Source organism: Alligator mississippiensis, chromosome 1, assembly GCF_030867095.1.
Source record: "Alligator mississippiensis isolate rAllMis1 chromosome 1, rAllMis1, whole genome shotgun sequence".
In the NCBI taxonomy this organism is placed as follows: Eukaryota; Metazoa; Chordata; order Crocodylia; family Alligatoridae; genus Alligator; species Alligator mississippiensis.
The window spans coordinates 481,781,055-481,852,359 of record NC_081824.1 but is presented as its reverse complement, the minus strand read 5'-3'; the positions used below and the strand labels follow the sequence as shown (position 1 = coordinate 481,852,359).

The 71,305-nt window shown below is 47.3% G+C and overlaps 6 protein-coding genes across 6 annotated transcripts; all 6 read left to right on the top strand.

Moving 5' to 3' along the window:
- Positions 1-3,300: 3,300 nt before the first annotated feature.
- Positions 3,301-4,269, top strand: LOC102566507 (olfactory receptor 52N4-like). The gene has a single exon (XM_014608124.2). The coding sequence runs from the start codon at positions 3,301-3,303 to the stop codon at positions 4,267-4,269; it is 969 nt and encodes a 322-aa protein (XP_014463610.2).
- A 13,349-nt stretch (positions 4,270-17,618) lies between these two features.
- On the top strand, positions 17,619-18,611 carry LOC102566271 (olfactory receptor 52N1). Its single transcript, XM_006258029.2, has one exon. It carries the CDS (start codon positions 17,619-17,621, stop codon positions 18,609-18,611), a length of 993 nt encoding a protein of 330 aa, XP_006258091.2.
- Positions 18,612-28,101: 9,490 nt separating this feature from the next.
- Positions 28,102-29,067, top strand: LOC132249585 (olfactory receptor 52N4-like). The gene has a single exon (XM_059725013.1). It carries the CDS (start codon positions 28,102-28,104, stop codon positions 29,065-29,067), a length of 966 nt encoding a protein of 321 aa, XP_059580996.1.
- A 9,349-nt stretch (positions 29,068-38,416) lies between these two features.
- Positions 38,417-39,382, top strand: LOC132249584 (olfactory receptor 52N4-like). The gene has a single exon (XM_059725007.1). The coding sequence runs from the start codon at positions 38,417-38,419 to the stop codon at positions 39,380-39,382; it is 966 nt and encodes a 321-aa protein (XP_059580990.1).
- Positions 39,383-48,749: 9,367 nt separating this feature from the next.
- On the top strand, positions 48,750-49,715 carry LOC132249583 (olfactory receptor 52N4-like). The gene has a single exon (XM_059725000.1). It carries the CDS (start codon positions 48,750-48,752, stop codon positions 49,713-49,715), a length of 966 nt encoding a protein of 321 aa, XP_059580983.1.
- Positions 49,716-59,068: 9,353 nt separating this feature from the next.
- On the top strand, positions 59,069-60,034 carry LOC132249582 (olfactory receptor 52N2-like). The gene has a single exon (XM_059724995.1). It carries the CDS (start codon positions 59,069-59,071, stop codon positions 60,032-60,034), a length of 966 nt encoding a protein of 321 aa, XP_059580978.1.
- Positions 60,035-71,305: the final 11,271 nt, after the last annotated feature.

The window sequence follows — 71,305 nt, the reverse complement described above, 5'->3', positions numbered from 1 at the left end:
GGGTCTTAATGTGGCATTGGTAGATGGTTCAGGTTTCACTGCAGTAGAGGAGGGTGGTCAGCATGACAGCCTTGTAAACCTTCTTCGACTTCTGAAGTTCTCTATTTTTGAAGACAGGTTGTTGCAGCTTGAAGAAGGTGACACTGGTGCAGCTGACCCAATGCCGGATTTCTTCATCGGTGATAGCCAGTTTAAAGAGGTGGCTGCTGAGATATGGAAAGTGCTCCACATACTCCAGAGCCTCCCAGCCTACATAGATAGTGTGAGGGACATTCAGCTGGCCTGGGGAAGGTTGGTGGAGAATCTTCATCTTGGCAACGTTCAAGGACAGGCCAAGTCTCTTATATGAAGCATTGAAGAGATCTAAGGTCACTTGCACATCCTGTGTGGAGTGAGCTATCATGCAGCAAATGTCTGCAAACTGAAGGTCATGGATTTCCTTGGTGGTGAGTTTCATTTTTTGCCCAGAAGCACCCAGGATTAAAAAGCTTTCCATCTAGTCGATACTGGATACTGACGCTGGATGGTAGATCATCTTGGATGAGGTGGATGATGATGGTCAGGTAGATGGTGAACAGGGTGGGAGTGATCACGAAACAGACACGGATATATCAAGTGCTGGCAGGCAGTTGGACTGAGAATTTGGCCAGGGCCAGGTTGCAGGCTGTTCCCAGGGCAATAACCGCTGTAGATTTGGGGCTCAGAAGACCTGGGAGCTGTAAGAAAACATGTGTGAAAGGGAGAGAACAACCTCTAATGGCAGCAAGCAAGGAAGGATCCCAGATTTCCAAGAGGGGATGTGAAGGAGCAGCAGCCCATACTGCAGGGGTGGCTGCACCTCGAGACCCCAGTCTCCTCCTCTCCACCAATGTGAGAAGGCCAGCCGCAGGAGCCTGAAGGGATATTTTTAACTCCCTAAAGCAAATGAAAATCCTCCCTCTCTTTTCCTTCCACTCCCCATTCCCCTGCCTGCCTCTGTTGCTTTCCTTGCTGTTCTTGGGGCAGGGGAAACACCAAAGCTCTTCCTGCCTGCCCTATCTGGGTGCATGGGGTCTGAGCTAATCTGGGGATGGGGACAGGGATAGTAGCAAAGGAAGGGTGGGAGAGGAGATCTCTCCTCCATGCCCCAAACCCTGGAAAGGGATTCCCTACTGTGTAGATGCAGGGAAGGGGATCCCCACTGCCCATCCCCACTGCTGCTTTCCCATCTCCATCTGAGCCCAGACCCCATGCATTCACAGTGGGGCAGATAGAAACAGCTCTGGCGCTTCCCACACCCCCAGGACAGCAGGGAAAGCAACAGTGGCAGGTGGAGGAGGCAGAGGGGAAGAGGAGAGAAGGATGATTTTTCACTTTTGGGGGCTCAAAAAAGTCCCTGGAAATCCCTGTGGTGCATTCCAATCCAAAAGGATGTGCAGCCATCCCAATGTACTCCCTCTGGATCCACCCCTTGGAGCAAGTAATCCATACTTTAGAGGAAGACTAGAAAGAGGGCATCTATAGGGTGAACTCTTGCATTTACGAGACATCATGAGCCTCCGGATATTCTGAGCCAGAATCGACATCCTTGATTCCTATACTTAACAGTCCCTGATGGACCTGTCCATGGGCAGATCTAGAATTTTGAAAATGGGGGTCCAGATGGCGAGGTGCATCATCACATATAACACAACATTTTTTTCTCCAGTGAAAAAGAAACTAGAAGCTTTACTAACATGCTTGGGGCCTTGGACTGGATTGTTCAGTTTAAACTGAGCAAAAACATAGAACTTCATTGGCACGCTTTAAAAACAATCAGCAGGGCTGTGAAATAGGAGCTCCATGACCAGGAGCAGCAAAAAGACAGCAGCATTTCAGAGCAAAGGAAGTCTTGCTTGGTGGAAGATCAAGACCATTAAAAAGAAGAGAGAGTTGTTATCACCCGTGCAATGAATACTTGAGAAGGGATCATGTAGATAATAAGGAGCCATGAAGTCAGTTGATGCCCTCAACACAGAATGGAAATGCTGCTGCCACTGCCAGGCAGTTGGTTTTAAATTTTGAGTGGAGTAGGAATCAGAGTTGGGGGGGAGGTGCAAATGCACCAATGCATCCCTGTCCAACACGCATGGCCTTCCCAACACACTGCAGTAATTGATTTCTCAAGCTAATTACTTAATACATAAAAGGGAACTTTCTTTTGCTTCCTTAAAACTTGGTGCCTGATCATTTAATTGGGTGTCCCAAATCCTAGGATTAAGAGACAAATGGAACACTTCTCCTGGCTATTGGGCTGAAAGGTGAGAAAGCCACCCCCTCACACCCCGCTCCCTTCCACCGACCACCTCCCCCAGGCTTATCTCCACCTACAGTTTTGGGGACTTCCACGGCATTAAGTGATGACAGGGCTGAGACGTGGGGATAGAGCAGCATTCTGAGCATGCCCGGAAGAGAAGCAAAAGGTGCACACAGCTGAGCAAGTGCAAATTGTATTTATACTCTGCAGAAGTGCCAAACATGGTGCTTAGAAGATATATACACATCTCTGAGGCTCTTATATGATGCAGAACTTACCTCTTAATATTCAGAAAAATCTACAACCAATAAGCCTGCTGTTGGCTACTGAACAGCAAGGTTGCAAATGTTTTTTTCTGGCATCTCTAGTCTAATGGATGGAGGATGACAGGGAAGGTAATGAATAGGGGATTGATCACTCTAGAGATATCCAGTTCAATGCTCTCCCTCTATAGCATCCACTCCCATTACTGTGGGAGACTGGGCTTCATGCACCGTTAGTTTGACTCAGTGTGGCATTTCTTATGTTCTTAAATCTGTTCCTTTCTCCCACAGAATATGTCTGTTTCTTTCAGAAAATTAATCAAATTCATCACAAAAAAGAGGGAAGGGAGAAAGAAAAGGAATCGCTCTGCACTTGCTTCTGTGCCTGTCTCCATCATCCAAGCCCCAGCACAAATTTTACATTAACTTCTTCAAAAAAATCTCCTCAAGAGAAATTTACCCCAACTAGGAAAGCTTGAAACAGTGGTGGAAGACTAAAACCCTGCATTTATACTGGGAATCATCTTCTCATCACCCTTTAGCTGTATCAAGCAGTCTTGGTAGGACTACAGTTACCCCACACATCCCCTCCAGTGCATGCAATGTGCAATGTCCCTCAGTTTGGGGCTGTCTGGTTGGAGGGTGCTAAGGACATTTTCACCATTTATTACTGTCCCTCTCAGTGCTTAATGTCCCATGTTCTCCTCCTTCCTAGGGAGCAAAACCTGCTGTGAGGGGAACCACAACCCTCAGGCAACTGTCATGGCAAAGATCAACGTGACTGACATGACCCCCTCCGTATTCATCCTGAATGGCATCCCAGGTTTGGAAGAAGCTCACCTCTGGATCTCCATCCCATTCTGCTCCATGTACATCATTGCCATGGTGGGGAATTGCAGTCTTCTCTACCTCATCCGGATTGAGGACGCTCTCCACAAGCCCATGTACTACTTCCTCTCCATGCTCTCCCTCACTGATATTGGGCTGGTCACATCCATGGTGCCCAAGGCAATGTGCATCTTCTGGTTCAAAATGAAAAAGATCAGCTTCAATGCCTGCCTAACCCAGATGTTCTTCGTCCACACCTTCACAGGGATGGAGTCTGGTGTGCTCATGCTCATGTCCTTGGACCGCTATCTGGCCATATGTTACCCCCTGAGGTATGCCTCCATCCTGACCAACCCTGTCATCACCACAGCAGGGGTGGTCACCTTCCTCAGGGGAGTGATGGTGATCATACCTGTTGTTGTCTTTACCAAGCGACTGCCGTACTGCCATCACACCAACATCATCCCTCACACCTATTGCGACCACATGTCTGTGGTGAAGCTGGCCTGTGCCAGTATCAGGGTTGATGCCATCTATGGCTTGGTAGCTGCCCTGGTGATTGGGGGCTTTGACATATTATGCATCTTTGTCACGTATGCAATGATCCTCAGGGCTGTGGTGAGCCGCTCTTCCAAGGAAGCATGCAGCAAGGCCTTCAGCACCTGCACGGCCCACATCTGTGCCATTATCACCAGCTACACACCAGCATTATTCAGCATCCTTGCACATCGCTTTGGAAGCCATCACATCACAGCACACACTCATATCCTTATAGCCAACCTCTATCTGCTCCTGCCTCCCATGCTCAACACCATCGTTTATGGGGTGAAAACCAAGCAGATTCGGGAAAGAGTCCTGAAGCTGTTTAGGGGGGGAAAGGCTGGTTCATCTCCTGGTGCCTGAGCACAGATTCACAAGGGAATTACATTATACAGAGAGAGACAAACTAATGCAGAGACTGAAAGGTCAGTCCCACATGCTCCATGTCAACTCCAGGAAGGCCTAATGAATGCCCATTTCCTTTAGATCCTCCACATGCTTTAGCATATCCCCAACTCTGCCCTCTGAATACATCCCAGGTCTTTGTGGACTTCCTTCTCTATAGTGGTTACCATAAAGCATAATTCCCCATCCTTGCATCCCAGCTTTGGGGGTTCAGAGCTCTTTGGCAATATTAATGCACAGGTAGTAGTGTTTACTCTATTACTTGCTGGCTATCATCTCCTCTTTCAGATTCAGGGCTCACCTAGAAATTAAAACCAACACCATTCACATAAACAGAATTTGTCATCTGACTGCTAAGCTGCCTGCCTGCCTCCATTCCAGAACCCAGCCCATTAATGGTTATGAGGACAATCTCCTTCCCGTTAAACTCACTTGCCCTTCTCTCATCATGTCCCAAATCTCCAGGGAACAATGTGAGTTCTGAAGGAATCTAGGAGGGTGGGAAATCCAGAATCTGAAATAAAAGTGATTCATAACCAGATGCTAGGCCAGATTCACAGATTAAAAGCAATTCCTCAACCTGCACTGGAGTGATGAGTTCTCTGCAGGATGTTCAACATAAAAGTTAGACCCATATTACAGGTTCTGTACATGTCCCAGAACAGAATAATAGAGAATGCACATACAGTGCCAAAGAGGCTTCCCAGGCGAAACAACTGAGATGAGGAAAGTCAAAGATAATTAAGTTCCCCGACCTAGGGTCAGGACACCGAGAAAGAGTTGTGTTGCTCTCCTTCAAAATCCAGACATCCTAAGTCAGGCCCAACTGAAGATTGCAAGAGTTTTAATAAATTATAATAAATAGCTTTTCCTGTCTCATCTGGGGTTATCAGTGTCTTCATTACTGTTGTCCTTATCAAGTGTCACTTATCAACGTGCTTTCAGTGTTGAAGTCTCAGAAACTGTGGTGCTAGCAAAGTTACATCCCGGACTTCCCAACACCAGTCTTGTCTTAAAGAATGATCCCAGGATCTGATCAGTGGTAAAGGTTCGGCCATGTATATTGTCTAGAAGCACAGCCCTAGCACGTTTTGGCCTAACAAGTATATCAGGACATTAGGCATTTGTACATGTGACAAGGTAGTTGTGGCAACACCACACAGGCTCCCCTAGGCCACCACAAAGTTCCCCTAATTTCCAATTCTCCTTTTATACAATGATCAAAACAAATTACCTCTTGCCTTCCATCTGTATCCTGAACATCTTAAACCATCCTGTACCATAAGCTTGTTTCACATCCTGACCTGGGTGTTCCCATTCCAGCCTTATCATCCTGGTACTGGAATATCCTACCCTGTACCATCATCTCCCCTACTCATCTCTTGGCAGGAACACCCATCTGTCCCACATGCCACATTTTATGTGAGGAGTTCACATCCATCAGTCTGGTTTGTTGGTGAGGCCCACTCTGGCCAGTGCTTTAGCCAGGTCTTTGTGTGAGCAGCATATATTGATCAAGGCCCAAGTGAGGCCTACAATGAGGGAAATTGCCTACTGGAGAGATAGAAGATGGAATTGGGAAGAAGAATGTCCCATCTTTCCTTGCAGACCTGTTGTTCCTAATCTGGAGCATATAAGAAACATAGTGTCTAAGAGTATAAAGACATTTGTACACACCACGTTTTTTGCCCTTTCCTGCACTCCAACAGTGCAACTGTTTGAACAAGTGGGTTTAATAACTCCCAGGACCTTCTGGAAAAACTCCTCCTGGTTCTGGTCAAGTTCTCTGTCTACCAGACCTGGAAGGCGGCCCTGGCAGGGAGAACCCAGGCAACAATGGGACTGATTTCCCTTCACTAGGTCATGTACATCTCTAGGCAGAGTTTCACTGAGAGGTAAACAGAGGCTTTTTGAGTATGTTCAAGAAGCAGGGGTTGCTAGGTGGCATTTTCTGCTTAGTATTCCCCCTTGGAACCTAGTTATGAACCTGTGACCTACACTCCCATTCCTGTTTTTTAATCCATTGTCCAAGAAATCACTTTTTACACAGTTAGTGGCCTCCCTCGAGAAACTGAGGTGAGGCCTAGGCCCTCTGTGCCTGTATAACAAATAGGCCCATGTCCAAGAGTAGCAATAGTACATGGGAGAGCATATGAAAAGGATATATCTGGAATGATCTATCTCTTCTCATATCATTCTCTTCTCATTGGTCACAAACTAACAGAGATCAGGTTTAGGCTAGATATCAGGAAAAACTTCTTCACAGTAAGGGAGGCCAAAATCTGGAATGGGCTTCCAAGGGAGGTGGTGCTCTCCCCTACCTAGGGGGTCTTTAAGAGAAGGCTGGATAGGCACCTTGCTGGGATCATCTACCCCAGCACTCTTTCCTGCCTAGGCAGGGGGTCGGACTTGATGATCTGTTGAGGTCCCTTCCAACCCTAGCATCTATGAATCTATGAATCTCTATCCTCTCTGGCACCCCCCATCATTGGTTGAGGGATGCCAAACAAAGCACCTCTGACTGTTCTGTTTGATAGCTATTAATAGATCTATCACACCTGGATTTATCTAGCCCCTTTGTGAACCTGGCTCTGCTCTCTGCCTCAACAGCCTCCTGTAGCAATGAGTTCCACAAGTTAATGATGTGCTGTGGAAAAAAGACCATGTCTTTTTTTTTTAAACCTGTCCCCTGCTCATTTCAGAGGATGCCCCCTGGATCTATGTTCTGTGAAAGAAAGGGAGTGGGCAGCCAAAAGAATGAGAGAGAAATGGGAAAAAATGAAGCAGCAGCAGAAAGACAGAACAACTCCACAATACTGAAGACAGCAGACAGGCTACATTGCTCCCAGCTGGCACTGGTTACCTGGGGAGACCTGACTCCACCTCCAGATCCCTTCAGGCATTCTTCCAGGGCCTAGAAGGCTACTTAGCAGTACAGAAGCCTTTCTGCCGGGCCTCTGGGCTCTGGTTTCTGGTTGCCTACATCCTGGTTCCATACAGTTACAGCTGCCCACCCCAGATCCCCTGGCTACTCAACATGGTCTGGATATCTGATTCCTATTCCTGACTCCCCTGGCTTTTGCATCTACCCAGAGTGCCTGCACTTGTCCCTGTCCCTGACAGACCTTGGTTTCCAGACCCACCTGCTCCTCACCCCTGGACTCGAGCTGGGACACTGGCTTCTCTGCCCTTCTATGTTCCTGATCCTTTGGTTCATGACCCGATAGCATCAAGCTGTGACCATCTTTATCTGAGTCATACCCTTGCCATTAAAGTAGCCTGTGGTAGTAGGGACACGAAGTGCTACTTCTTCTGTTCTCCATACTGTGGAATCAGAAGGGTACAGGACAGCATGACATGCTCCCAAAAGGGTGTGTGACAGATACAGGCCCTGGTCCATGACTGGGCTCCTTCTCCCATGATCCCTGGTGCTCTTCCCTCTGTCTGACTAACAGGGGAACCAGGAGAATCAGGGAGTTGCTTCATCTTCTGACTTTCGCCCAGTACCAGCACATACTTAAAGATTTCTTGATTCCACACAAAGTGCCCCATGGTGCAAAGCCGCCTTCCAAGTAGCTCTACATCTGAGATCCTATATTCTCCTTCAGCCTTGGAAAATCCCATAATCAGGAGGCACCAGTATCTCCTCAGTCCCCTAAGCCTTTCTCTCCTCTTGCCCTGCTGCCACCCAGACAGGGGAAAGGAGAGAAGCACAGGCCCAGTTTCAGGGATATTGCAATCCCCTAAGGCTGCACATCATAGATTTCATAGAATTCTAGAGTCAGAAGGGACCTGGTAGATCATCGTGTCTAAACCCTGCTCCAGGCAGGAAAGAGCACTGGGGTTAGGTAACCCCAGCCAGATGCCTGTCCAATCTCCTTTTGAACATCTCCAGGGTAGGGGAACATCTCCATTGGGGAGGAGGCTCCTCTCAGCCACACTGGCTGACCTGCTCCACCGGGCTTTAAACTAAGCCTGCCAGGGGATGGGGGGACTACTGCCACTGCTGGCCCACTAAGCGGCCCTTGCAAAGCCAGCAGGCCAAGGCACATAAGGGATCCCACCCCAGCCCCAGCCCTGGAACAAAATATAGGTAGGGCAAGGACCCCCAAGGGGACACTTGCATGTCTATACACAAATGCCAGGAGCCTGGGGAATAAACAGGAGGAACTTGCTCTCCTGCTAAATGCAAATAACTATGATGTCATTGGAATACTGGAGACCTGGTGGGACTCCACCCATGACTGGACCACGGGTATAGATGGCTATACCCTGTACAGGAGGGATCAAGTGGACAAAAGGGGCGGGGGCGTAGGTCTCTATGTCAAGGAAAGCTACACATCCCTGCGAGCTGACATTGGCACCCAGCGTGGATGACTTGAGACCCTCTGGGTTAAAATTCATAGGGAACACAGCATAGGGGATACTATGGTGGGGGTCTACTATGACCCCCTACCCAGAGTCAAGACCTTGACCAGGAGTTCACCAGGGAATTGGCTGAGGCCACACGCTCCCAGTGTATGGTTGCCATAGGAGACTTTAACTACCCAGACATCTCGTGGGAGGAGTGCTCGGCCAAATCCAAATGGTTGCAAAGCTTTCTGTCATGTGTGGATGACCTCTATCTGATGCAGGAAGTCTATGGGCCAACAAGAGGTGAAGCACTGCTTGACCTGGTACTGGCAACTGGGGATGACCAAATCAGGGACCTAACGATCAAAGGGAAGCTCGGTGACAGTGACCATGTGCTGATCACTTTCACCATCTGCCATAAAGCTGGCAAGTCAGTCAGTAATACAGAAGTCCTCGACTTCAGGAAAGCAAACTTTGACAAGCTAAGGAGGCTTGTCAGAGAGGCCCTAAAAGGCCACAACCCAATGGAGAGGGGAGTTCAGGATGAGTGTTGCTCCTCAAAGGAGCAATCCTGGATGCGCAAGCAAAGTCCATCCCATCTCGGAGGAAAGGCAGCAAAAGGGCACAGCAGCCCCCTTGGCTCTCCAGGGAACTGGTGGACCTCCTGCATCTTAAAAAGAAGACCTACAAAGGATGGAGGCCTGGAACCACCACCAAGAAGAAATACTCTTCTCTGGTCTGGACCTGCAGGGAGCAAACCAGAAAAGCCAAGGCTGCAACTGAACTCCAACTAGCTACAAATATCAAGGACAATAAAAGTCCTTATTTAGATATGTGGGGAGCCAGAGGAAAAGCAAAGGCAACATTGAACCCCTGCTGAACCAGATGGGACAACTGACAACTGATGCCCGGGAAAAAGTGAACTTGCTAAATGAGTGCTTTTCGTCAGTTTTTCACCAGTCCCCTGGGATGGCCCTGCCCACTATGGGTCAGAGAGGCCCAGGTAAGGGAGATTCCTTGCCCTCCATCGAAGCTGACCTCATGAAGGAGCACCTTGACAAGCTGGATACCTTCAAGTCAGCCGGCCCTGATGGGTTACACCCAAGGGTACTCAGGGAGCTGGCAAGCGTCAGAGCTCAGCCCCTGGCACAGATCTTTGAGAACTCCTGGTGCTCTGGTGAAGTGCCTGATGATTGGAAGAGGGCCAATGTCATGCTTATCTTCAGGAAAGGGAGGAAAGTGGATCCAGCAAACTACAAGCCCATCAGCCTGACCTCTATCCTGGGGAAGGTCTTGGAAAAGATTATCAAAGAGGCCATCCTTATCAGACTAGCTGAAGGCAATATCCTGAGGGATACCCTGCATGGGTTTGTTGTGGGTAGGTCTTGCTTGACCAATCTCATTTCCTTTTATGACCAGGTGACCTACCACCTGGACAAGGGGGAAGAGATCAACATTGTATATCTTGACTTTAAAAAAGCCTTTGATCTGGTATCCCATGATCACCTCTTGGCTAAACGGGCTAACTGAGGCCTCAACCTCACCACAATCTGCTGGTTGGGAAATTGGCTCTGCGGTAGGACCCAGAGGGTGGTGGTCGATGGGAGCCAATCATTTGGTGTGCTGTGACCAGTGGGGTCCCTCAAGGCTCTGTCTTAGGGCCTATACTATTTAACATCTTCATCAATAATGTGGACATTAGTGTTAGAAGCGGACTGGCCAAGTTTGCCAATGACACCAAACTCTGGGGTAAAGCATCCACACCTGAGGACAGGAGGGTGACCCAGACAGATCTTGACAGGCTCATGAAATGGGCAGATGAGAACCTGATGGTGTTCAACACCAAAAAATGCAAGGTTCTCCACCTTGGGAGGAAAAACCAGCAGCATGCTTATAGGCTCGGCAGTGCTATGCTGGTTAGCACTACAGATGAAAGGGACTTGGGGGTCATGGTTGACCACAAGATGAACATTGAGCCGTCAGTGTGGTGCTGCAGCTAGTAAAGTGAGCAAAATGCTGGCTTGCATACATAGATGCTTCTCAAGTAAATCCTGGGATGTCATTCTCCCCCTGTACTCGGGCTTGGTGAGGCCACAGCTGGAGTACTGTGTCCAGTTTTGGGCTCTGCAATTCAAAAAGGATGTGGAGAAGCTTGAGAGGGTGCAGAGGAGAGCCACGTGCATGATCAGAGGTCACGAAAACAGATCTTATGATGAGAGGCTGAGAGCCATGGGGCTCTTCAGCCTGGAAAAGCGTAGGCTCAGGGGTGATCTGATGACCACTTATAAGTTTATCAGGGGTGCTCACCAAGATCTGGGGGAGTGTCTGTTCACCAGAGCACCTCAAGGGATGACAAGATCAAACGGTCATGAACTTCACTGCGACCGATTCAAACTGGGTGTAAGAAAGAACTTCGCTGTCTGAGCCCCCAAGGTTTGGAATAGACTGCCGCCAGAGGGGGTTCAAGCACCCACTTTGAATGCCTTCAAGACACATTTGGATGCTTATCTTGCTGGGATCCTATGATCCCTGCTGACTTCCTGGCCCTGGGGCAGGGGGCTGCACTCGATGATCCTCCAGGGTCCCTTCAAGCCCAAATGTCTATGAAATCTATGAAATGAAATCTATGAAAGCACCACCTCCTTTGGAAGCCCATTCCATATTTTGGCAGCCCTTACCATAAACAATTTCTTCTTTATGTCCATTCTAAATCTGTTCTGTCAGTTTGTGGCCATCATTTCTGGTAACCCTGAGGGGCGCCCTGGTAAACAGAGTGTCCCCTATTCCCTGCTGGCCCCCCCCGATGAGTTTGTAGGCAGCCATAAGATCACCCTTTAGCCTTCTCTTGCGGAGGCTGAAGAGATTCAGGTCCCTCAGTCTGTCTTCATAGGGTCTTACCTGCAGGCCCTCAGCCATACAAGTAGCCCTTCTCTGAACCCTCTCAAGGTTATCCACATCCCTTTTGAAGTGTGGCACCCAAAACTGGATGCAGTACTCCAACTGCAGCCTCACCATTGTCGCATAGAGGGGAATTATCACTTCCCTAGACCTGCTCGTGATGCTCCTGCTGATGCAAAAAAGAGTGCGGTTAGCCTTGCTTATTACCTCATCACACTGGCAATTCATGTTCATTTTTGCATCAACATCATTGGACATCTGGGGAAAGGCTTTTTTAAAGTCCAGTTATATGATATCAACCTCTTCCCTTTTGCCCAGGTGATACATCACCTGGTCCTAGAAGGAAATGAGATTGATCAGGCAAGACCTACCTGCAAGAAACCCGTGCTGGTTATCCCTCAGAATGTTGCCTTGTGTTAGCCTGTCAAGAATGGTCTCTTTGCTGATTTTTCCAAAATCTTCCCAGGGATTGAGGTCAAACTGACTGGCTGGTAGTTTCCTGGGTCTTCTTTCCACCATTTCTTGAAGATAGACACCACATTGGCTCTCTTCCATTCTTCAGGTACTTCACCCAAGCACCACAGGTTCTCAGTTATCCTTGCCATTGGCTGTGCAATGATGTCAGCCAGTTCCTTTAGCACTCTTGGGTGCAATCTGTCTGGAGCAGCTGATTTGTGGGGGTCCAGCCTCTCAAGATGCCCCCTCACAAGGTCCATACCAATGGTAGACATATATTTATCTTTACTCTGGTCATACCACTTCATGTATGGCAGGGTGGTCCCTTTGGCCTGGTGGAAAACCTACACAAAGTAATTATTAAGCAGATTGGCTTTCTCCTGGGTGTCGGTAGTCAGTGGTCCCAGCTGGTTTAGCAGGGGTCCAATGTTACCCTTGTTTTTCTTTTGACTGTCCATATAGCTGAAGAAGGACTTATTGTCCTTGATTTGTGTAGCCAACTGAAGTTCAATTGCAGCCTTGTCTTTCCTAGTTCACTCCCTGCAGGTGTGCACCAGTGCAGAATATTCCTCCTTAGTGGTATTTCCTGTCTTCCATCCTTTATAAGCCTCTCTTTTTAGATGTATCAGGTCCATGAGCCTGTTAATCCAAGGGGTTGTTGAGCCCTTTTACAGCCATTCCTATGGTTTGGGACGCACTCCCCTTGTGCTCTAGGATCACTTCCTTAAGGAGCAACCACTCATCATGAATTCTCTTCCCTGTCAAATCATGGTCTTTCAGGGACTCAAGAACAAGCCTCCTGAGCTTATGATATTCAGCTTTCCTAAAGTCAAGGACTTCTGAATTCCTGGCTAACTTGCCACCTTTGCAATGGATAGTGAAAGTAATCAACTCGTAGTCACTGTCATCCAGCTTCCCTTCAATTCGTAAGTCATTGATAAGATCAACCCCTTTGACAAGTACCAGGTCCAGTAGCGCCTTACTTCTAGCCAGCCCATAAACTTCTTGAGACTGGTAGAGCTCATCCATGCATGTAAGGAAGCTTTGAGACCAATTGGATTTGGCCAAGTGCTCTTCCCATGTGATGTCCGAGTAGTTGAAGTCTCCCATGAAAACCATGCATCAAGAGTATGCAGCCTTGGCCATTTCCCCGGCAAATTCTTGGTCAAGCACTTGTTCCTGATTTGGAGGTCTGTAGTAGACTCCTACCATTGTGTCCCCTTCACCACGTTCCCCTCATATTCTAACCCAAAGGATCTCCAGTTATCCTCCTTGGGTTCCAATCTCAGCTTGTACGTATGTGTAGCTCTCCTTCACATAGAGAGCTACACCCCCACCCCTTTTTTCAGCATTATCCCTCCTGTACAAGCTATAGCCATTTATACCCATAATCCAGTCATAGAAGGATTCCCACCAGGTCTCCATTATCCCTATGAGATTGTAGTTGTTTATGTTTAGCAGAAGGACCAGATCCTCCTGCTATTGGTCAGCCATGATCTACCTACTATTTTCCCTGCTGCATTATGTTTCCCTCTGGACTCCGACAAATATGATCCTTCCTAATCTTTTCAAAGACCTTTCCAAGGATGGAGGTGAGACTGACTGGCCTATAATTACTAGGATCCTCCTTCTTTCCTCCCCTTCTTGAAAATAGGGACCATATTGGCCCTTTTCCAGTCCTCTGGGACCTGACCCGACTGCCACATGCCATGCAGTGGTGCCAGTGGTTCTTCTATGACACTAGCCAATTCCTTCAGTACTCTTGGATGCAGCTCATCCAGGCCTGCTGACTTGAACACATCCAGTCCATCCAAGTGAATCTGCAATAAGTCAGGGTCAACAGTTGACAGGCTGGTGTCCCTCTGATGCCTATCTAGGAACCCATTAGGAGACTTATCTCAAGTCCTGTTCAGAAACACAGAGGCAAAAAACTCCTTGACTATCTCAGCCTTGCCCCCCCCCCCCCCCCCCCGTCTGTCACTAATTGCTCCTTCTTGTTCTGTAGGGGTCCTGTGCTGCCCTGTGCCTTCCTTTTACTCCCTACATACCTAAAAAAAGACTTTTTGTTGTCTTTAATTTGTGTTGCCAGCCTCAGCTCTGTAGTTGCTTTGGCCTTTCTGACTGCCTCCCTGCAGGTGTAGGCCAAGTAGGTATACTCCTCCTTGGTAGCTTCCCCCTGCTTCCACTGCCTATATGCCTTCTTTTTTGCCCCTAGGCTCCCCTGTATTTCCCTGTTTAGCCAAGGAAGTTTTTTGGCTCCTTTCCCCCTTTTCCCTCCTACCAGGATCGTCTCCCTCTGAGCCCGAAGGATCACTTCCTTTAGGAATGACCACCCTTCCTGGACTCCCATCTCACCAATACTCCTATCCTGCAGTGCCTCATTGACTAGACTCCTGAGCACACTGAAGTTAGCTTTCCTAAAGTCAAGCATTTCCCCCCTACTAGTTATCTTACCCACCCTACACCATGTGGTGAATTTGATTGATTGGTGGTCACTGTCCCCAAGGTGACCATGAATCTGTACCTCCCCTACCAGGTCATCCCTCAGGTCTACCAAGTCCAGTAAGACATTCCCCCTAGAGGGACTGTATACCTCCTGCATTAGGTGAAGGTCCTGCACACAGGTTAGGAACCTACATGAACGGTTGGATTTGGCTGACTGCTCCTCCCTTGCATAAGAATTTGGATAAGATCACCTCAGGTGTGCAAATTCAGCTTGAAATATGTGGCTTCCCTGTTCCCAGACTGAAGGGGACTCTCCTCTTATCTTCTCAGGAGGGGGAACTGCTATTATATCCTTTCTTGTCTATAAGACCACAAAGGCACCACTCTGCTTTTCTCTACAGGCTCCCTTTGTCACCTCTCCCATACATACATGACTCCCCACCCCCTACTGCTTTCCATTTCTTCTTGCAACCCCTTGCATTCAGGGCCAGCCTAGGGTCATCCCTTCACTTAGGCCTGATGGGCTAGATTGACCAGCTCATTCCCAACACCTCCAGCACTGAAGTGTAACTGGAATTGAAGAACTGATTTGCTGTAAGATTCCAGGAGCTTCCAGGGTCTGGTCAGCTTGAAGACCCTAAGAGAAAAACTTTTTTCAATGCCTCTGTATTTCACTTGCTGATCCCCAGATTGCAGATCTCACACACAGATGATGCAATGATGACAGCTCCATGTCTTCATTGTCTAACACAGCTCTGTCAGACCTTAATGAATTAGTCTCTTTCCTCACTGTGAAGGAGGGGTGTGTTCTTCATCCCCATTTTAAGGAAGCTACAGGATGCCAGTAGAGAAGTTCAGTGACTTAAGGACAGATCAGCAGATGAGATGGGAAAAGGTGTTCAGATAGGGGGTCAGAGAGGTTGGAGAAATACTGCATTTAACATTCCTACCTTTTAATTACCTTTCCCTTTCCCAGCCCCTGTCCTATAAGCCTGAGATGCTTGTGTCAATAGCCATTCTACAGAGACAAGGATTATCTCATGGCTAGTGGGGGAATTCAGTGGCACATGTTATTAGGTGTCCACAGAAGTGAGGAAAACTTCCATGCACCCACCCAGGAGTTAAACACTTCTTTGTTTTCCTTATTCACAAATTTCTCTCCTCACCAGTTCCTTTACACTCAAGAACCAAGTCTCACCGGGGACAAAGATGAGCACAAACACTTGTAACTATGCAAATGGGAAGAACCCCACAGGGAACTTACACAGAGACCTTATAAATGCTCCCCACATTTTAGAGTAGTGGGAGCTCTACACCAATTGCATGACCAACTATGAACAAGCAACGCAGGTCAGCTTCAGCTTCGGTGAGTGGATTTCTCATGGGAGGATGTCTTCTTTTTCTATTCTCTACAACTCAGTGTTGCAATCAGTGCTTATCTGTATTTTATGCAGTTGGTAGTGTTATGTTTCATTATATTTGTACTCTTATAGATAAGCAGGGACCAGGCTTCCAGAAACCCATGAATTAAAAAAAAGGAAAGGAAGGAAGGAAGGAAGGAATAGAAAAAGAGAGAGAAAGGAAAACAAGAAGAAAAAAAAAAAAGAAGAAGCAGGCAAATGAGGAAGGAAGGAAGATGTAGTTAGTTAGGAAGGAATATGTGGAGAATTAGGCAAAAGGGGGAACCTGACATTGTAAATGGAGAAGGCTGATAAATAATCCCAGGAATCCTGATGTGCCACCCTTGGGCTTCACTGAGGCAGGGGCAGCCTCTCCAAAAATAGCCCAGGGATAGGGAAGGAAGGTGGAGGAAGGTATTGTTTTGGGAAAAACAAGGTGGTGTGCAGTTCAGTTTCCAGATTGCACATGCCTCTGAAAAAGATCATAGCATATAAAGCTTGGTCCCTTAAAACTAAAATCTTCAATGCCCCTATTTTTAATTACCACAGGGAGAGCAGAGGGATGTCATGATGTAATGAGAAACTGAGGGGAGAAAAAGAGGGCCAGAGAAAGGGGTTCTTGGCTAGTGTCAGCAAAACCTGCTGAAGCCAGCCAACATGGGTCGGACAGAATTTCAGCCTCAAGAATAGTAGATAGTACCAAAATGGCATTAGTAGGTACATGTCAGGCCTCTAACAGGCTGCCCGGCCTGGGTAACTACCTAGCTGGCCACACCTGCCTGGGAGCTCTGAGTGGCAGCCCTATCCCACCTAATGAACCCACTGGCCAGTATCTGGGCCTCCTAAGTGACAGCCTCCCCACTTAGTCTCACCCATGGCAGAAGGCCACAGGACAGCCAACAGGTCTTCTGCATGTCTGTTGGGATAAGCCTTTCTGATCCTCAGCTCTCTGGTTGGAACAGATGTGGTCCACCCTTACCTGACTCTGTTCCTGGATGCCGGTATTTTGGGGAATTTCCCTGGGGTCTGGCAACTTGGTCACTGATTTCTGCCCCTTGCCCAGCCTATGATTTGGACTCTGCCTCTGGGTATGGGAATATCATCCCTGACTCCTGAAACCTGAAGCAGCCTGTGGTTTGATTCCTGCCATTCCCCAGTGACCTAAGCACTATGCCAGACCCCTGCGCCCTGCTCCTTACAGTACATGAGTGCCACTTAGGTGCATAGGGGGACACAGAGTTCGGTCAAAATTTTGTAACGCATTCCAGCAGTCTCTCAGTTGCGTTTTTGCACTAGAATTGCCAGGTTTTTAAGGGAAAATAGCCATAAATGATTAAAGAACTAGCTTGTTTGTGAGTGCAATCTTTGTGACACGTGCCCTCAAACACAAATTTTGGACAAAGTTTTCCAAACAAAAACTCTTGTGGACAAAGGTACATGAGGGAAATCCTGCCCAAAAGGGGAAAGTTTTGGAAAGAACCAAGTGACTGAAACCCTGGAGTTATAATGGAAAGTATCTCCCTGCACCCCCTTTGCTAGAGCTGCCTTCCTGATGAGATAATAGTTACTCGCACAAATGTACTTCTATGCATTTAAAGTGCATTGCCTCCAAGATGTTGGGGTGTCTGCTTTGATGGTGCTAAGAATATTTTCATCATTTTTTATTGCTTCTGTCAGTGCTTGATGTCTCATATTCTCTTCCTCTCCAGCAAGAAAAACCTGCTCTCAGGAGGACCATGATTTTCAGCTGCCATCATGGCAGGTTCCAACCTCACTGACATGACACCCTCCATATTCATCCTAAATGGCATCCCAGGCCTGGAGGAAGCTCACCTCTGGATCTCCATCCCATTCTGCTCTGTGTACCTCATTGCCATGGTGGGGAACTGCGGCCTCCTCTACCTCATCTGGATTGAAGAGGCTCTGCACAGGCCCATGTACTACTTCCTCTGCATGCTCACCCTCACTGACATTGCACTCAGCACCTCTATGATGCCCAAGGCGATGTGCATCTTCTGGTTCAAGCTCAAAGAGGTTGCTTTCAATACCTGCCTGACCCAGATGTTCTTCATCTACACGTTTTCAGCAATGGAGTCTGGCGTGGTCACACTCATGGCCTTGGACAGATATGTGGCCATCTGTTACCCACTGAGGTATGCCACTATTCTGACCAATACTGTTATTATCACAGCAGGGGCAGTCACCTTCCTTATGTCAGCAACAGTGATCATGCCTCTTGTCTTGTTGGCCAGGCGGCTGCCATTCTGCCACACTAATGTTGTCCCTCACACCTACTGTAACCACATGTCTGTGCTGAAGCTGGCCTGTGCCAGTATCAAAACAGACACTGTCTATGGCCTGGTTCTCACCCTGGTGATTGGGGGCTTAGACATCCTCTGCATCTTCATCTCCTACATCATGATCCTCAGGGCTGTGGTGAGCCTATCCTCCAAGGAAGCACGCAGCAAGGCCTTCAGCACCTGCACGGCCCACATCTGTACTATCATCACCACTTACACACCAGCATTAATTGTCATCCTTACACCCCGTATTGGGGGTCACAGCATTGCACCACACATTCAGGTCCTTATGGCCAATGTCTACCTACTCCTGCCTGCCATTCTCAACCCCATAATTTATGGGCTGAAGACCAAACAGATCCGGGAAAGTTTCCTCAAGATATTTATCCGGGGAAAGGCTAGTTCAGATTTTGGCACCAGATTCACGGGGACAGGGAAAAAATGTTAATGCTAGCAGAGAAGGATAAAGACCAATTAAGGCAGGGACTGTAGGGACAGCCCCCCAAACTTGATGGGAAGGCCCAAATCACCCCTAATATGATCTGTCAATCCTCCACTTGTTTACCATGTCCCCAACCATGGGCAACTGGTGCTGCCTTAGTCTGGTTCCCCCACATCCAATCTCGCTGACTGGGGCCTTCCAACTAATTGCCTAAGTGGAGAGCATGGCTACTCAGGGGGTGCACTGGTGCCCTCAGGGGGGGCGCATGCACCCCCATGCACCTGCTATGCATAGTCACTGTCCTCAAATCTGCCTTCTAAATACACCCCGGGTCTTTATGGACTTCCTTTCCTGTACTGGATATCATGTAATACAGTTCCCAGCTTTGGGGGTTCAGAACTTTTTGGCAATATAAACCTACAGGTAGTAGTGTTTACACTATTAATTTCTGGTTATCATCTCCTGTTTTGGATTCAGGGCTCACGTGGGAATTAAAACCAACACCATTGACATAAACAGGTTTAATCTTCCCATTCTTAAATTGTCTGCCTGCTCCATTCCAGAACTCAGCCCATTAATGGGGATGACAACAATGGCCCTCTGATTAAACTCACTACCGCTATTGTCATCCTGTCCCAAATCTCCAAGTTAAAATGTGCATCTGTAGCAATCTGGGAGGATGCAAAGTCCAGAATCTGAAATAAGGAGATTCTATTTCAAGTGCTTACAGTGATCTCATCTTTCTGTCTTCTAAATTAAGGCATTGTGGCCAGCCCTGTTGCAGCTCTGTGATGGAACTAGACTGGTACTCCACTGGGAATGCAGCTACATGTCACATAACCAAATGCTACACCAGATTTACAGATTAAAAGTTCCTCAATCTGCACTGGAGAGATGTGTTCTCTTCAGGATGCTCAACCTTACAGTTAGACCCATATCTTAGCTTTTGCATATGTCCCAGAACAGTCTGAAAGGACAGGGCTGTGCTATGTGAATTTCAAACCCACAAGCAAGGCCCAGATTTCAAAAGAAAGGAAACATGCTCCTTTTCCACAGACAAGGGCATGAGCAACCTTGGGCACTGCTACTTCCTGAGTGTTCATAGGAAAGTGGCCAGGGAGGGGGCCCCAAGTATCGAGTCTCCTCCAACACTGCTGCACCAAGAAGAATAACCCAAGTTCCAAGAACACTGCAATGTCCAAAGGAACTAAGCCTCTGGGCTTGTGTTGCAAGGGTTGGTTGCTGGCATTCAGTTTTTGTGTGTCAGAAAGCAGCTTTTCCCATCCTTCCATGTCTTTACCTCAAGTTATCATCTTTCTCTCCCCCTGTCTGAAATGGATCTCCAACCAACACCCAATGCCCCTTAGAAACAAAGGTTCCCCTCCTACTATACTTGCTGGGTTGGGTCTTTGCCCTGATTACAGGAAATGTGAAGTCTCGAAAAACTGCAAGACATGCTTTCCCAGTACCAGTGACCTTTCCCAATATGGGAGCAGAGTTGCAAATTCTCCTGTTTGTTGAAATAATGTAGCTTTCTGCCCTCTAATCTAATGGGAAGCAGAGTGTCTAACTCTAGCACCCTCATTTCTGGGAGTTCCTCTGACTCACCATCTCCCAATCCCAACCAGTCACCACCAGGACAATTTAGTTGAGTGCGCTTCCTACCCAAGCACAGGGGGTTATATATGAATGGGGAGATGCCTGTGGATTCTGACATTCATGATTGCATGAAACAAAACTAAGAAATGCTGGGGAAATAAATCAGAATTAAAAGGATTCATTGAAATGTGTACATGCAGGTTTTGTTGTAAAAACCACCCTTACCACTGCAGGGGAGTGAAGTGTCCCTGCCAGATCCTCGAAGTCAGTAGGGCAATGTGCGTTTGCTTCATCTGAGGACCTGGTTCTTTTGGGTTTCAGAGAGATTCTATTTCAATACCTCATCTATGGAGTTGTTTGACATAAGCACCAAAACCCAGCTTGATTATTGAGGAACATATGGATTCCCTTTACACTGGGAAAAAAGAAAACAGAGCTATAGTTTCCACCAAACTTTGAGCATTGCCCAGGTTGAAGCCCTTGCTTCAAACTTTGGAGTGGCAGAGTTTCAGAAAGCCAGGCTTGAGAGATTGTTGTTTCAGGAGCACGGCTGTTTTCTGTCACTAATCTCCATCTGGGAAATGGATGAACCTTCTCATTTTGCATGTGTACTGTCATTTCCCTCATAGGATGCAATCCTAAAACATGCCCTTGGGAAGTTTTTCAAAGGAAGAACTTAGCAAAAAAGATTTCAGAGTTTTGACTGAGTGCATGCAGCAGCTCACTCCCCCTCAGACAGCTCCATTGCCATTTCATGCATAAACTCCAGTATTAACACTTTTGTAGCCAAATCCTTATTGGCCATGAGAGAAATAGCACAATACTTCAACCCCACTGCTTACTGACAATGAGAGTAGCCATTTTGGTAGCTGTTCAAGCACAGTGCCTCCATGCTTCTATTCCAGCAAAGAAAAATCATTTAAAAAATACAACCGAATTGTGGGGGCTGATTTTGGAGGAAAAGTGCATGTGGTATTCTAGTACATACAGTAGCATCCAGAGCAACTCCTTGACAGGAAAAGAAAATGTCAGAAAAGGAATTAAGCAGTTGGAGAAGTAGCTGTAATGTCTGTGAATGTAGTTAAGCAACTGTAAACCAAGGGAATGAGGAATCCTATGACCAGCCCCATCTGAGAAAAAACATGTCACCTGCAGACAATCCCTTTAAGGAGGTGAAAACTAGTTAAAAATGAGATGTTATTTTTAAAAATTATCCACAGAGTTGAAAATGTCTTTGCAAATGTCTTTGCAATGTCTGCAGAGCAGGATTTAGGGCCTCGAGTAGCCATGGGTCATGAACCTGTTCAGAGTCAGCACATAGCCTACCTCCGGTCCCAGGGCAGCCCCAGCTGTTTGCTTTAGGGGAGAAGTACCCTCTCCAACGTACATCTCTGAGTAGAAATAGGAGGACTAAGTTTTAGGGACTAATGGGTCAGGCATGTAGCTGCACACCTCTCATGCAGCGGAGATGTACAAGTCTTGAGGTGCCTTCCATCATGTGCCTCACAGGTACGGAGGATGTGAGACAAGGCACTGATCCCCTGGATGATATTTAAAATGGCATTCACTCCACCTTTAAGTGGTCCATCTCAAAGGAGACACCACTGGTGACAGAATTCTGGTTGGAGAATGTACAGTTTAAGCCAGACACCCACTCTACTAAGCCTCATGGGTGTGGGGACTTCCCAGAGGGAAAGAGTAGGGATGAGGAGGGCTGTCAGAGAAAGAGTGCAAGGTCAGAGATTATCAGTTTAGGCCAGGACACAGCTCACTCCATCAAAAATGCTATCTTGCTCTCCCCTTCACTGTCCAGATATCCCAAGTTAGGCTTAACCAAATGTTGCAAGAGTTTTACACTTTATTTTAAAATAATAAGAAGTTGCTTTTCTGGCAGCCATTGAAAAGGTTTCCCTCTTTGAATGACATACCTATCTATAACTTTCATGAGATCACCCTGCAGAGCACAGTGGAGCAGGGACTATGGGGAGGCTGCAGCCACCCTAAAATTCCTCATAGATCTTGACACTGGCCCCGCTCCAATCTGGGTGCACACACCCCCACCCCCATGCCTTGCCACTGCTCGCCCAGCTGGGGCAAGGTGCGGCTTGTCCAGGAGCTACAGGGAGGCTGGGAGAGTGGGAGGAGGGCATAGCCCCCACTCCCAGTGTCTTCCACTGCCCGTCCTGTGTGCAGCGCAGCCCAGCCCACCCTGCACAGGTCCAGGGTCACATGCACGCTCCCATGCCCTCCTGGCCCAATGGTGCATTGCAGTGCACAGTGGTGGCAGCCCCAAGTCCCTGTGTCCCATGGCAAACCCCCCCACCCCAGCTGGGCAGCTTGTCCCAGCCCCAATCCCTCCCTCACTGTGGCGGCATTGATCTACCAGCACCCCATGACCCACCCCTCCCCTCCGCCCATCACAACAGACTTACGAGCTGGAGGCACTTGTGTCCAGCATTAACTCCCACTAGGATTAAGGACAATAAAAAGTCCTTTTTCAGATATGTGGGGAGCCGGAGGAAAAGCAAGGGCAACATTGGACTCCTACTGAACCAGATGGGGCAACTGATAACTGACGCCCAGGAAAAAGCCAACCTATTAAATGGGTAATTTGCAATAGTCTTTCATCAGCCCCTTGGGATGCCCATGCCCACTACAGAACAGAGAGGTCCAGGGGAGGGAGATCCCCTGCCCTCCATCAATACTGACCTCATGAAGGAACACATTGAGAGGCTGGATACCTTTAAGTCAGCTGACCCTGACAATCTACACCCCAAGGTACTCAAGGAGCTGGTCAGCATCATAGCCCAGCTCCTGACATGGATCTTTTAAAACTCCTGGTGCTCTGGTGTAGTGCCCAAAGACTGGAAGAAAGCCAATGTGGTACCTATCTTCAAGAAAGAGAGAAAAGTAGATCCAGCAAACTATAGGCCCATCAGCCTGACTTCTATCCTGGGGAAGATCTTAGAAAAGTTTATTAAAGAGGCCATCCTTAATGGACTGGCTGACGCCAACATCCTGAGGGATAGCCAGCACAGGATTGTTGCGGGTAGGTCTTGCTTGACCAATCTCATTTCCTTTTATGACCAGGTGCCCTATCACCTGGACAAGGGAGAAGAGATTGATGTCATATATCTTGACTTCAAAAAAGCCTTTGATCTGGTATCCCATGATCACCTCTTGGCGAAACTGGCCAATTGTGGCTGTGGGTCCACAACGATCTGCTGGCCGGGGAATTGGGTCCGTGGTCAGACCCAGAGGGTGGTAAATGATAGAAGTCAGTCATTATGGTTCCCTGTGACCAGTGGGGTCCCCCAAGGCTCTGTCCTTGGATGTGTCTTGTTCAACATCTTCATTAATGATGTGGACATTGGAGTCGGAAGTGGACTGGCCAAATTCACCGATGACACCAAACTCTGGGGCAAAGCATCCACACTTGAGGACAGGAGGGTGATCCAGGCTGACCTGGACAGGCTTAGCAAATGGGCAGACGAGAACCTGATGGTGTTTAACACTGAAAAATGCAAGGTTCTCCACCTTGGGAGGAAAAACATGCAGCATCCTTATAGACTCGGCAGTGTAACGTTGGATAGTAATACTGAAGAAAGAGATTTGGGGGTCATCATTGACCACAAGATGAACATGAGCCTGCAATGCGATGCTGCAGCTAGTAAAGTGAGCAAAATGCTGGCGTACATCCAGAGATGCTTCTCAAGCAAATCCCGGGACATCATTCTCCTCTTGTACTCACCTTGGTGAGGCTGCAGCTGGAGTACTGCGTCCAGTTTTGGGCCCCGCAATTCAAAAAGGATGTGGAGAAGCTTGAGAGAGTTCAGAGAAGAGCCACGTGCATGATCAAAGGTCAGGAAAACAGACCTTACAATGACAGGCTGAGATCCATGGAGCTCTTTAGCCTGGAAAAGCACAGACTCAGGGGTGATCTGATGGCCACCTATAAGTTTATCAGGGGTGACCACCAGGATCTGGGGAAATGTTTGTTCACCAGAGCGCCCCAAGGGATGACGAAGTCGAACAGTTATAAACTACTGCAAGACCATTTCAGGCTGGACATAAGGAAGAACTTCTTTACTGTCCGAGCCCCCAAGGTCTGGAATAGTCTGCCGCCGGAGGTGGTTCAAGCACCTACACTGAACACCTTCAAGAGTAAATTGGATGCTTATCTTGCTTGGATCCTGTGAACCCAGCCGACTTCCTGCCCCTGGGGTAGGGGGCTGGACTCGATGATCTTCCGAGGTCCCTTCCAGCCCTAATGTCTATGAAATCTATGAAATCTAATGGTGAGGACTGCTGCCTGTTTAGTCAATGGCCAAATCTCCAAATCAGCCCTGACTCTTCGGATCTGAACCAGTCAAGTCAAATCGGGACAGTGATTTGAATCACCGAATCGAATCAGTGTCCCTCCAAATCAGCCAAGTCCAAATCCAAAGTGAATACTTGCTGCTTTGCACAGGCCTACCAGACACCCATTCTACTAAACCTCATGGGTGAGGACACTTCCCAGAGGGAAAGAGTAGAGATGAGGAGAGCTGACAGAGAAATAGTGGGAGGTCAGAGACAGTCAGCTTTCCTAGCCTAGGGCCAGGACACAGCTCAGTCCAGCAAAAAGGCTGCCTTGCTCTCCTTCAGTGTCCGAATATCCCAAGTTAGACTCAACCAAATGTTGAAAGACTTTTACATTCTGTTTTAAAATAAGAAGTTGTCTTTCCAGTCGCCATTGAAAACATTTCCCTCTTTGAGTGAAGTTACCCATCAACAACTTTTGTGACATTACCTCAGGTGTGCAACTCAACCTTGAGCTATATGGCCTCCCCATTCCTGGACAAAAAGGAACTCTCCTCCTATCCCTCCAAGTGGGAAAGCTTGTGCTGGATCCTTCCCTGTCACCTTCCTTCAAGTCCACACAGGAAGAGGCACCACACCACTTCTCTCTCCCAACTCCATATACCAATTCTCACCCCATACAGCTTTCCATTTCCTCTTGCAGGCCCTAGCATTTAGGACTAGCCCAGCACCCTTGCCTCACAAAGGGCACATAGACTTGATTGGCCAAATCTCTCCCAACACCTGCAGCACTGCAATGTACCTGGAATAGAATTAATATGCTGTGTGATTCCCAAAGCTTTCTGGGTCTGGTCAGCTTAAAGTCACCAAAACAAAGACCCTTCTCAAGGTCTCTTTGCATTTAAGCTGCTGACTCCTGCCAGACTCAGGAAGCAACAAGACTAGTGGGATCTCGTATACACATGATGTGATCACGACAAACCACATCCTCGTTGTCTAACATCCCTACCAGACTTTAATGGATTTGTCTCCTACCCCTATAAGAAGAGGGTGAGTATTCTTCATCCTTATTTTAAGGAAGCTTGAGGGAAGGTTTATTAACTGAAGTACAGATCAGTGAAGCTGAAAAGCTACAGGGTCAGAGGTTGGAGAAATATTGCATTTTAGATTCCTACCTTTCAGCTACATCTCTTTCCCAGACCCTTGCCTATAGTCCTTAAATGCTGGTGTCAATAGCCATTCTTATAGAGGTAAGAATTAACTCATGGCTGGTGTGGGGCAATCAGTGGCACATGTACCTAGATGTCAACAGAAGTGAGACACACTTCCATACATCCAACCAGAGGTTAAAAATATCTGTGTTTTCCTTCTCCACTACTTTTTCTCCTCACTGGTTCTTTTACTCTCCAAGAACAAGTCTCATCAGGGACAAAGACAGGCACTATGCAAATGGGGGGAATCTGGAGGGAGCTTGCACAGAAGCTTTATAAATGCTCCTCACATTTATGAGAGTTGTGGAAGCTCTACTCTACTTGCATGGTCAACTATGAACAAACAACAGAGATCACCTTCGGCTTCGGTGAGTGGGCTTCTCATGGGAAGACTTCTTCTTTTTCTATTCTATTCTCTACAGCTCCAGGTTGCAATCAGGTTACATGCTAAGAATGCTTCTATGCACTTTATGAAATAGCTAGTGGCATGTTTCACTACATATATTGTCTTATAGATAAGCAGGGACAAGGCTTCCAGAAACCCCTGGTTTGAGAAAAGAGGAAGAAATGAAGGAGGATAAAGTGCTGACTTCGGTCAGACAGGAGATATGGAGAGTTAGGGAAAAGTGGGACACTGACATGGCAAATGGAGAAGGAGAGGTTGGTAGATAATACCAGGCATGCAGGTGGGCCACCCCTAGGCTCCACTAAGTCTGGGACAGCCTCCCCAAAACAGCCATGGAGCAGATAAGGAAGGTGAAGGAAGGTTTGATAAGGAGGCTCTGTAGCTCTGATTCCAGACAGCATGCATCCCAGAGAATAATCATAACATGATAAAATCAAAGAAGAGTACGGCAAGAAGGAACCCACACCAGTCATTGAGTCCACCCCACTGCTCAAGGCAGCATCACCCCTATCAAAACCAACCTCATGCATTCTAAACTGCTCTTTAACATACAGGAACAACAGAAGTAACCTGCTTGAGAGTGCTATTTCTATTACACAAGCCCCCAAACACAAATTCTGCATACGCTCTTCCAAGCTAAATCACCTGTGGGCAAAGGTACATGGGGGAAATCCTGCCCAAAAGCAGAGAGGTTGGGGAAGAGTTCAGAGACTGAAACCCTGGAGTGCCTATACACCTGCAAGAGGCTCCCTGGATGTGCTGTGATTACAGGCATCAAAGCAGAATTGATTAATCATGCCTGATGGAGCATGGTAATCCACCAGACCCCAGCATCATGTGTATCAGCATCCCCGCATTGAAAAATGGTGGTGGGATTGCTTTAACTAAAGCTTGTTTGATGAGCTTCAGTTAAAGTGCCCCCACCACCATTTTTCAGTGCAGGGACACTGATACACATGACACTCTAGGTACTTTAATTAAAGCATTTCTTGGAGCTGCTTTAATTAAGATTTCATAGATTTCATAGACATTAGGGCTGGAAGGGACCTTGGAAGATCATCGAGTCCAGTCCTCTGCCCAAAGGGCAGGAAGTCAGCTGGGGTCAAAGGATCCCAGCAAGATAAGCATCCAGATGGTTCTTAAAAGACTCCAGAGTAGGAGCTTGCACCACCTCTGGAGACAGCCTATCCCAGGCCTTGGGGGCACGGATAGTAAAGAAGTTTTTCCTTATGTCCAACTTAAAATGGTCTTGGAGGGTTTTGTGACCATTCAACCTTGTCATTCCTTGGGGCACTCTAGTGAACAGGCATTCTCCCAGATCCTGATGTATACCCTTTACATACTTATAGGCATCCACCAGATCAACCCTGAGCCTGCGCTTTGCCAGGCTGAAGAGTCCCATGGCTCACAGCCTCTCCTCATGAGGCCTGCTCTCTTGCCCTCTGATCATGCACACGGCTCTCCTCTAGCCTTTCTCAAGCTTTTCCGCAACCTTTTTAAATTGTGGAGCCCAAAATTGGAAGCAGTACTCCAACTGTGGCATCACCAAAGCTGAGTACAGTGGGAGGACGACATCCTGAGATTTGCTTGAGAAGCATCTATGGATGCAAGCCAGTGTTTGGTTCGCTTTTACCAGATGCAACATCACACTGGAGGCTCGTGTTTATAAAAGTGAGTCCCCCCACTACCTCTTGGAGAATGGGTATGAATGCCCCTGGAGTTATGCTGCAAAGTGTCTCCCTACATGCCTAGTTCAATAGAGCTAGCACTCCTGATGAGATGGTGGCTACTCCCAGAAGTGTACTCTTATGCAGACAAAGTGCATTGCCTCTTAGATTTGGGGGTGTCTGCCTTAATGGTGCTAAAGACATTTTCATCATTTTTTACTTCCTCTGTCACTGCTTTCTGTCCCATGTTCTCTTCCTCCCCAGCAAGAAAAACCTGCTCTCAGGAGGACCATGATTGTCAGCTGGTCACCATGGCAGGTTCCAACCTCACTGAGATGACACCATCCACTTTCATCCTGAATGGCATCCCAGGCCTGGAGGAGTCTCACCTGTGGATCTCAATCCCATTTTGCTCTGTGTACCTCATTGCCATGGTGGGGAACTGTGGCCTCCTCTACCTCATCTGGATTGAGGAGGCTCTGCACAGGCCCATGTACTACTTCCTCTGCATGCTCACCCTCACTGACATTGCACTCATCACCTCTATGATGCCCAAGGCACTGTGCATCTTCTGGTTCAAGCTCAAAGAGGTTGGCTTCAATACCTGCCTAACCCAGATGTTCTTCATCTACACATTCACAGGGATGGGGTCTGGTGTGCTCATGGTCATGGCCTTGGACAGATACCTGGCCATCTGTTACCCGCTGAGGTATCCCACCATCCTGACCAATTCTGTTATCACCACAGCAGGAGCAGTCACCTTCCTCAGGGGGGTGATGCTGGTCATGCCAGTTGTCTTCCTGGCCAGGAGACTGCCATACTGCCGCACTAATGTCATCCCTCACACCTACTGTGACCACATGTCTTTGGTGAAGCTGGCCTGTGCCAGTATCAAGACAGACACTGTCTATGGCCTAGTTGTCACCCTGGTGATTGGGGGCTTAGACATCCTCTGCATCTCAGTCTCCTACATCATGATCCTCAGGGCTGTGGTGAGCCTATCCTCCAAGGAAGCACGCAGCAAGGCCTTCAGCACCTGCTCAGCCCACATCTGTACTATCATCACCACCTACACACCAGCTTTAATAGCCATCGTTACACCCCGCATTGGGGGTGACAGCATTGCACCACCCATTCAGGTCCTCATGGCCAATATCTACCTGCTCCTGCCTGCCATTCTCAATCCCATAATTTATGGGTTAAAGACCAAACAGATCCAGGAAAGCTTCCTCAAAATATTTTTCAGAGGAAAGGCTGGCTCAGCTTTTGGAGCCTAAGCACAGATTCACAGGGACATGGGAAAATGGTAACGCTTCCACAGAAAGGGAGAGATCAACTAAGGCAGGGACTGAATAGACAGTCCCCCATACTTGATGGGAAGACACAGTTCACCCCCAAAATGCCCTGTAGACTCTGCACATGTTCAGCATACCCCCTACTCTGCCCCCTAAATGCATCCTGGGTCTTTGTGGACTTCCTTTCCTGTACTGATTATCATGTAATGCAGTTCCTAGCTTTACAGGGTTCAGAGCTTTTTGGCAATATAAACCTACAGGTAGTAGTGTTTACACTATTAATTTCTGGTTATTATCTCCTGTTTTGGATTCAGGGCTCACGTGGGAATTAAAACCAACACCATTGACATAAACAGGTTTAATCTTCCCATTCTTAAATTGTCTGCCTGCTCCATTCCAGAACTCAGCCCATTAATGGGGATGACAACAATGGCCCTCTGATTAAACTCACTACCGCTATTGTCATCCTGTCCCAAATCTCCAAGTTAAAATGTGCATCTGTAGCAATCTGGGAGGATGCAAAGTCCAGAATCTGAAATAAGGAGATTCTATTTCAAGTGCTTACAGTGATCTCATCTTTCTGTCTTCTAAATTAAGACATTGTGGCCAGCCCTGTTGCAGCTCTGTGATGGAACTAGACTGGTACTCCACTGGGAATGCAGCTACATGTCACATAACCAAATGCTACACCAGATTTACAGATTAAAAGTTCCTCAATCTGCACTGGAGAGATGTGTTCTCTTCAGGATGCTCAACCTTACAGTTAGACCCATATCTTAGCTTTTGCATATGTCCCAGAACAGTCTGAAAGGACAGGGCTGTGCTATGTGAATTTCAAACCCACAAGCAAGGCCCAGATTTCAAAAGAAAGGAAACATGCTCCTTTTCCACAGACAAGGGCATGAGCAACCTTGGGCACTGCTACTTCCTGAGTGTTCATAGGAAAGTGGCCAGGGAGGGGGCCCCAAGTATCGAGTCTCCTCCAACACTGCTGCACCAAGAAGAATAACCCAAGTTCCAAGAACACTGCAATGTCCAAAGGAACTAAGCCTCTGGGCTTGTGTTGCAAGGGTTGGTTGCTGGCATTCAGTTTTTGTGTGTCAGAAAGCAGCTTTTCCTATCCTTCCATGTCTTTACCTCAAGTTATCATCTTTCTCTCCCCCTGTCTGAAATGGATCTCCAACCAACACCCAATGCCCCTTAGAAACAAAGGTTCCCCTCCTACTATATCTGCTGGGTTGGGTCTTTGCCCTGATTACAGGAAATGTGAAGTCTCGAAAAACTGCAAGACATGCTTTCCCAGTACCAGTGACCTTTCCCAATATGGGAGCAGAGTTGCAAATTCTCCTGTTTGTTGAAATAATGTAGCTTTCTGCCCTCTAATCTCATGGGAAGTAGAGTGTCTAACTCTAGCACCCTCATTTCTGGGAGTTCCTCTGACTCACCATCTCCCAATCCCAACCAGTCATCTCCAGGACAATTTAGTTGAGTGGGCTTCCTACCCAAGCACAGGGGGTTATATATGAATGGGGAGATGCCTGTGGATTCTGACATTCATGATTGCATGAAACAAAACTAAGAAATGCTGGGGAAATAAATCAGAATTAAAAGGATTCATTGAAATGTGTACATGCAGGTTTTGTTGTAAAAACCACCCTTACCACTGCAGGGGAGTGGAGTGTCCCTGCCAGATCCTTGAAGTCAGTAGGGGAATGTGCGTTTGCTTCATCTGAGGACCTGGTTCTTTTGGGTTTCAGAGAGATTCTATTTCAATACCTCATCTATGGAGTTGTTTGACATAAGCACCAAAACCCAGCTTGATTATTGAGGAACATATGGATTCCCTTTACACTGGGAAAAAAGAAAACAGAGCTATAGTTTCCACCAAACTTTGAGCATTGCCCAGGTTCAAGCCCTTGCTTCAAACTTCGGAGTGGCAGAGTTTCAAAAGCTAGACTTGTAAGATTGTTGTTTCAGGAGCACGGCTGTTTTCTGTCACTAATCTCCATCTGGGAAATGGATGAACCTTCTCATTTTGCATGTGTACTGTCATTTCCCTCATAGGATGCAATCCTAAAACATGCCCTTGGGAAGTTTTTCAAAGGAAGAAGTTAGCAAAAAAGATGTCAGAGTTTTGTCTGGCTGCACACAGCAGCTCACTCACCCTCAGACAGCTCCATTGCCATTTCAAGCATAAACTCCAGTATTAACACTTTTGTAGCCAAATCCTTATTGGCCATGAGAGGTGTAGCACAATACTTCAACCCCACTGCTTACTGACAATGAGAGTAGCCATTTTGGTAGCTGTTCAAGCACAGTGCCTCCATGCTTCTATTCCAGCAAAGAAAAATCATTTAAAAAATACAGCCAAATTGTGGGGGCTGATTTTGGAGGAAAAGTGCATGTGGTATTCTAGTACATACAGTAGCATCCAGAGCAACTCCTTGACAGGAAAAGAAAATGTCAGAAAAGGAATTAAGCAGTTGGAGAAGTAGCTGTAATGTCTGTGAATGTAGTTAAGCAACTGTAAACCAAGGGAATGAGGAATCCTATGACCAGCCCCATCTGAGAAAAAACATGTCACCTGCAGACAATCCCTTTAAGGAGGTGAAAACTAGTTAAAAATGAGATGTTGTTTTTAAAAATTATCCACAGAGCTGAAAATGTCTTTGCAAATGTCTTTGCAATGTCTGCAGAGCAGGATTTAGGGCCTCGAGTAGCCATGGGTCATGAACCTGTTCAGAGTCAGCACATAGCCTACCTCCAGTCCCAGGGCAGCCCCAGCTGTTTGCTTTAGGGGAGAAGTACCCTCTCCAACGTACATCTCTGAGTAGAAATAGGAGGACTAAGTTTTAGGGACTAATGGGTCAGGCATGTAGCTGCACACCTCTCATGCAGCGGAGATGTACAAGTCTTGAGGTGCCTTCCATCATGTGCCTCACAGGTACGGAGGATGTGAGACAAGGCACTGATCCCCTGGATGATATTTAAAATGGCATTCACTCCACCTTTAAGTGGTCCAGCTCAAAGGAGACACCACTGGTGACAGAATTCTGGTTGGAGAATGTACAGTTTAAGCCAGACACCCACTCTTCTAAGCCTCATGGGTGTGGGGACTTCCCAGAGGGAAAGAGCAGAGATGAGGAGGGCTGTCAGAGAAAGAGTGCAAGGTCAGAGATTATCAGTTTAGGCCAAGGCACAGCTCACTCCATCAAAAAAGCTATCTTGCTCTCCCCTTCACTGTCCAGATATCCCAAGTTAGGCTTAACCAAATGTTGCAAGAGTTTTACACTTTATTTTAAAATAATAAGAAGTTGCTTTTCTGGCAGCCATTGAAAAGGTTTCCCTCTTTGAATGACATACCTATCTATAACTTTCATGAGATCACCCTGCAGAGCACAGTGGAGCAGGGACTATGGGGAGGCTGCAGCCACCCTAAAATTCCTCATAGATCTTGACACTGGCCCCGCTCCAATCTGGGTGCACACCCCCACCCCCATGCCTTGCCACTGCTCGCCCAGCTGGGGCAAGGTGCGGCTTGTCCAGGAGCTACAGGGAGGCTGGGAGAGTGGGAGGAGGGCATAGCCCCCACTCCCAGTGTCTTCCACTGCCCGTCCTGTGTGCAGCAGAGCCCAGCCCACCCTGCACAGGTCCAGGGTCACATGCACGCTCCCATGCCCTCCTGGCCCAATGGTGCATTGCAGTGCACAGTGGTGGCAGCCCCAAGTCCCTGTGTCCCATGGCAAACCCCCCCACCCCAGCTGGGCAGCTTGTCCCAGCCCCAATCCCTCCCTCACTGTGGCGGCATTGATCTACCAGCACCCCATGACCCACCCCTCCCCTCCGCCCATCACAACAGACTTACGAGCTGGAGGCACTTGTGTCCAGCATTAACTCCCACTAGGATTAAGGACAATAAAAAGTCCTTTTTCAGATATGTGGGGAGCCGGAGGAAAAGCAAGGGCAACATTGGACTCCTACTGAACCAGATGGGGCAACTGATAACTGACGCCCAGGAAAAAGCCAACCTATTAAATGGGTAATTTGCAATAGTCTTTCATCAGCCCCTTGGGATGCCCATGCCCACTACAGAACAGAGAGGTCCAGGGGAGGGAGATCCCCTGCCCTCCATCAATACTGACCTCATGAAGGAACACATTGAGAGGCTGGATACCTTTAAGTCAGCTGACCCTGACAATCTACACCCCAAGGTACTCAAGGAGCTGGTCAGCATCATAGCCCAGCTCCTGACATGGATCTTTTAAAACTCCTGGTGCTCTGGTGTAGTGCCCAAAGACTGGAAGAAAGCCAATGTGGTACCTATCTTCAAGAAAGAGAGAAAAGTAGATCCAGCAAACTATAGGCCCATCAGCCTGACTTCTATCCTGGGGAAGATCTTAGAAAAGTTTATTAAAGAGGCCATCCTTAATGGACTGGCTGACGCCAACATCCTGAGGGATAGCCAGCACAGGATTGTTGCGGGTAGGTCTTGCTTGACCAATCTCATTTCCTTTTATGACCAGGTGCCCTATCACCTGGACAAGGGAGAAGAGATTGATGTCATATATCTTGACTTCAAAAAAGCCTTTGATCTGGTATCCCATGATCACCTCTTGGCGAAACTGGCCAATTGTGGCTGTGGGTCCACAACGATCTGCTGGCCGGGGAATTGGGTCCGTGGTCAGACCCAGAGGGTGGTAAATGATAGAAGTCAGTCATTATGGTTCCCTGTGACCAGTGGGGTCCCCCAAGGCTCTGTCCTTGGATGTGTCTTGTTCAACATCTTCATTAATGATGTGGACATTGGAGTCGGAAGTGGACTGGCCAAATTCACCGATGACACCAAACTCTGGGGCAAAGCATCCACACTTGAGGACAGGAGGGTGATCCAGGCTGACCTGGACAGGCTTAGCAAATGGGCAGACGAGAACCTGATGGTGTTTAACACTGAAAAATGCAAGGTTCTCCACCTTGGGAGGAAAAACATGCAGCATCCTTATAGACTCGGCAGTGTAACGTTGGATAGTACTACTGAAGAAAGAGATTTGGGGGTCATCATTGACCACAAGATGAACATGAGCCTGCAATGCGATGCTGCAGCTAGTAAAGTGAGCAAAATGCTGGCGTACATCCAGAGATGCTTCTCAAGCAAATCCCGGGACATCATTCTCCTCTTGTACTCACCTTGGTGAGGCTGCAGCTGGAGTACTGCGTCCAGTTTTGGGCCCCGCAATTCAAAAAGGATGTGGAGAAGCTTGAGAGAGTTCAGAGAAGAGCCACGTGCATGATCAAAGGTCAGGAAAACAGACCTTACAATGACAGGCTGAGATCCATGGAGCTCTTTAGCCTGGAAAAGCACAGACTCAGGGGTGATCTGATGGCCACCTATAAGTTTATCGGGGTGACCACCAGTATCTGGGGAAATGTTTGTTCACCAGAGCGCCCCAAGGGATGACGAAGTCGAACAGTTATAAACTACTGCAAGACCATTTCAGGCTGGACATAAGGAAGAACTTCTTTACTGTCCGAGCCCCCAAGGTCTGGAATAGCCTGCCGCCGGAGGTGGTTCAAGCACCTACACTGAACACCTTCAAGAGTAAATTGGATGCTTATCTTGCTTGGATCCTGTGAACCCAGCTGACTTCCTGCCCCTGGGGTAGGGGGCTGGACTCGATGATCTTCCGAGGTCCCTTCCAGCCCTAATGTCTATGAAATCTATGAAATCTAATGGTGAGGACTGCTGCCTGTTTAGTCAATGGCCAAATCTCCAAATCAGCCCTGACTCTTCGGATCTGAACCAGTCAAGTCAAATCGGGACAGTGATTTGAATCACCGAATCGAATCAGTGTCCCTCCAAATCAGCCAAGTCCAAATCCAAAGTGAATACTTGCTGCTTTGCACAGGCCTACCAGACACCCATTCTACTAAACCTCATGGGTGAGGACACTTCCCAGAGGGAAAGAGTAGAGATGAGGAGAGCTGACAGAGAAATAGTGGGAGGTCAGAGACAGTCAGCTTTCCTAACCTAGGGCCAGGACACAGCTCAGTCCAGCAAAAAGGCTGCCTTGCTCTCCTTCAGTGTCCGAATATCCCAAGTTAGACTCAACCAAATGTTGAAAGACTTTTACATTCTGTTTTAAAATAAGAAGTTGTCTTTCCAGTTGCCATTGAAAACATTTCCCTCTTTGAGTGAAGTTACCCATCAACAACTTTTGTGACATTACCTCAGGTGTGCAACTCAACCTTGAGATATATGGCCTCCCCATTCCTGGACTCAAAGGAACTCTCCTCCTATCCCTCCAAGCGGGAGAGCTTGTGCTGGATCCTTCCCTGTCACCTTCCTTCAAGTCCACACAGGAAGAGGCACCACACCACTTCTCTCTCCCAACTCCATATACCAATTCTCACCCCATACAGCTTTCCATTTCCTCTTGCAGGCCCTAGCATTTAGGACTAGCCCAGCACCCTTGCCTCACAAAGGGCACATAGACTTGATTGGCCAAATCTCTCCCAACACCTGCAGCACTGCAATGTACCTGGAATAGAATTAATATGCTGTGAGATTCCCAAAGCTTTCTGGGTCTGGTCAGCTTAAAGGCACCAAAACAAAGACCCTTCTCAAGGTCTCTTTGCATTTAAGCTGCTGACTCCTGCCAGACTCAGGAAGCAACAAGACTATTGGGATCTCGTATACACATGATGTGATCACGACAAACCACATCCTCGTTGTCTAACATCCCTACCAGACTTTAATGGATTTGTCTCCTACCCCTATAAGAAGAGGGTGAGTATTCTTCATCCTTATTTTAAGGAAGCTTGAGGGAAGGTTTATTAACTGAAGTACAGATCAGTGAAGCTGAAAAGCTACAGGGTCAGAGGTTGGAGAAATATTGCATTTTAGATTCCTACCTTTCAGCTACATCTCTTTCCCAGACCCTTGCCTATAGTCCTTAAATGCTGGTGTCAATAGCCATTCTTACAGAGGTAAGAATTAACTCATGGCTGGTGTGGGGCAATCAGTGGCACATGTACCTAGATGTCAACAGAAGTGAGACACACTTCCATACATCCAACCAGAGGTTAAAAATATCTGTGTTTTCCTTCTCCACTACTTTTTCTCCTCACTGGTTCCATTACTCTCCAGGAACAAGTCTCATCAGGGACAAAGACAGGCACTATGCAAATGGGGGGAATCTGGAGGGAGCTTGCACAGAAGCTTTATAATTGCTCCTCACATTTATGAGAGTTGACGAAGCTCTGCACTACTTGCATGATCAATTATGAACAAACAACAGAGATCACCTTCGGCTTCGGTGAGTGGGCTTCTCATGGGAAGACTTCTTCTTTTTCTATTCTATTCTCTACAGCTCCAGGTTGCAATCAGGTTACATGCTAAGAATGCTTCTATGCACTTTATGAAATAGCTAGTGGCATGTTTCACTACATATATTGTCTTATAGATAAGCAGGGACAAGGCTTCCAGAAACCCCTGGTTTGAGAAAAGAGGAAGAAATGAAGGAGGATAAAGTGCTGACTTCGGTCAGACAGGAGATATGGAGAGTTAGGGAAAAGTGGGAAACTGACATGGCAAATGGAGAAGGAGAGGTTGGTGGATAATACCAGGCATGCAGGTGGGCCACCCCTAGGCTCCACTAAGTCTGGGACAGCCTCCCCAAAACAGCCATGGAGCAGATAAGGAAGGTGAAGGAAGGTTTGATAAGGAGGCTCTGTAGCTCTGATTCTAGATAGCATGCATCCCAGAGAATAATCATAACATGATAAAATCAAAGAAGAGTACGGCAAGAAGGAACCCACACCAGTCATTGAGTCCACCCCACTGCTCAAGGCAGCATCACCCCTATCAAAACCAACCTCATGCATTCTAAACTGCTCTTTAAAATACGGGAACAACAGAAGTAACCTGCTTGAGAGTGCTATTTCTATTACACAAGCCCCCAAACACAAATTCTGCATACGCTCTTCCAAGCTAAATCACCTGTGGGCAAAGGTACATGGGGGAAATCCTGCCCAAAAGCAGAGAGGTTGGGGAAGAGTTCAGAGACTGAAACCCTGGAGTGCCTATACACCTGCAAGAGGCTCCCTGGATGTGCTGTGATTACAGGCATCAAAGCAGAATTGATTAATCATGCCTGATGGAGCATGGTAATCCACCAGACCCCAGCATCATGTGTATCAGCATCCCCGCATTGAAAAATGGTGGTGGGAATGCTTTAACTAAAGCTTGTTTGATGAGCTTCAGTTAAAGTGCCCCCACCACCATTTTTCAGTGCAGGGACACTGATACACATGACACTCTAGGTGCTTTAATTAAAGCATTTCTTGGAGCTGCTTTAATTAAGATTTCATAGATTTCATAGACATTAGGGCTGGAAGAGACCTTGAAAGATCATCGAGTCCAGCCCTCCCGCACGAAGGGGCAGGAAGTCAGCTGGGGTCAAAGGATCCCAGCAAGATAAGCATCCAGATGGTTCTTAAAAGACTCCAGAGTAGGAGCTTGCACCACCTCTGGAGACAGCCTATCCCAGGCCTTGGGGGCACGCACATGAAAGAAGTTTTTCCTTATGTCCAACCTAAAATGGTCTTGGAGGGTTTTGTGACCATTCAACCTTGTCATTCCTTGGGGCACTCTAGTGAACAGGCATTCTCCCAGATCCTGATGTATACCCTTTACATACTTATAGGCAACCACCAGATCAACCCTGAGCCTGCGCTTTGCCAGGCTGAAAAGTCCCAAGGCTCACAGCCTCTCCTCATGAGGCCTGCTCTCTTGCCCTCTGATCATGCACACGGCTCTCCTCTGGACTCTCTCAAGCTTTTCCGCATCCTTTTTAAATTGTGGAGCCCAAAATTGGAAGCAGTACTCCAACTGTGGCATCACCAAAGCTGAGTACAGTGGGAGGACAACATCCTGAGATTTGCTTGAGAAGCATCTATGGAAGCAAGCCAGTGTTTGGTTCGCTTTTACCAGATGCAACATCACACTGGAGGCTCGTGTTTATAAAAGTGAGTCCCCCCACTACCTCTTGGAGAATGGGTATGAATGCCCCTGGAGTTATGCTGCAAAGTGTCTCCCTACATGCCTAGTTCAATAGAGCTAGCACTCCTGATGAGATGGTGGCTACTCCCAGAAGTGTACTCTTATGCAGACAAAGTGCATTGCCTCTTAGATTTGGGGGTGTCTGCCTTAATGGTGCTAAAGACATTTTCATCATTTTTTACTGCCTCTGTCACTGCTTTCTGTCCCATGTTCTCTTCCTCCCCAGCAAGAAAAACCTGCTCTCAGGAGGACCATGATTGTCAGCTGGTCACCATGGCAGGTTCCAACCTCACTGAGATGACACCATCCACTTTCATCCTGAATGGCATCCCAGGCCTGGAGGAGTCTCACCTGTGGATCTCAATCCCATTTTGCTCTGTGTACCTCATTGCCATGGTGGGGAACTGTGGCCTCCTCTACCTCATCTGGACTGAGGAGGCTCTGCACAGGCCCATGTACTACTTCCTCTGCATGCTCACCCTCACTGACATTGCACTCATCACCTCTATGATGCCCAAGGCACTGTGCATCTTCTGGTTCAAGCTCAAAGAGGTTGGCTTCAATACCTGCCTAACCCAGATGTTCTTCATCTACACATTCACAGGGATGGGGTCTGGTGTGCTCATGGTCATGGCCTTGGACAGATACCTGGCCATCTGTTACCCACTGAGGTATCCCACCATCCTGACCAATTCTGTTATCACCACAGCAGGAGCAGTCACCTTCCTCAGAGGGGTGATGCTGGTCATGCCAGTTGTCTTCTTGGCCAGGAGACTGCCATACTGCCGCACTAATGTCATCCCTCACACCTACTGTGACCACATGTCTTTGGTGAAGCTGGCCTGTGCCAGTATCAAGACAGACACTGTCTATGGCCTAGTTGTCACCCTGGTGATTGGGGGCTTAGACATCCTCTGCATCTCAGTCTCCTACATCATGATCCTCAGGGCTGTGGTGAGCCTATCCTCCAAGGAAGCACGCAGCAAGGCCTTCAGCACCTGCACGGCCCACATCTGTACTATCATCACCACCTACACACCAGCTTTAATAGCCATCGTTACACCCCGCATTGGGAGTGACAGCATTGCACCACCCATTCAGGTCCTCATGGCCAATATCTACCTGCTCCTGCCTGCCATTCTCAATCCCATAATTTATGGGTTAAAGACCAAACAGATCCAGGAAAGCTTCCTCAAAATATTTTTCAGAGGAAAGGCTGGCTCAGCTTTTGGAGCCTAAGCACAGATTCACAGGGACATGGGAAAATTGTAACGCTTCCACAGAAAGAGAGAGATCAACTAAGGCAGGGACTGAATAGACAGTCCCCCATACTTGATGGGAAGACACAATTCACCCCCAAAATGCCCTGTAGACTCTCCACATGTTCAGCATACCCCCTACTCTGCCCCCTAAATGCATCCTGGGTCTTTGTGGACTTCCTTTCCTGTACTGATTATCATGTTGTGCAATTCCTAGCTTTACAGGGTTCAGAGCTTTTTGGCAATATAAACCTACAAGTAGTAGTGTTTACACTATTAATTTCTGGTTATTATCTCCTGTTTTGGATTCAGGGCTCACACGGGAATTAAAACCAACACGATTCACATAAACAGGTTTAATCTTCCCATTCTTAAATTGTCTACCTGCTCCATTCCAGAACTCAGCCCATTAATGGGGACAAGAGCAATGGCCCTCCAATTAAAATGACACCCCCTACTGTCATCCTGTCCCAAATCTCCAAGTTAAAATGTGCATCTGTAGCAATCTGGGAGGATGCAAAGTCCAGAATCTGAAATAAGGAGATTCTATTTCAAGTGCTTACAGTGATCTCATCTTTCTGTCTTCTAAATTAAGGCATTGTGGCCAGCCCTGTTGCAGCTCTGTGATGGAACTAGACTGGTACTCCACTGGGAATGCAGCTACATGTCACATAACCAAATGCTACACCAGATTTACAGATTAAAAGTTCCTCAATCTGCACTGGAGAGATGTGTTCTCTTCAGGATGCTCAACCTTACAGTTAGACCCATATCTTAGCTTTTGCATATGTCCCAGAACAGTCTGAAAGGACAGGGCTGTGCTATGTGAATTTCAAACCCACAAGCAAGGCCCAGACTTCAAAAGAAAGGAAACATGCTCCTTTTCCACAGACAAGGGCATGAGCAACCTTGGGCACTGCTACTTCCTGAGTGTTCATAGGAAAGTGGCCAGGGAGGGGGCCCCAAGTATCGAGTCTCCTCCAACACTGCTGCACCAAGAAGAATAACCCAAGTTCCAAGAACACTGCAATGTCCAAAGGAACTAAGCCTCTGGGCTTGTGTTGCAAGGGTTGGTTGCTGGCATTCAGTTTTTGTGTGTCAGAAAGCAGCTTTTCCCATCCTTCCATGTCTTTACCTCAAGTTATCATCTTTCTCTCCCCCTGTCTGAAATGGATCTCCAACCAACACCCAATGCCTCTTAGAAACAAAGGTTCCCCTCCTACTATACTTGCTGGGTTGGGTCTTTGCCCTGATTACAGGAAATGTGAAGTCTCGAAAAACTGCAAGACATGCTTTCCCAGTACCAGTGACCTTTCCCAATATGGGAGCAGAGTTGCAAATTCTCCTGTTTGTTGAAATAATGTAGCTTTCTGCCCTCTAATCTAATGGGAAGTAGAGTGTCTAACTCTAGCACCCTCATTTCTGGGAGTTCCTCTGACTCACCATCTCCCAATCCCAACCAGTCACCACCAGGACAATTTAGTTGAGTGGGCTTCCTACCCAAGTACAGGGGTTTATATATGAATGGGGAGATGCCTGTGGATTCTGACATTCATGATTGCATGAAACAAAACTAAGAAATGCTGGGGAAATAAATCAGAATTAAAAGGAATCATTGAAATGTGTACATGCAGGTTTTGTTGTTAAAACCACCATTTCTAGTGCAGGGGAGTGGAGTGTCCCTGCCATATCCTTGAAGTCAGTAGGAAAACGTGTGTTTGCATCTTCTGAGGATCTGGTTCTTGGGGGTTTCAGAGAGATTCTATTTCAATACCTCATCTATGGAGTTGTTGGACATAAGCACCAAAACCCAGCTTGATTATTGAGGAACATATGGATTCCCTTTACACTGGGAAAAAAGAAAACAGAGCTATAGTTTCCACCAAACTTTGAGCATTGCCCAGGTTCAAGCCCTTGCTTCAAACGTTGGAGTGGCAGAGTTTCAGAAAGCCAGGCTTGAGAGATTGTTGTTTCAGGAGCACGGCTGTTTTCTGTCACTAATCTCCATCTGGGAAATGGATGAACCTTCTCATTTTGCATGTGTACTGTCATTTCCCTCATAGGATGCAATCCTAAAACATGCCCTTGGGAAGTTTTTCAAAGGAAGAACTTAGCAAAAAAGATGTCAGAGTTTTGTCTGGCTGCACACAGCAGCTCACTCCCCCTCAGACAGCTCCATTGCCATTTCAAGCATAAACTCCAGTATTAACACTTTTGTAGCCAAATCCTTATTGACCATGAGAGGTGTAGCACAATACTTCAACCCCACTGCTTACTGACTATGAGAAAAATAGTAGCCATTTTGGTAGCTGTTCAAGCACAGTGCCTCCATATTTCTATTCCAGCAAAGAAAAATCATTTAAAAAATACAGCTGAATTGTGGGGGGCTGATTTTGGAGGGAAAGGTGCATGTGGTATTCTAGTACATACAGTAGCAGCCAGAGCAACTCCTTGACAGGAAAAGAAAATGTCAGGAAAGGAATTAATTAAACAGTTGGAGAAGTAGCTGTAATGTCTGTGAATGTACTTTAGCAACTGGAAACTAAGGGAATCAGGAATCCTATGACCAGCCCCATCTGAGAAAAAACATGTCACCTGCAGACAATCCCTTTAAGGAGGTGAAAATTAGTTAAAAATCAGAAGTTGTTTTTAAAAATTACCCACAGAGACGAAAATGTCTTTGCAAATGTCTTTGCAATGTCTGCAGAGCAGGATTTAGGGCCTCGAGTAGCCATGGGTCATGAACCTGTTCAGAGTCAGCACATAGCCTACCTCCGGTCCCAGGGCAGCCCCAGCTGTTTGCTTTAGGGGAGAAGTACCCTCTCCAACGTACATCTCTGAGTAGAAATAGGAGGACTAAGTTTTAGGGACTAATGGGTCAGCCACGTAGCTGCACACCTGTCATGCAGTGATGTACAGGAGTCTTGAGGTGCCTTCCATCATGTGCCTCACAGGTACGGAGGATGTGAGACAAGGCACTGATCCCCTGGATGATATTTAAAATGGCATTCACTCCACCTTTATGTGGTCCATCTTAAAGAAGACACCACTAGTGACAGAATTCTGGTTGGAGAATGTACAGTTTAAGCCAGACACCCACTCTACTAAGCCTCATGGGTACGGGGACTTCCCAGAGGGAAAGAGTAGGGATGAGGAGGGCTGTCAGAGAAATAGTGCAAGGTCAGAGATTATCAGTTCAGGCCAGGACACAGCTCACTCCATCAAAAAAGCTATCTTGCTCTCCCCTTCACTGTCCAGATATCCCAAGTTAGGCTTAACCAAATGTTGCAAGAGTTTTACACTTTATTTTAAAATAATAAGAAGTTGCTTTTCTGGCAGCCATTGAAAAGGTTTCCCTCTTTGAATGACATACCTATCTATAACTTTCATGAGATCACCCTGCAGAGCACAGTGGAGCAGGGACTATGGGGAGGCTGCAGCCACCCTAAAATTCCTCATAGATCTTGACACTGGCCCCGCTCCAATCCGGGTGCACACGCCCCCCCCCCCCCCCCATGCCTTGCCACTGCTCGCCCAGCTGGGGCAAGGTGCGGCTTGTCCAGGAGCTACAGGGAGGCTGGGAGAGTGGGAGGAGGGCATAGCCCCCACTCCCAGTGTCTTCCACTGCCCGTCCTGTGTGCAGCGCAGCCCAGCCCACCCTGCACAGGTCCAGGGTCACATGCACGATCCCATGCCCTCCTGGCCCAATGGTGCATTGCAGTGCACAGTGGCAGCAGCCCCAAGTCCCTGTGTCCCATGGCAAACCCCCCCACCCTAGCTGGGCAGCTTGTCCCAGCCCCAATCCCTCCCTCACTGTGGCGGCATTGATCTACCAGCACCCCATGACCCGCCCCTCCCCTCCTCCCATCACAACAGACTTACGAGCTGGAGGCACTTGTGTCCAGCATTAACTCCCACTAGGATTAAGGACAATAAAAAGTCCTTTTTCAGATATGTGGGGAGCCGGAGGAAAAGCAAGGGCAACATTGGACTCCTACTGAACCAGATGGGGCAACTGATAACTGACGCCCAGGAAAAAGCCAACCTATTAAATGGGTAATTTGCAATAGTCTTTCATCAGCCCCTTGGGATGCCCATGCCCACTACAGAACAGAGAGGTCCAGGGGAGGGAGATCCCCTGCCCTCCATCAATACTGACCTCATGAAGGAACACATTGAGAGGCTGGATACCTTTAAGTCAGCTGACCCTGACAATCTACACCCCAAGGTACTCAAGGAGCTGGTCAGCATCATAGCCCAGCTCCTGACATGGATCTTTTAAAACTCCTGGTGCTCTGGTGTAGTGCCCAAAGACTGGAAGAAAGCCAATGTGGTACCTATCTTCAAGAAAGAGAGAAAAGTAGATCCAGCAAACTATAGGCCCATCAGCCTGACTTCTATCCTGGGGAAGATCTTAGAAAAGTTTATTAAAGAGGCCATCCTTAATGGACTGGCTGACGCCAACATCCTGGGGGATAGCCAGCACAGGATTGTTGCGGGTAGGTCTTGCTTGACCAATCTCATTTCCTTTTATGACCAGGTGCCCTATCACCTGGACAAGGGAGAAGAGATTGATGTCATATATCTTGACTTCAAAAAAGCCTTTGATCTGGTATCCCATGATCACCTCTTGGCAAAACTGGCCAATTGTGGCTGTGGGTCCACAACGATCTGCTGGCCGGGGAATTGGGTCCGTGGTCAGACCCAGAGGGTAGTAATTGATAGAAGTCAGTCATTATGGTTCCCTGTGACCAGTGGGGTCCCCCAAGGCTCTGTCCTTGGATGTGTGTTGTTCAACATCTTCATTAATGATGTGGACATTGGAGTCGGAATTGGACTGGCCAAGTTCGCCGATGACACCAAACTCTGGGGCAAAGCATCCACACTTGAGGACAGGAGGGTGATCCAGGCTGACCTGGACAGGCTTAGCAAATGGGCAGACGAGAACCTGATGCTGTTTAACACTGAAAAATGCAAGGTTCTCCACCTTGAGAGGAAAAACATGCAGCATCCTTATAGACTCGGCAGTGTAACGTTGGATAGTACTACTGAAGAAAGAGATTTGGGGGTCATCATTGACCACAAGATGAACATGAGCCTGCAGTGCGATGCTGCAGCTAGTAAAGTGAGCAAAATGCTGGCGTACATCCAGAGATGCTTCTCAAGCAAATCCCGGGACATCATTCTCCTCTTGTACTCACCTTGGTGAGGCTGCAGCTGGAGTACTGCGTCCAGTTTTGGGCCCCGCAATTCAAAAAGGATGTGGAGAAGCTTGAGAGAGTTCAGAGAAGAGCCACGTGCACGATCAAAGGTCAGGAAAACAGACCTTACAATGACAGGCTGAGAGCCCTGGAGCTCTTTAGCCTGGAAAAGCACAGACTCAGGGGTGATCTGATGGCCACCTATAAGTTTATCAGGGGTGACCACCAGGATCTGGGGAAATGTTTGTTCACCAGAGCGCCCCAAGGGATGACGAGGTCGAACAGTTATAAACTACTGCAAGACCATTTCAGGCTGGACATAAGGAAGAACTTCTTTACTGTCCGAGCCCCCAAAGTCTGGAACAGCCTGCCACCGGAGGTGGTTCAAGCGCCTTCATTGAACACCTTCAAGATGAAACTGGATGCTTATCTTGCTTGGATCCTATGACCCCAGCTGACTTTCTGCCCTTTGGGCGGGGGGCTGGACTCGATGATCTTCCGAGGTCCCTTCCAGCCCTAATGTCTATGAAATCTATGAAATCTAATGGTGAGGACTGCTGCCTGTTTAGTCAATGGCCAAATCTCCAAATCAGCCCTGACTCTTCGGATCTGAACCAGTCAAGTCAAATCGGGACAGTGATTTGAATCACCGAATCGAATCAGTGTCCCTCCAAATCAGCCAAGTCCAAATCCAAAGTGAATACTTGCTGCTTTGCACAGGCCTACCAGACACCCATTCTACTAAACCTCATGGGTGAGGACACTTCCCAGAGGGAAAGAGTAGAGATGAGGAGAGCTGACAGAGAAATAGTGGGAGGTCAGAGACAGTCAGCTTTCCTAACCTAGGGCCAGGACACAGCTCAGTCCAGCAAAAAGGCTGCCTTGCTCTCCTTCAGTGTCCGAATATCCCAAGTTAGACTCAACCAAATGTTGAAAGACTTTTACATTCTGTTTTAAAATAAGAAGTTGTCTTTCCAGTCGCCATTGAAAACATTTCCCTCTTTGAGTGAAGTTACCCATCAACAACTTTTGTGACATTACCTCAGGTGTGCAACTCAACCTTGAGCTATATGGCCTCCCCATTCCTGGACTCAAAGGAACTCTCCTCCTATCCCTCCAAGCGGGAGAGCTTGTGCTGGATCCTTCCCTGTCACCTTCCTTCAAGTCCACACAGGAAGAGGCACCACACCACTTCTCTCTCCCAACTCCATATACCAATTCTCACCCCATACAGCTTTCCATTTCCTCTTGCAGGCCCTAGCATTTAGGACTAGCCCAGCACCCTTGCCTCACAAAGGGCACATAGACTTGATTGGCCAAATCTCTCCCAACACCTGCAGCACTGCAATGTACCTGGAATAGAATTAATATGCTGTGAGATTCCCAAAGCTTTCTGGGTCTGGTCAGCTTAAAGTCGCCAAAACAAAGACCCTTCTCAAGGTCTCTTTGCATTTAAGCTGCTGACTCCTGCCAGACTCAGGAAGCAACAAGACTACTGGGATCTCGTATACACATGATGTGATCACGACAAACCACATCCTCGTTGTCTAACAGCCCTACCAGACTTTAATGGATTTGTCTCCTACCCCTATAAGAAGAGGGTGAGTATTCTTCATCCTTATTTTAAGGAAGCTTGAGGGAAGGTTTATTAACTGAAGTACAGATCAGTGAAGCTGAAAAGCTACAGGGTCAGAGGTTGGAGAAATATTGCATTTTAGATTCCTACCTTTCAGCTACATCTCTTTCCCAGACCCTTGCCTATAGTCCTTAAATGCTGGTGTCAATAGCCATTCTTACAAAGATAAGAATTAACTCATGGCTGGTGTGGGGCAATCAGTGGCACATGTACCTAGATGTCAACAGAAGTGAGACACACTTCCATACATCCAACCAGAGGTTAAAAACATCTGTGTTTTCCTTCTCCACTACTTTTTCTCCTCACTGGTTCTTTTACTCTCCAAGAACAAGTCTCATCAGGGACAAAGACAGGCACTATGCAAATGGGGGGAATCTGGAGGGAGCTTGCACAGAAGCTTTATAAATGCTCCTCACATTTATGAGAGTTGAGGAAGCTCTACTCTACTTGCATGATCAATTATGAACAAACAACAGAGATCACCTTCGGCTTCGGTGAGTGGGCTTCTCATGGGAAGACTTCTTCTTTTTCTATTCTATTCTCTACAGCTCCAGGTTGCAATCAGGTTACATGCTAAGAATGCTTCTATGCACTTTATGAAATAGCTAGTGGCATATTTCACTACATATATTGTCTTATAGATAAGCAGGGACAAGGCTTCCAGAAACCCCTGGTTTGAGAAAAGAGGAAGAAATGAAGGAGTATAAAGTGCTGACTTTGCTCAGACAGAAGATGGGGAGAATTAGGGACAACTGGGACACTGACATGGCAAATGGAGAAGGAGAGGTTCGTAGATAATACCAGGCATGCATGAGGGCCACCCCTGCTCTCCAATAAGTCTGGGACAGCCTCCCCAAAACAGCCATAGAGCAGATAAGGAAGGTGAAGGAAGGTTTGATAAGGAGGCTCTGTAGCTCTGATTCCAGACAGCATGCATCCCAGAGAATAATCATAATATGATAAAATCAAAGAAGAATATGGCAAGAAGGAACCCACACCAGTCATTGAGTCCACCCCATTGCTCAAGGCAGCATCACCCCTATCAAAACCAACCTCATGCATTCCAAACTGCTCTTTAAAATACGGGAACAACAGAAGTAACCTGCTTGAGAGTGCTATTTCTATTACACAAGCCCCCAAACACAAATTCTGCATACGCTCTTCCAAGCTAAATCACCTGTGGGCAAAGGTACATGGGGGAAATCCTGCCCAAAAGCAGAGAGGTTGGGGAAGAGTTCAGAGACTGAAACCCTGGAGTGCCTATACACCTGCAAGAGGCTCCCTGGATGTGCTGTGATTACAGGCATCAAAGCAGAATTGATTAATCATGCCTGATGGAGCATGGTAATCCACCAGACCCCAGCATCATGTGTATCAGCATCCCCGCATTGAAAAATGGTGATGGGAATGCTTTAACTAAAGCTTGTTTGATGAGCTTCAGTTAAAGTGCCCCCACCACCATTTTTCAGTGCAGGGACACTGATACACATGACACTCTAGGTGCTTTAATTAAAGCATTTCTTGGAGCTGCTTTAATTAAGATTTCATAGATTTCATAGACATTAGGGCTGGAAGGGACCTCGCTAGATCATCGAGTCCAGTCCTCTGCCCTAAGGGCAGGAAGTCAGCTGGGGTCAAAGGATCCCAGCAAGATAAGCATCCAGATGGTTCTTAAAAGACTCCAGAGTAGGAGCTTGCACCACCTCTGAAGGGAGCCTATCCCAGGCCTTGGGGGCACGGATAGTAAAGAAGTTTTTCCTTATGTCCAACCTAAAATGGTCTTGGAGGGTTTTGTGACCATTCAACCTTGTCATTCCTTGGGGCACTCTGATGAACTGGCATTCTCCCAGATCCTGATGTATACCCTTTACATACTTATAGGCATCCACCAGATCAACCCTGAGCCTGCGCTTTGCCAGGCTGAAGAGTCCCATGGCTCACAGCCTCTCCTCATGAGGCCTGCTCTCTTGCCCTCTGATCATGCACACGGCTCTCCTCTGGACTCTCTCAAGCTTTTCCACAACCTTTTTAAATTGTGGAGCCCAAAATTGGAAGCAGTACTCCAACTGTGGCATCACCAAAGCTGAGTACAATGGGAGGACAACATCCTGAGATTTGCTTGAGAAGCATCTATGGATGCAAGCCAGTGTTTGGTTCGCTTTTACCAGATGCAACATCACATTGGAGGCTCGTGTTTATAAAAGTGAGTCCCCCCACTACCTCTTGGAGAATGGGTATGAATGCCCCTGGAGTTATGCTGCAAAGTGTCTCCCTACATGCCTAGTTCAATAGAGCTAGCACTCCTGATGAGATGGTGGCTACTCCCAGAAGTGTACTCTTATGCAGACAAAGTGCATTGCCTCTTAGATTTGGGGGTGTCTGCCTTAATGGTGCTAAAGACATTTTCATCATTTTTTACTGCCTCTGTCACTGCTTTCTGTCCCATGTTCTCTTCCTCCCCAGCAAGAAAAACCTGCTCTCAGGAGGACCATGATTGTCAGCTGGTCACCATGGCAGGTTCCAACCTCACTGGGATGACACCATCCACTTTCATCCTGAATGGCATCCCAGGCCTGGAGGAGTCTCACCTGTGGATCTCAATCCCATTTTGCTCTGTGTACCTCATTGCCATGGTGGGGAACTGTGGCCTCCTCTACCTCATCTGGACTGAGGAGGCTCTGCACAGGCCCATGTACTATTTCCTCTGCATGCTCACACTCACTGACATCGCAGCCACCACATCTATGATGCCCAAGATGATGTGCATCTTCTGGTTCAACCTCAAAGAGGTTGGCTTCAATGCCTGCCTGGCCCAGATGTTCTTCATCTACACATTCACAGGGATGGAGTCTGGTGTGCTCATGCTCATGGCCTTGGACAGATACCTGGCCATCTGTTACCCACTGAGGTATGCCACCATCCTGACCAATTCTGTTATCACAACAGCAGGAGCAGTCACCTTCCTCAGAGGGGTGATGCTGGTCATGCCAGTTGTCTTCTTGGCCAGGAGACTGCCATACTGCCGCACTAATGTCATCCCTCACACCTACTGTGACCACATGTCTTTGGTGAAGCTGGCCTGTGCCAGTATCAAGACAGACACTGTCTATGGCCTAGTTGTCACCCTGGTGATTGGGGGCTTAGACATTCTCTGCATCTCAGTCTCCTACATCATGATCCTCAGGGCTGTGGTGAGCCTATCCTCCAAGGAAGCACGCAGCAAGGCCTTCAGCACCTGCACGGCCCACATCTGTACTATCATCACCACCTACACACCAGCTTTAATAGCCATCGTTACACCCCGCATTGGGAGTGACAGCATTGCACCACCCATTCAGGTCCTCATGGCCAATATCTACCTGCTCCTGCCTGCCATTCTCAATCCCATAATTTATGGGTTAAAGACCAAACAGATCCAGGAAAGCTTCCTCAAAATATTTTTCAGAGGAAAGGCTGGCTCAGCTTTTGGAGCCTAAGCACAGGTTTACGGGGACATGGTAACATGTTAATGCTTCCATAGAAGGAGAGTGACCAACTAAGGCAGGGACTGAATAGACAGTCCCCCATACTTGATGGGAAGACACAATTCACCCCCAAAATGCCCTGTAGACTCTCCACATGTTCAGCATACCCCCTACTCTGCCCCCTAAATGCATCCTGGGTCTTTGTGGACTTCCTTTCCTGTACTGATTATCATGTTGTGCAATTCCTAGCTTTACAGGGTTCAGAGCTTTTTGGCAATATAAACCTACAAGTAGTAGTGTTTACACTATTAATTTCTGGTTATTATCTCCTGTTTTGGATTCAGGGCTCACACGGGAATTAAAACCAACACGATTCACATAAACAGGTTTAATCTTCCCATTCTTAAATTGTCTGCCTGCTCCATTCCAGAACTCAGCCCATTAATGGGGACAAGAGCAATGGCCCTCCAATTAAAATGACACCCCCTACTGTCATCCTGTCCCAAATCTCCAAGTTAAAATGTGCATCTGTAGCAATCTGGGAGGATGCAAAGTCCAGAATCTGAAATAAGGAGATTCTATTTCAAGTGCTTACAGTGATCTCATCTTTCTGTCTTCTAAATTAAGGCATTGTGGCCAGCCCTGTTGCAGCTCTGTGATGGAACTAGACTGGTACTCCACTGGGAATGCAGCTACATGTCACATAACCAAATGCTACACCAGATTTACAGATTAAAAGTTCCTCAATCTGCACTGGAGAGATGTGTTCTCTTCAGGATGCTCAACCTTACAGTTAGACCCATATCTTAGCTTTTGCATATGTCCCAGAACAGTCTGAAAGGACAGGGCTGTGCTATGTGAATTTCAAACCCACAAGCAAGGCCCAGACTTCAAAAGAAAGGAAACATGCTCCTTTTCCACAGACAAGGGCATGAGCAACCTTGGGCACTGCTACTTCCTGAGTGTTCATAGGAAAGTGGCCAGGGAGGGGGCCCCAAGTATCGAGTCTCCTCCAACACTGCTGCACCAAGAAGAATAACCCAAGTTCCAAGAACACTGCAATGTCCAAAGGAACTAAGCCTCTGGGCTTGTGTTGCAAGGGTTGGTTGCTGGCATTCAGTTTTTGTGTGTCAGAAAGCAGCTTTTCCCATCCTTCCATGTCTTTACCTCAAGTTATCATCTTTCTCTCCCCCTGTCTGAAATGGATCTCCAACCAACACCCAATGCCCCTTAGAAACAAAGGTTCCCCTCCTACTATACTTGCTGGGTTGGGTCTTTGCCCTGATTACAGGAAATGTGAAGTCTCGAAAAACTGCAAGACATGCTTTCCCAGTACCAGTGACCTTTCCCAATATGGGAGCAGAGTTGCAAATTCTCCTGTTTGTTGAAATAATGTAGCTTTCTGCCCTCTAATCTAATGGGAAGTAAAGTGTCTAACTCTAGCACCCTCATTTCTGGGAGTTCCTCTGACTCACCATCTCCCAATCCCAACCAGTCACCACCAGGACAATTTAGTTGAGTGGGCTTCCTACCCAAGTACAGGGGTTTATATATGAATGGGGAGATGCCTGTGGATTCTGACATTCATGATTGCATGAAACAAAACTAAGAAATGCTGGGGAAATAAATCAGAATTAAAAGGATTCATTGAAATGTGTACATGCAGGTTTTGTTGTTAAAACCACCATTTCTAGTGCAGGGGAGTGGAGTGTCCCTGCCATATCCTTGAAGTCAGTAGGAAAACGTGTGTTTGCATCTTCTGAGGATCTGGTTCTTGGGGGTTTCAGAGAGATTCTATTTCAATACCTCATCTATGGAGTTGTTTGACATAAGCACCAAAACCCAGCTTGATTATTGAGGAATATATGGATTCCCTTTACACTGGGAAAAAAGAAAACAGAGCTATAGTTTCCACCAAACTTTGAGCATTGCCCTGGTTCAAGCCCTTGCTTCAAACGTTGGAGTGGCAGAGTTTCAGAAAGCCTGGCTTGAGAGATTGTTGTTTCAGGAGCACGGCTGTTTTCTGTCACTAATCTCCATCTGGGAAATGGATGAACCTTCTCATTTTGCATGTGTACTGTCATTTCCCTCATAGGATGCAATCCTAAAACATGCCCTTGGGAAGGTTTTCAAAGGAAGAACTTAGCAAAAAAGATTTCAGAGTTTTGTCTGGCTGCACACAGCAGCTCACTCACCCTCAGACAGCTCCATTGCCATTTCATGCATAAACTCCAGTATTAACACTTTTGTAGCCAAATCCTTATTGGCCATGAGAGAAATAGCACAATACTTCAACCCCACTGCTTACTGACAATGAGAGTAGCCATTTTGGTAGCTGTTCAAGCACAGTGCCTCCATGCTTCTATTCCAGCAAAGAAAAATCATTTAAAAAATACAACCGAATTGTGGGGGCTGATTTTGGAGGAAAAGTGCATGTGGTATTCTAGTACATACAGTAGCATCCAGAGCAACTCCTTGACAGGAAAAGAAAATGTCAGAAAAGGAATTAAGCAGTTGGAGAAGTAGCTGTAATGTCTGTGAATGTAGTTAAGCAACTGTAAACCAAGGGAATGAGGAATCCTATGACCAGGCCCATCTGAGAAAAAACATGTCACCTGCAGACAATCCCTTTAAGGAGGTGAAAACTAGTTAAAAATGAGATGTTATTTTTAAAAATTATCCACAGAGTTGAAAATGTCTTTGCAAATGTCTTTGCAATGTCTGCAGAGCAGGATTTAGGGCCTCGAGTAGCCATGGGTCATGAACCTGTTCAGAGTCAGCACATAGCCTACCTCCAGTCCCAGGGCAGCCCCAGCTGTTTGCTTTAGGGGAGAAGTACCCTCTCCAACGTACATCTCTGAGTAGAAATAGGAGGACTAAGTTTTAGGGACTAATGGGTCAGGCATGTAGCTGCACACCTCTCATGCAGCGGAGATGTACAAGTCTTGAGGTGCCTTCCATCATGTGCCTCACAGGTACGGAGGATGTGAGACAAGGCACTGATCCCCTGGATGATATTTTAAATGGCATTCACTCCACCTTTAAGTGGTCCATCTCAAAGGAGACACCACTGGTGACAGAATTCTGGTTGGAGAATGTACAGTTTAAGCCAGACACCCACTCTACTAAGCCTCATGGGGTGTGGGGACTTCCCAGAGGGAAAGAGTAGGGATGAGGAGGGCTGTCAGAGAAATAGTGCAAGGTCAGAGATTATCAGTTCAGGCCAGGACACAGCTCACTCCATCAAAAAAGCTATCTTGCTCTCCCCTTCACTGTCCAGATATCCCAAGTTAGGCTTAACCAAATGTTGCAAGAGTTTTACACTTTATTTTAAAATAATAAGAAGTTGCTTTTCTGGCAGCCATTGAAAAGGTTTCCCTCTTTGAATGACATACCTATCAATAACTTTCATGAGATCACCCTGCAGAGCACAGTGGAGCAGGGACTATGGGGAGGCTGCAGCCACCCTAAAATTCCTCATAGATCTTGACACTGGCCCCGCTCCAATCCGGGTGCACACACCCCCACCCCCATGCCTTGCCACTGCTCGCCCAGCTGGGGCAAGGTGCGGCTTGTCCAGGAGCTACAGGGAGGCTGGGAGAGTGGGAGGAGGGCATAGCCCCCACTCCCAGTGTCTTCCACTGCCCGTCCTGTGTGCAGCGGAGCCCAGCCCACCCTGCACAGGTCCAGGGTCACATGCACGCTCCCATGCCCTCCTGGCCCAATGGTGCATTGCAGTGCACAGTGGTGGCAGCCCCAAGTCCCTGTGTCCCATGGCAAACCCCCCCACCCCAGCTGGGCAGCTTGTCCCAGCCCCAATCCCTCCCTCACTGTGGCGGCATTGATCTACCAGCACCCCATGACCCGCCCCTCCCCTCCGCCCATCACAACAGACTTACGAGCTGGAGGCACTTGTGTCCAGCATTAACTCCCACTAGGATTAAGGACAATAAAAAGTCCTTTTTCAGATATGTGGGGAGCCGGAGGAAAAGCAAGGGCAACATTGGACTCCTACTGAACCAGATGGGGCAACTGATAACTGACGCCCAGGAAAAAGCCAACCTATTAAATGGGTAATTTGCAATAGTCTTTCATCAGCCCCTTGGGATGCCCATGCCCACTACAGAACAGAGAGGTCCAGGGGAGGGAGATCCCCTGCCCTCCATCAATACTGACCTCATGAAGGAACACATTGAGAGGCTGGATACCTTTAAGTCAGCTGACCCTGACAATCTACACCCCAAGGTACTCAAGGAGCTGGTCAGCATCATAGCCCAGCTCCTGACATGGATCTTTTAAAACTCCTGGTGCTCTGGTGTAGTGCCCAAAGACTGGAAGAAAGCCAATGTGGTACCTATCTTCAAGAAAGAGAGAAAAGTAGATCCAGCAAACTATAGGCCCATCAGCCTGACTTCTATCCTGGGGAAGATCTTAGAAAAGTTTATTAAAGAGGCCATCCTTAATGGACTGGCTGACGCCAACATCCTGAGGGATAGCCAGCACAGGATTGTTGCGGGTAGGTCTTGCTTGACCAATCTCATTTCCTTTTATGACCAGGTGCCCTATCACCTGGACAAGGGAGAAGAGATTGATGTCATATATCTTGACTTCAAAAAAGCCTTTGATCTGGTATCCCATGATCACCTCTTGGCGAAACTGGCCAATTGTGGCTGTGGGTCCACAACGATCTGCTGGCCGGGGAATTGGGTCCGTGGTCAGACCCAGAGGGTGGTAAATGATAGAAGTCAGTCATTATGGTTCCCTGTGACCAGTGGGGTCCCCCAAGGCTCTGTCCTTGGATGTGTCTTGTTCAACATCTTCATTAATGATGTGGACATTGGAGTCGGAAGTGGACTGGCCAAATTCACCGATGACACCAAACTCTGGGGCAAAGCATCCACACTTGAGGACAGGAGGGTGATCCAGGCTTACCTGGACAGGCTTAGCAAATGGGCAGACGAGAACCTGATGGTGTTTAACACTGAAAAATGCAAGGTTCTCCACCTTGGGAGGAAAAACATGCAGCATCCTTATAGACTCGGCAGTGTAACGTTGGATAGTACTACTGAAGAAAGAGATTTGGGGGTCATCATTGACCACAAGATGAACATGAGCCTGCAATGCGATGCTGCAGCTAGTAAAGTGAGCAAAATGCTGGCGTACATCCAGAGATGCTTCTCAAGCAAATCCCGGGACATCATTCTCCTCTTGTACTCACCTTGGTGAGGCTGCAGCTGGAGTACTGCGTCCAGTTTTGGGCCCCGCAATTCAAAAAGGATGTGGAGAAGCTTGAGAGAGTTCAGAGAAGAGCCACGTGCACGATCAAAGGTCAGGAAAACAGACCTTACAATGACAGGCTGAGATCCATGGAGCTCTTTAGCCTGGAAAAGCACAGACTCAGGGGTGATCTGATGGCCACCTATAAGTTTATCAGGGGTGACCACCAGTATCTGGGGAAATGTTTGTTCACCAGAGCGCCCCAAGGGATGACGAAGTCGAACAGTTATAAACTACTGCAAGACCATTTCAGGCTGGACATAAGGAAGAACTTCTTTACTGTCCGAGCCCCCAAGGTCTGGAATAGTCTGCCGCCGGAGGTGGTTCAAGCACCTACACTGAACACCTTCAAGAGTAAATTGGATGCTTATCTTGCTTGGATCCTGTGAACCCAGCTGACTTCCTGCCCCTGGGGTAGGGGGCTGGACTCGATGATCTTCCGAGGTCCCTTCCAGCCCTAATGTCTATGAAATCTATGAAATCTAATGGTGAGGACTGCTGCCTGTTTAGTCAATGGCCAAATCTCCAAATCAGCCCTGACTCTTCGGATCTGAACCAGTCAAGTCAAATCGGGACAGTGATTTGAATCACCGAATCGAATCAGTGTCCCTCCAAATCAGCCAAGTCCAAATCCAAAGCGAATACTTGCTGCTTTGCACAGGCCTACCAGACACCCATTCTACTAAACCTCATGGGTGAGGACACTTCCCAGAGGGAAAGAGTAGAGATGAGGAGAGCTGACAGAGAAATAGTGGGAGGTCAGAGACAGTCAGCTTTCCTAGCCTAGGGCCAGGACACAGCTCAGTCCAGCAAAAAGGCTGCCTTGCTCTCCTTCAGTGTCCGAATATCCCAAGTTAGACTCAACCAAATGTTGAAAGACTTTTACATTCTGTTTTAAAATAAGAAGTTGTCTTTCCAGTTGCCATTGAAAACATTTCCCTCTTTGAGTGAAGTTACCCATCAACAACTTTTGTGACATTACCTCAGGTGTGCAACTCAACCTTGAGATATATGGCCTCCCCATTCCTGGACTCAAAGGAACTCTCCTCCTATCCCTCCAAGCAGGAGAGCTTGTGCTGGATCCTTCCCTGTCACCTTCCTTCAAGTCCACACAGGAAGAGGCACCACTCCACTTCTCTCTCCCAACTCCATATACCAATTCTCACCCCATACAGCTTTCCATTTCCTCTTGCAGGCCCTAGCATTTAGGACTAGCCCAGCACCCTTGCCTCACAAAGGGCACATAGACTTGATTGGCCAAATCTCTCCCAACACCTGCAGCACTGCAATGTACCTGGAATAGAATTAATATGCTGTGAGATTCCCAAAGCTTTCTGGGTCTGGTCAGCTTAAAGTCACCAAAACAAAGACCCATCTCAAGGTCTCTTTGCATTTAAGCTGCTGACTCCTGCCAGACTCAGGAAGCAACAAGACTATTGGGATCTCGTATACACATGATGTGATCACGACAAACCACATCCTCGTTGTCTAACAGCCCTACCAGACTTTAATGGATTTGTCTCCTACCCCTATAAGAAGAGGGTGAGTATTCTTCATCCTTATTTTAAGGAAGCTTGAGGGAAGGTTTATTAACTGAAGTACAGATCAGTGAAGCTGAAAAGCTACAGGGTCAGAGGTTGGAGAAATATTGCATTTTAGATTCCTACCTTTCAGCTACATCTCTTTCCCAGACCCTTGCCTATAGTCCTTAAATGCTGGTGTCAATAGCCATTCTTACAGAGATAAGAATTAACTCATGGCTGGTGTGGGGCAATCAGTGGCACATGTACCTAGATGTCAACAGAAGTGAGACACACTTCCATACATCCAACCAGAGGTTAAAAATATCTGTGTTTTCCTTTTCCACTACTTTTTCTCCTCACTGGTTCTTTTACTCTCCAAGAACAAGTCTCATCAGGGACAAAGACAGGCACTATGCAAATGGGGGGAATCTGGAGGGAGCTTGCACAGAAGCTTTATAAATGCTCCCCACATTTATGAGAGTTGAGGAAGCTCTACACTACTTGCATGGTCAACTATGAACAAACAACAGAGATCACCTTCGGCTTCGGTGAGTGGGCTTCTCATGGGAAGACTTCTTCTTTTTCTATTCTATTCTCTACAGCTCCAGGTTGCAATCAGGTTACATGCTAAGAATGCTTCTATGCACTTTATGAAATAGCTAGTGGCATGTTTCACTACATATATTGTCTTATAGATAAGCAGGGACAAGGCTTCCAGAAACCCCTGGTTTGAGAAAAGAGGAAGAAATGAAGGAGGATAAAGTGCTGACTTCGGTCAGACAGGAGATATGGAGAGTTAGGGAAAAGTGGGAAACTGACATGGCAAATGGAAAAGGAGAGGTTGGTAGATAATACCAGGCATGCAGGTGGGCCACCCCTAGGCTCCACTAAGTCTGGGACAGCCTCCCCAAAACAGCCATGGAGCAGATAAGGAAAGTGAAGGAAGGTTTGATAAGGAGGCTCTGTAGCTCTGATTCCAGATAGCATGCATCCCAGAGAATAATCATAACATGATAAAATCAAAGAAGAGTACGGCAAGAAGGAACCCACACCAGTCATTGAGTCCAACCCACTGCTCAAGGCAGCATCACCCCTATCAAAACCAACCTCATGCATTCCAAACTGCTCTTTAAAATACGGGAACAACAGAAGTAACCTGCTTGAGAGTGCTATTTCTATTACACAAGCCCCCAAACACAAATTCTGCATACGCTCTTCCAAGCTAAATCACCTGTGGGCAAAGGTACATGGGGGAAATCCTGCCCAAAAGCAGAGAGGTTGGGGAAGAGTTCAGAGACTGAAACCCTGGAGTGCCTATACACCTGCAAGAGGCTCCCTGGATGTGCTGTGATTACAGGCATCAAAGCAGAATTGATTAATCATGCCTGATGGAGCATGGTAATCCACCAGACCCCAGCATCATGTGTATCAGCATCCCCGCATTGAAAAATGGTGGTGGGATTGCTTTAACTAAAGCTTGTTTGATGAGCTTCAGTTAAACTGCCCCCACCACCATTTTTCAGTGCAGGGACACTGATACACATGACACTCTAGGTGCTTTAATTAGAGCATTGCTTGGAGCTGCTTTAATTAAGATTTCATAGATTTCATAGACATTAGGGCTGGAAGGGACCTCGCTAGATCATCTAGTCCAGCCCTCCGCCCGGAGGGGCAGGAAGTCAGCTGGGGTCAAAGGATCCCAGCAAGATAAGCATCCAGATGGTTCTTAAAAGACTCCAGAGTAGGAGCTTGCACCACCTCTGAAGGGAGCCTATCCCAGGCCTTGGGGGCACGGATAGTAAAGAAGTTTTTCCTTATGTCCAACCTAAAATGGTCTTGGAGGGTTTTGTGACCATTCAACCTTGTCATTCCTTGGGGCACTCTGATGAACTGGCATTCTCCCAGATCCTGATGTATACCCTTTACATACTTATAGGCATCCACCAGATCAACCCTGAGCCTGCGCTTTGCCAGGCTGAAGAGTCCCATGGCTCACAGCCTCTCCTCATGAGGCCTGCTCTCTTGCCCTCTGATCATGCACACGGCTCTCCTCTGGACTCTCTCAAGCTTTTCCGCGACCTTTTTAAATTGTGGAGCCCAAAATTGGAAGCAGTACTCCAACTGTGGCATCACCAAAGCTGAGTACAGTGGGAGGACGACATCCTGAGATTTGCTTGAGAAGCATCTATGGATGCAAGCCAGTGTTTGGTTCGCTTTTACCAGATGCAACATCACACTGGAGGCTCGTGTTTATAAAAGTGAGTCCCCCCACTACCTCTTGGAGAATGGGTATGAATGCCCCTGGAGTTATGCTGCAAAGTGTCTCCCTACATGCCTAGTTCAATAGAGCTAGCACTCCTGATGAGATGGTGGCTACTCCCAGAAGTGTACTCTTATGCAGACAAAGTGCATTGCCTCTTAGATTTGGGGGTGTCTGCCTTAATGGTGCTAAAGACATTTTCATCATTTTTTACTGCCTCTGTCACTGCTTTCTGTCCCATGTTCTCTTCCTCCCCAGCAAGAAAAACCTGCTCTCAGGAGGACCATGATTGTCAGCTGGTCACCATGGCAGGTTCCAACCTCACTGGGATGACACCATCCACTTTCATCCTGAATGGCATCCCAGGCCTGGAGGAGTCTCACCTGTGGATCTCAATCCCATTTTGCTCTGTGTACCTCATTGCCATGGTGGGGAACTGTGGCCTCCTCTACCTCATCTGGACTGAGGAGGCTCTGCACAGGCCCATGTACTACTTCCTCTGCATGCTCACCCTCACTGACATCGCTGCCACCACATCTATGATGCCCAAGATGATGTGCATCTTCTGGTTCAAGCTCAAAGAGGTTGGCTTCAATGCCTGCCTGGCCCAGATGTTCTTCATCTACACATTCACAGGGATGGGGTCTGGTGTGCTCATGCTCATGGCCTTGGACAGATACCTGGCCATCTGTTACCCCCTGAGGTATGCCACCATCCTGACCAATTCTGTTATCACCACAGCAGGAGCAGTCACCTTCCTCAGAGGGGTGATGCTGGTCATGCCAGTTGTCGTCTTGGCCAGGAGACTGCCATACTGCCGCACTAATGTCATCCCTCACACCTACTGTGACCACATGTCTTTGGTGAAGCTGGCCTGTGCCAGTATCAAGACAGACACTGTCTATGGCCTAGTTGTCACCCTGGTGATTGGGGCCTTAGACATTCTCTGCATCTCAGTCTCCTACATCATGATCCTCAGGGCTGTGGTGAGCCTATCCTCCAAGGAAGCACGCAGCAAGGCCTTCAGCACCTGCTCGGCCCACATCTGTACTATCATCACCACTTACACACCGGTTTTAATACCCATCATTACGCCCCGCATTGGGGGTGACAACATTGCACCACCCATTCAGGTCCTCATGGCCAATATCTACCTGCTCCTGCCTGCCATTCTCAATCCCATAATTTATGGGTTAAAAACCAAACAGATCCGGGATAGCTTCCTCAAAATATTTTTCAGAGGAAAGGCTGGCTCAGCTTTTGGAGCCTAAGCACAGGTTTATGGGGACATGGTAACATGTTAATGCTTCCATAGAAGGAGAGTGACCAACTAAGGCAGGGACTGAATAGACAGTCCCCCATACTTGATGGGAAGACACAATTCACCCCCAAAATGCCCTGTAGACTCTCGACATGTTCAGCATACCCCCTACTCTGCCCCCTAAATGCATCCTGGGTCTTTGTGGACTTCCTTTCCTGTACTGATTATCATGTAATGCAGTTCCTAGCTTTACAGGGTTCAGAGCTTTTTGGCAATATAAACCTACAAGTAGGAGTCTTTATACTATTAATTTCTGGTTATTATCTCCTGTTTTGGATTCAGTGCTCATGTGGGAATTAAAACCAACACCATTGACATAAACAGGTTTAATCTTCCCATTCTTAAATTGTCTGCCTGCTCCATTCCGGAACTCAGCCCATTAATGGGGATGACAACAATGGCCCTCTGATTAAACTCACTACCGCTATTGTCATCCTGTCCCAAATCTCCAAGTTAAAATGTGCATCTGTAGGAATCTGGGAGGATGAAAAGTCCAGAATCTGAAATAAGGAGATTCTATTTCAAGTGCTTACAGTGATCTCATCTTTCTGTTTTCTAAATTAAGACATTGTGGCCAGCCCTGTTGCAGCTCTGTGATGGAACTAGACTGGTACTCCACTGGGAATGCAGCTACATGTCACATAACCAAATGCTACACCAGATTTACAGATTAAAAGTTCCTCAATCTGTACTGGAGAGATGTGTTCTCTTCAGGATGCTCAACCTTACAGTTAGACCCATATCTTAGCTTTTGCATATGTCCCAGAACAGTCTGAAAGGACAGGGTTGTGCTATGTGAATTTCAAACCCACAAGCAAGGCCCAGATTTCAAAAGAAAGGAAACATGCTCCTTTTCCACAGACAAGGGCATGAGCAACCTTGGGCACTGCTACTTCCTGAGTGTTCATAGGAAAGTGGCCAGGGAGGGGGTCCCCAAGTCATCGAGTCTACTCCAACACTGCTGCAGCAGGAAGAATAACCCAAGTTTCAAGGACACTACATTGTCCTATTTTCAAGAAGAGGAGGAAGGAGGACTGGGGTAATTATAGGCCAGTTAGCCTCACTTCTCTTCTTGGCAAGACCTTAGAAAAAATCATAAACGATCACATTTCTGGGGGGCCAGTGGGTAATGCTATATAAAGGGGCATTCAGCATGGGTTTATACCAGGCAGATCCTGCCTGACTAACCTGGTCTCTTTTTATGACCAGGTCACTAAGTGCTTAGACACAGGAGTAGAGGTGGATGTTATTTACTTGGACTTTAAAAAGGCTTTCAACACAGTATTGTACCCAGTTCTTACAAGTAAACTAATTAGTTGTAACGGATTTTTTCACAGTGATTTGAATGAGGGTGTAGAAAGCACTCTGTCCAAATTTTCAGATGACATGAAACTACGGGGTATAGTAAACACACTAGAGGGTAGGGAGCACATTCAGGAGGATTTAGATAGACTGGGAAAGTGGACAGATCAGTATAGGATGCAATTTAACAAAGATAAGTGCAAAGTGCTGCACCTGGGGAGAAAGAATCGCCAATACACTGATAGACTGGAAAGTGCCATTCTAAGTAGCACAGCAGCAGAAAGGGATCTCAGACTCATAGTCGACACAAAAATGAACATGAGTCACCAATGAGGCAAAGTAATAAGTAAGGGTAACCACACTCTTTCCTGCATTAGTAGGTGCATCACGAGCAGGTCTAGGGAGGTGATACTTCCCCTCTAAGCAGTACTGGTGAGACCACAGCTGGAGTACTGCATCCAGTTTTGGATGCTGCACTTCAAGAAGGATGTGGATAACCTGGAAAGTGTTTGAAGGAGGGCTACTCGTATGGCTGAGGGCCTGCAGGTAAGATTGTATGAAGACAGATTGAGGGACCTGAATCTCTTCAGCCTCCACAAGAGAAGGGTGAGAGGTGTGTGGCAGAAAGCCACCTTTGTCTCTCCCTGAGGTCTCTGCTCTGTGACAATTTGATAAGGGTGGGCCCAGCAGAGAGACACATCCTTACCCTCTCTCTTTAGGTAACCTGAGCTGGATACATTCCTGAGGGAGGGGGGAAACCTGCTCCCTCTGCCTTCATGACTGGCATCACATACCTGGGTGAGGGGCTTCCTTCCTGGTGGGCTTGAGTCTGCCCGGCAACTAGTGATGTATTTCAAATTGGTTGGCTGACAGCAAACAGGTGCTGGCCTCCATTGGACCAGGTAAATGAGGTCACATGGGCTATATACGTTAAGGACTGCCCAGGAGAAAGGGGGCAGCAGCCACGAGGGATACTCAGGAACAAAGAAGAGCTGGACCATCTGAAACTTGCTCTATCTCTCAAAACTCATGATCAAGGAACTGCCTGCCTCCAGAGGGAATCTCCAACAGACTCTGGATGATATTTGTGAGTAAGTTAACTGAGATCCTACTAGATATATAGCTTGCAGTAACTCAGATGCGATATCAAAGGCTACCCCAGCCACAGCAGTTTGCTGTATGGGATTGCTCTGATATTGCTCTACCCTGTACCCTATTCTAACCCTACCCTCTGTAACCAATAAAGTTCTCCTTTGTACCTGGTGTGGGAGACTTATTGAGGGGTGGGTTTAATTATGCCCAGGAGGTCCCTTGGGTCTGCGGACTAAGGGAGACTATCCTTTTTGGCCCCCAACTTGGGGAAATGCCCCAAGCTCTTGTATTGGGTCGAGTACCCATAGGACTCTTGGGCCTGTGTTTCCCCAAGGACACAGGACCCAGACAGTCCCTTCTCGGGGCAGTGGTAACATACATTACCCCCAGACTCTGCAGTGGGGCTCGAAAGGGGGTCTGCCAGGGCTTAGGCACCCCTGGAGAGACATGTGAAGTCCTGAAAGTGGACGGGCATGGTGAGGTGGGAGGCTTAATGCAGGAGCTCCTCCTACTGGCCCACCACATGGTGGTCTCATGGCTCTCTACAAACTCATCTTGGGGAGTCAGCAGGAAATAAGGGATACTCTGTTTACCAGGGTGCCCCTCAGGGTTACTAGAAGCAAAGGCCATAAACTGAAGGAGAGTAGATTTAGATTGGACACCAGGAAGAAATTCTTTATGGTGAAGGTTGCCAAAATATGGACTGGGCTTCCAAGGGAGGTGGTGCTTTCCCCTACCTTGAAGGTGTTCAAAAGGAGATTAGAGAAGCACCTGGCTGGGGTCACTTGACCCCAGTGCTCTTTCCTGCTCAGAGCAGTGGGTTGGACTCAATGATCTAATAGGTCCCTTCTGACCCAAGAAAGCTATGAAATCTATTAAATCTTTCTAGTGCAGGGGCATGGAGTGTACATGCCAGATCCTCGAAGTCAGTAGGGCAATGTTTGTTTGCATCATCTGAGGATCTGGTTCTTGGGGGTTTTCGAGAGATTCTATTTTAATACCCCATCTAAAGAGTTGTTTGGCATAAGCATCAAAACCCAGTTTGATTACTGAGGAAAATATGGATTCCCTTTAAGATGGAAAAAAAAGAAAACAGAGCTATGGTTTCCACCAAAGTTTGAGCATTGCCCAAGTTCAAGCCCTTGCTTCAAACTTCAGAGTGGCAGAGTTTCAGAAAGTCAGACTTGTATGAATGTTCTTTCAGGAGTACCGCTGTTTTCTGGCCCTAATTTCCATCTAGAAAATGGATAAACCTTCTCATTCTGCCTGTGTACAGTATTTTCTCTCATAGGATGTAATCCTAAAACATGCTCTTAGGAAGTTTTTGAAAGGAAGAATTTAAAGAAAACATGTTTCAAGAGTCTTGGCTGATTGCATGCAGCAGCTCACTCACCCTCAGACAGCTTCAATGCTGTTTCAGGCATAAGCTACAATATTAACCCTTTTATAGCCATATCCTTACTGGCCGTGTGAGACTTAGCACAATACATCAACCCAGCTGCTGGCTTACAATAAGAAAAATTGTAGCTGTTATGGCAGCTGTTCAAGCACAGCACCTCCATGCTTCTATTCCAGCAAAGAAAAATCATCTCCCCAACTTAAAAAACATGGACCAATTGTGGGAGGTTGATTTTGGAGTGAAAGGTGCATGTGATATTCCAGCATCCAGAGCAACTCCTTGACAGGAAAAGAAAATGTCAGGAAAGGAATTAATTAAGCAGTTGGAGAAGTAGCTTTAATATCTGTGGATGTAGTTTAGCAACTGTAAAGCAAAGGAATGAGGAATCCTATGACCAGTCCCATCTGAGAAAAAAATGTGATTTGCAGACAATCCCTTTAAGGAGGTGAAAACTAGTTAAAAATCAGATGTTATTTTTAAAAATTACCCACACAGCCGAAAATGTCTTCGTAAATGTCTTTGCAGTGTCTGCAGAGCAGGATTTAGGGCCTGGAGTAACCATGGGCCATGAACCTATTCATTGTCAGCACATAGCCTACCTCCTGTCCCAGGGCAGCCCCAGCTGTTTGCTTTAGGGAAGAAGTACCCTCTCCAACATACATCTCTGAGTAGAAATAGGAGGACAAAGTTTTAGGGACTAATGGGACAACCATGTAGCTGCACACCTGTCATGCAGTGGAGATGTACAAGTCTTGAGGTGCCTTCCATCATGTGCCTCACAGGTACGGAGGACGTGAGACAAGGCACTGATCCCCTGGATGATATTTAAAATGGCATTCACTCCACCTTTAAGTTGTCCATCTTAAAGAAGACACCACTAGTGACAGAATTCTGGTTGGAGAATGTACAGTTTAAGCCAGACACCCACTCTACTAAGCCTCATGGGTGTGGGGACTTCCCAGAGGGAAAGAGCAGAGATGAGGAGGGCTGTCAGAGAAATAGTGCAAGGTCAGAGATTATCAGTTCAGGCCAAGACACAGCTCACTCCATCAAAAAAGCTATCTTGCTCTCCCCTTCAGTGTCCAAATATCCTAAATTAGGCTCAACCAAATGTTGCAAGAGTTTTACACTTTATTTTAAAATAATAAGAATTTGCTTTTCTGGCATTGAAAAGGTTTCCTCTTTGAGTGACATACCTATCAATAACTTTCATGAGATCGCCTCAGGTGTGCAAATTCACCTTCAGCTATGTGGCCTCCCTGTTTCCAGATTGAAGGGGACTCTCCTTCTATCCCCTCAGGAGGGAGAGTTTGTGTTGTATCCTTCCCTATCACCTTTCTTCAAGTCCACATAGGAGAAGGTACCACTACACTTCTCTAAACCAGCTTCATATACCAATTCTCACATCATGCTGCTTTTCATTTTCTCTTGCAGGCCCTAGTGTTGTCCTGTGGGGCCAGGCCAACTCTCAGGATCTCAAAATTTCACAGTTAGATGGGAGGATGTGACACAACTGCACATATACACACACAAAAATCAATTAGGCATGCACACACACACACTAGGTGCATACACACACACTACCAACTCAGGCACATACACATCCAAAATTACCAGTCTAAGCCCATGCACACCTATCACCAATTCAAGCTCTTACACACTATACACACCAAAAATTAGACAAAAATCAGTTTTCAATACCCACACACTCAATACACATACACAAACATGCACTTTCATGGCTGTGTGTTAACACTAGGGGGCATATGGGGTAACTCGGTGCTTGGGGTTACTTAAGGTCAAATGGCCCTGGGGTTATTTGAGGTTACTGGGGCTTGGAGTTACTTAGGGTTAATGTGCCCCAGGGTTACTCGGGGTCACCTGGTTCTGGGGTGTAAGCAAGGGAAAAAGCCCAGTGTCAAGGAGAAGACAGCCAGGAAACAGAGAGGCAGAAAGCTGGGAGAAAGCCGGGAAATCAAGGAAGAGGGTTGGGAGGTCAGTAAGACAAAAACCGAACTCAGGGTTTCAAAATAACAGGTTTATTAAACAGACAGCACACTACACAGCCCTACAAAGTTATTGGTTCCTACACACACAAGCACTCACACGTGCACCTACACAATGGTAGCAGGGGAGGAAAAGGCTTGGTGGCAAGACTGAAGTTAAAGTGTACAGGGACAGAGTCCAGATCCTGTGTTTGGGGAAGGAAGGTGGGTGATAGCTACCTATCCTGGTCTGTGAGTTGATCCTCAATGACCAGTCAGGGTCTTCTCCAGAAAGGTGTTGTGCAGCGGGGGACACTGGCAGGGCCTCCGAGTGGATAGGTGGCATGATGTAGTGCTGGTCCAGATGGAGAGGGCGTCCCAAGGAGGTCACACTCTACCACCCCTTTTATAGGGGTGGGCTACCTGTGTCTCCTATGGGAGGGACATGTCCAGACAAAGACAGTCCTACTCAGATGCCTACATGCAGATCCAGGTGTCCTCATTGTCTGGTACGGCACAATGGTGGGGTTGCTGGTTTCTGCAGGGTCTTTGTCTATCAGATACTGGGTTTCTGTTCTGTTCCTGGGTGAGGTCCATGGTTCCTGAGTGAGTAAATGTGAGGCAATGGTCCGGTCATTGGGTTGATGGTCCAGTCATTGAGTTGATCATTCAGTAGAGGCCTGCTACCATTGTACCTCAAGCACCCTCATTCATCCCTATTCATTCAGGAACCAATTTACATGAGACTGGTTAGGTATGAGTCACAGTTACAACATAGGTTACACCCAGGCAGAGGACACAATATGGAGGCTTGACATACAAAATGACACTTGACATTACTTATCCTGACTTACACATGTAGGCCTAAATCATATAGTATCAATAAAAAAAACAGTAATCACACAATAAAAATCAATATAAACATAATAATTATACAGTATAAAAACTTGCTACCAAAATAAAATGCTAAAGCTTGTCCTACATCTTAGCTTACTCATACTTATCTATAGGGAATGGAGAGGTAGAGAAAAAGTCAGAGATGGTTGGGGAAGGGGAGGGAATGTATTTTAAAATTTAAAAAAAGAAAAACTGGGGGTTTGCTACACTAACATTATGGACTAGCCCAGCATCACTGCCTCACTGAGGTGGATAGACTTGATTAGCCAAATATCTCCCAACACCTGCAGCACTGAAGTGTAGCTGGAATAGAAGAACTAATATGCTGTGAGATTCCCAAAGCTTTCTGGGTCCAGTCAGCTTGAAGTCCCCAAAAGAAAGGCCTCAGCCTTTCCTGGTATGGCTTGCCTTGCAAGTCCCTGATCGTATGGGTGGCTCTTTTCTGGACCCTCTCAAGTTTTTTCACACCCATATTGAAGTGCAGCACTCAGAACTGGACGCAGTACTCCAACTGCGATCTCAACAGTGCTGAGTAAAGCAGGAGTATCACTTCCTTATTTTTACATGAGATGCATCGGTTGATGTATGCCAGTGTCTTGTTTGCCCTGCTGACCACTGCATCACACTGATGGCGCATGTTCATGCAAGGGTCAATCATTACCCCTAGGTCCTTTTCAGCCATGGTGCAGGCAAGGCTGTCACCATTGAACCTGTATGTATGTTGAGGGTTATTTGCCCCCAGATGGAGCACCTTACACTTGGAAGTGTTAAACTTCATCTGGTTCCAGTCATGGTATCATAGTACTTAGGGTCAGAAGGGACCTTGTGATGGCGGCGCGCTGCTGTCACAGGCACAAGGAGGGGTGAGGAAAGGCTGCGGAGCAGACAAAACCCTGGAACAGAACCCCGGAGGGGGTAACTTACCTCCGGGAGACCTGGTGGTGCCGGAGCCGAGACAGCAGCAGCAGTTGCAGCCGCAGCTGCTGCCGCATGAGCTGGCATTACGCTGGCTATTTAAGCAGCTGTTCCCAGTAAGGGAGACAGCTGGACCAATTGCGGTGGTCAATATGGCTGCTGCGGGAAAGTTTAAAATCCCCAACAGCACCCGCGGGGAGGGGGAGCCAGAGAGAGGGAGAGAGAGCAGGCAGCACGTCTGGCGTGCTGGGGCTCCTGCTGGGGAAAGGCTCCAGCTAGGCTGTGCCGTACCAGCACAAGAGGCAGGAGAAGCCTCTAAACCACTAGCAGGGGAAAGCAAGGGGAAACTTCCTGCCTTGCAACACGGAGTGAGCAGGGAGAGGCCAGTACTCCCCTTGAGAGGAGGGAGGCAAGGGGAACGACGAGGTACCCTGCATTTGCCAGCACTGCCCCTAGGAGACATTGAGCCGGGGACAGGTGCAGAATCCCTGGAAATCCACTGGATAAGGGAAGGCAGCTCTGGGAGCCTCCCAACCCAAGGGGAACATTACTTCTAGAGAAGTTAAGAGTGAAGGACGCAAAGAGATAGTGGAAGAGCCAGAGAGACAAGAGGATGGGCTGGCCGAGTTGTACAGCTGAGTCCGAGTCCCTGCACTGGTGAAACCGACAGCGGGCAAGCCCGCAGAGGACCAAAGGTCACCATCCCATCAGTACGTGATCGGTTGGCAAGTGGAAGGGGTGTAGGAGTGGCGGAGCCCCACGGAACACCGTAGGTAACAGCTGTGAGTACACCCATGTTGGGGAACCCCTCTGATAAGAACTCCACTGGAACCCTCTCACAAGAATATACCAGCAAAGTCGTGGCAGGCGGGATGAGGGGCAGGGCTACCTAACCGATGGGTGGCACTAGCCATAAGACCTCCAACATCACAGACCTAAACAGATCATCAGGTCCGACCCCCAATTCGCATCAGATCTGCCCAACTCTCCAGCCTGTCCAGGTCCGCCTGTATCAGCCACCAATCTTCTGGCATGGCCACACTGCCCCATAACTTTGTGTCATCCACAAACTTGGCCAGCGAGCTTTTCACTCCCCCATCCAAAGCATTGATAAAGATGTTGAAAAGCACTGGTCCAAACATGGACCCCTGAGGGACACCACTGGCCACTTTGAGCCAAGATGATCTGGATCCATTCATGAGAACTCTCTGGGTCCTACCCTGTAGCCAGTTTCCTACCCACTGAACCGTTGAGTAGCTAAGCCCACTATCTTCCAGTTTTCCCACAAGGATATCATGGGATACAGGAAAAAAAGCCTTTTGGAAATCTAGGTATATAATGTCTACATTGTTTCTCATGTCCAGATGGCAAGACACTGTCTATGGCCTAGTTGTCACCCTGGTGATTGGGGGCTTAGACATCATCTGCATCTCAGTCTCCTACATCATGATCCTCAGGGCTGTGGTGGGCCTGTCCTCCAAGGAAGCACGCAGCAAGGCCTTCAGCTCCTGCACGGCCCATATCTGTACTATCATCACCACCTACACACCGGCTTTAATAGCCATCATTACACCCCGCATTGGGGGCCACAGCATTGCACCACATGTTCAGGTCCTTATCGCCAATGTCTATCTGCTCCTGCCTGCCATTCTCAACCCCATAATTTATGGGTTAAAGACCAAACAGATCCAGGAAAGCTTCTTCAAGATATTTAAAAGGGGAAAGGCTGGTTCATGTCATGGCACCTGAGCACAGATTCACAAGGCAGGGAAAAAAATGACAACACTTGCAGAGAAGGAGAGAGACCAACTAAGGCAGGATGGAAGGGACAGTCCCCCATACTTGATGCGAAAACCTAGTTCACCCCCAAAAGGTCCTGCATGTTCAGCGTATCCCCAACTCAGCTCTCTAAATACATCCTGGGTCTCTGTGGACTTCCTTTCCTATAGCGGTTATCACATAATGCAGTTCCCAGCTTTTTGGGGTTCAGAGCTTTTTGGCAATATTAACATATATGTAGTAGTGTTTACACAATTTATTTCTGATTATCATCTCCTGTTTTGGATTCAGGACTCATGTCTCTTCCTCATCCACTATCTCCTCTCCTCACTGGTTCCTTTGCTCTCCAGAAACAAGTCTCATCAGAGACAATGACAGGAAATAACATGTGTTTCTATGCAAATGGGGGGAATCCTGAGGGAGCTTACACAAGGACATTATAAATACTCCCCACATTTTAAAGTAGTGAGAAATCTACACCAATTGCATGACCAACTATGAACAAACAACACAGAACACCTTGGTCTTTGGTGAGTGGGCTTTTCATGGGAAGACTTATTCTTTTTATATTCTCTACAGCTCAGTATTGCAATTAGGTTAGATGCTAAGGATGCTTGTATGCATGTTATGCACTTGTTACTGGTATGTCTCACTACATGTATTGTCCTGTAGATAAGCAGGGATCAGGCTTCCAGAAATCCCTGGTTTGAGAAAAGAAAAAGAAAGGAAGGAGGATGAAGTACTAACTTTGGTAGGATGCGAAATGTGGAGAATTAGAGACAAGCAGGAATGTGACATTGCAAATGGAGAAGGAAGTTTGGTAAATAATATCAGGCATGCTGGTGAGCCACCTCTGGGCTCCACTGAGTCAGGGACAGCCTCCTCAAAATAGCCATGGAGCAGATAAGAAAGGTGAAGGAAGCTTTGATAAGGTGGGTCTGTAGCTCTGATTCCAGATAGCATGCATCTCAGAGAAGAATCATAGTATCAGAATCAAAGAAGTGTAGGGCTGGAAGGAACCCCAGAAGGTCATTGAGTCCCCCTGCCAGGTCAAGGTGGGAACACCCCTAACCAAATCAACCTTGTGTCATCTACCCTGTTCTTAAAAATCCAGGAGGAAACTACAAAGCACAACCCCTGAACCCTCCAAAAAAAAATAACACTCCAATTGCTACAGGGAGATCAGGGGGATGAGATGATGTAATGAGAAATTTAGGGAAGCCAAAAACGGCCAGAAAGAGGGATTCTTGACTGGCATCAACTGACATTGCTCAAGGCAGCCAGCATGGGACAGATAGAATGTCACCCTCATGAATAGTAGGGTTTGGGTTTTTTTGTAATTATAGTATTTATTAATTTCCATTTTATAACAATAAGATCAACCCAATAAAAACAATAAAATATAAGTAATATAGAACAGAAAGCAAAACCAAAGTATTGTAAAATAGATAATTAAACATACTTACTATAAATTGAGTAAAAATTAGGAGATGGAGAGAACTTGACATTATATACAACCATAAATTCATAGATTCATAGATTGTTAGGGACTGGAAGGGACCTTGCAGATCATCAGGTCCAGCCCCCACTCTAGGCAGGAAGACAACTGGGGTTAGGTGACCCCAGCAAGGTGACTGTCTAATCTCCTCTTGAAAACCTCCAGGGTAGGTGACTGCACCACCTCTGGAGGGAGTTTATTTCACAGTCTAGACACCCTGACTGTGAAGGAGTTTTTCCTGGTATTAAACCTGAAGTGGCCTTTGAGGAGTTTGTACCCATTGGCCCTTGTCTTCCCAAGGTGTGCCCTAGTGAACAGTTGTTCATGGAGCTCCTGATGCACTCCTCTGATATA

What these genes read in the sequence shown, in the direction of transcription:
- LOC102566507 (XM_014608124.2), top strand. Translation starts at nt 3,301, where the DNA reads ATGGCAAAGATCAACGTGACTGACATGACCCCCTCCGTATTCATCCTG.
- LOC102566271 (XM_006258029.2), top strand. Translation starts at nt 17,619, where the DNA reads ATGGCAGGTTCCAACCTCACTGACATGACACCCTCCATATTCATCCTA.
- LOC132249585 (XM_059725013.1), top strand. Translation starts at nt 28,102, where the DNA reads ATGGCAGGTTCCAACCTCACTGAGATGACACCATCCACTTTCATCCTG.
- LOC132249584 (XM_059725007.1), top strand. Translation starts at nt 38,417, where the DNA reads ATGGCAGGTTCCAACCTCACTGAGATGACACCATCCACTTTCATCCTG.
- LOC132249583 (XM_059725000.1), top strand. Translation starts at nt 48,750, where the DNA reads ATGGCAGGTTCCAACCTCACTGGGATGACACCATCCACTTTCATCCTG.
- LOC132249582 (XM_059724995.1), top strand. Translation starts at nt 59,069, where the DNA reads ATGGCAGGTTCCAACCTCACTGGGATGACACCATCCACTTTCATCCTG.